The sequence below is a fragment of the Rhagoletis pomonella genome, unplaced genomic scaffold (genome assembly GCF_013731165.1).
Source record: "Rhagoletis pomonella isolate Grant_MI unplaced genomic scaffold, Rhpom_1.0 Rhpom_scaffold_00005, whole genome shotgun sequence".
Taxonomy (NCBI): Eukaryota; Metazoa; Arthropoda; class Insecta; order Diptera; family Tephritidae; genus Rhagoletis; species Rhagoletis pomonella.
In genome coordinates this window covers 32,136,510-32,208,598 of record NW_023458559.1, presented here as the reverse complement: position 1 = coordinate 32,208,598, position 72,089 = coordinate 32,136,510, and the positions used below count along the sequence as shown (strand labels likewise).

General features: G+C 35.2%; 3 protein-coding genes and 1 non-coding gene across 4 annotated transcripts; 2 read left to right on the top strand and 2 right to left on the bottom strand.

Annotated features, from left to right (window-relative positions):
* Positions 1-55,882: 55,882 nt before the first annotated feature.
* On the bottom strand, positions 55,883-56,370 carry LOC118740072 (uncharacterized protein CG13380-like). Its single transcript, XM_036471566.1, has 2 exons — positions 56,098-56,370; positions 55,883-55,984 (listed from the first exon to the last, which is right to left on the bottom strand). Exons 1-2 carry the CDS (start codon positions 56,368-56,370, stop codon positions 55,883-55,885), a joined length of 375 nt encoding a protein of 124 aa, XP_036327459.1.
* A 3,608-nt stretch (positions 56,371-59,978) lies between these two features.
* Positions 59,979-60,050, top strand: Trnap-cgg. The gene has a single exon. It is a non-coding gene; the product is annotated as a tRNA-Pro (tRNA).
* A 1,515-nt stretch (positions 60,051-61,565) lies between these two features.
* On the bottom strand, positions 61,566-64,286 carry LOC118738846 (ubiquitin carboxyl-terminal hydrolase nonstop-like). The gene is made up of 5 exons (XM_036469853.1): positions 63,905-64,286; positions 63,340-63,741; positions 63,168-63,278; positions 62,249-63,102; positions 61,566-62,027 (listed from the first exon to the last, which is right to left on the bottom strand). Exons 1-5 carry the CDS (start codon positions 64,022-64,024, stop codon positions 61,985-61,987), a joined length of 1,530 nt encoding a protein of 509 aa, XP_036325746.1. The 5' UTR covers positions 64,025-64,286; the 3' UTR covers positions 61,566-61,984.
* A 3,450-nt stretch (positions 64,287-67,736) lies between these two features.
* Positions 67,737-70,711, top strand: LOC118738845 (protein aurora borealis-like). Its single transcript, XM_036469852.1, has 2 exons — positions 67,737-68,223; positions 68,284-70,711. Exons 1-2 carry the CDS (start codon positions 67,892-67,894, stop codon positions 70,031-70,033), a joined length of 2,082 nt encoding a protein of 693 aa, XP_036325745.1. The 5' UTR covers positions 67,737-67,891; the 3' UTR covers positions 70,034-70,711.
* The last annotated feature ends 1,378 nt before the right edge of the window (positions 70,712-72,089 follow it).

Here is a 72,089-nt window from a genome sequence, read left to right as displayed (position 1 = left end):
TCACAGGAGATTCTCCCTGGATTCATTAAAATATGGGCATGGCTTAGGCACAAATAGGGATAAATCTAGATGCATTTTCTCCTAGGCTTCAAAATTTACTTTAGTGAATTTTTGATGAGAGCAACCTCTCTAACCCGCACTTAGAAATATTCTAGTCTTATCATCCAAGGCAAAGCCTCAAACCACCATAACAAAATATATTCGTATAAAAATGTGTTGATTGCATTCAACGCATAATTAAGTAGTTAAATGAGAAATAACCGCAAATGAATGAAAGTGAAAGAAACATTAATTGGAAGAAAAGAAGAGCAAATCAAACGAAAAGGGATTTATACGCGTAAAGAGTTCGCTGTAAAACTTTTAATGGTAACATGCTGCGATGACACTTGAAAGCACACAAGAGAGAGGAGGAAAACAAAAACGAAATTAAAAACTAAACAAATAAAAAAGCAAAAGCACCAACAATACTAAAAAAAGGCAAATGTAGCACGAGCTGCAGGTCAAAGCCAGCAAAACTCTGAACAGCCAAACAACTCGCAGACTTATTTAATATCCCCACAAGCAAAGTGTGCAAAACTATTCAGCTGCTTAAGGTGTGCTGTATAAATGCAACTACTATTGGTATGCACAACGCACTAACAACAAGAACAACAGTATAACAACAATAGTATAAAAAAAAGCACACCACATTTTTTAGTGAAGAAGTTTGGTAAAAGAATTTTCATAAATTCTGAAGAGCCAACACAATTACAGAAAAGTTCCGAATGCAACATGGCAACGGTGAATTGGGAAATGGAATAATGCAATGCAAAAAAACAAAAACAATACAAACAAAAAATATACATACGCACTATAAACGCAGAGTAACTTGCAACTCCATTTGAAAGCTAACAACTGGGGCGATGGTGGCTTAGAAGAACAAGCAAAAGCGGAAATATTTGTAGTGTTTCGTGAAATGCGTGTACCCGGGGCAACATACAGCCATAGCCAGCAAGCGATTTAGGCCAAAACTTTTCCAACATCTTATTTGAAGCAACACCACTTACACTTCACTCAATCCGGTTGAGCTCTTTGCCAAAGACGCTTGTCTTGGTAAAAAGTTTGCTAAAACTTGCTGCTGACTGACTTCACTGTTTTGCTTATTTTTTTATTTTTTTGTTTCTTGGCTAAAAAAGTTTATATTGCGTTTGTTAGACTCGCAACTGAGCGATATTGTAAGTGTCAGGTAGATGAAATGAAGATATCCAATGATACAAATATCTACTTGTTTACGTAATTAAAACGCTGATGTAGAAATTTTCTCAGAAAGTTGGTAATGGAAAGCAAAATTGCTCAGGTATTTAGTGTAATTAATTAGTAGAAAATCAACTTTGTGGAAAAATTAATTTGTATTTCTCGCTAAAATAAAAATTATGAGATGGGGATTCTAGTTGCTCTAGGAGCTTTTTTTTTAAAGTAGGTATTTGAAGCTAAACATTCTGCCTTAAACATAAAAGTGTAAGCTTCAATAATTTGGTACTTGATAGGCTGCACGTACTTGGTTACCTTGAAGGGGCTCTACTTATCACTGTTCGAGTCGCTTCGATGTTTATATAAACATGGCCATAGACTTAAATTCGTAAAAAATATTGAAGACTTTAACTGCTTTATAAATCGTAAATTTGTATAGAAACGTAACTTTATAGAGCTCTTAAATCCTACTATATTTTGTATGAATAACGCCATAAGACTTTTCTCAACCCAGCTTATAGAAGAGCTCGGAATCGCACGAGCCTTGTGCTTTCCATGCACATAACTTTCCATATGAAGACTTTCTCCCTTAGGTAGATATAGAGCTAGAAAAGATAGCGATGCTCTACGACCGGTAGGTATAGTTAGCCCTCAACTCTTCACAAGGCCTCAGCCAACCCTAGAGTCTCTATAAAATTCAGAATGGATACCGGGTATATGTAGTGAATGTGCTCCTCTCCGGGCTAGAGATGCCGTATGTTCCTCTCCCTTCTGCGTGAAAAAGCCACACGCTCCACAAGGAGGTGTAATATAGTCTCCTTAGCAGCGTCACAGAAGTGACATTGGTCGGTTGACCAGATTCATAAATTGTGCAACCTACAATGACCCGTCATAAAACCTGCAACTTAATTTCTCCTTATGGAGGTCCATGAGTATCCTGTATCTGTTCAGATTGCACCCACCTAGTAAGGTTTTGGTCTGGCGAAATCCCTTGGTATTACGCCAATGAAGCACCTTTAGTTTGGTGTTTTCCTTCCGGAGCACTTCCTTTATCGTGTTTGTTGGTCGGTTATAGTACCTCCCAAGTTACACTCAGGATTCAATTAGCGCACAATAGCACCATGTTTTGGCACTTCTCGTTGATAATTTAGCCGCTTATAAATTTTTGCATTTCACTTATTGTAGCACTAGATAAATCCGCTAACTGCATAACTACTTATGTATTTCTCGAAAGCTTTATATCTTAATAAAGCCAGCCTTGGGCATTCACGCAGGAAATTAAATACTGTTTCCTCGCTGCCCTCTAACCGGCATCTGCGGCATATATCGTTATATTGAAGTCCTATTCTATAGGCATGCTTTCCTAGCGGCCAGTAGCCGCTGATAGTCGGTGCATCTTGCATTCTTTGACTAGCTAAGACTTGGCATCAGGAGACGTTATAGCTAGCAGCTAACCGTCTGGCTGCCTGAGAAAATCACTGCTTTTACTTTTCTAGTAGCACTATTATTTAGTAACCTACTGGGCCCACATAAGCCCAGGACATCGGCCTTGAAATGTGCTGGCATGGTTCGCCAGCCGCAGGGACCGATTGGCACTAAGCTCCTCGGAATATACTCCTGCCTCTACATCGCAGCCCATCTAGGATCCGTCAGTGTAGATACAAATAGCTTCCTTGTCATCTGCTTGGCTCCTTTACCATTCCACCAGTATATTCAAGCCAAAATCCTAGCTGGATACCACGTAGTCCGTGGTTTTATTTTCTGTTGGACCAGTGCTTAAGATTGAGCTATGCCCAAAGGTCTTAGTTTTCCATAGCCCCGACTTCCCGAGTCTTAATGTTGAGGACATCTCGATTTCAGTCGGAAGCATATTGAGGACGACATTCAGTGCTTCTGAGGGGACAGGATCTCAATGCCCCAGTTATCCCCGAACCAGCCGCTCTTTGCAAGCTACTTAGTCTATTGATAATGTTCCTGTCTACTTAAAGCTGGCCACCAAACTAGGGATCCGACCTTCTTATAGCGGTGTACAAGTATAGTATTCGATATAGGCCCTCTCTTTTCGTTTTGCTACGATAAGTTTCCAGTTTAGCTTAGTGTCTAAGATGATGCCCAGATATTTTGCTTTGGATGATAGGGATGATTGCCTTTCCGCCTATGGGAGGAAGTCTAAATTGGGGTATCTTATTTCTATTTGCAAACAGTAATAACTCGGTTTTGATTGGGTCAATATTATAGCCACTACTTTTAGCCCATGTTTGTATTTTACCCAGTTCCTCCTCTAAGATTTCACTTACAGTAGAAAGGAAAGGGCCTGTGACTGCTACATATCACTACATCGTCAGCATATGCCTCTACTTAAACTACTCCTCTATTGGGTTCCAGCAATATGCCGTTCAACGTTACCACCCACTGCTCACATATCTGGTTACTAGACCATCTCTGATTTTTATCGTGTTGTGACCTATTGAAAGAAAGGGTTCCGGTCATATCAGGGTCGAGACAGCGGCTAGTCTGGCTGGCTTTCATTAGGTATGCTGTTTGTGCTTCTGTTCGTTTCTGTATACGGGATTTGCAGAGGAAGGGTTTATCACCATTACCCGGAATAAGGTCATAACTACAAAATGGTGTGGCCTGATCGATAGGCCTCTGGCACGATTAGGAGTAAGATTAAGATAAAGGCAGAGCCAGAGATTAAGATTTATATTATTACTAGGGTTAAGATTAATATTAAGATTAAGATTAAGACTAAGATTAAGATTAAGGTGGAGATTAAGATTGAGGTGGAGATTACGATTAAGGTGGAGATTAAGATTAAGGTGGAGATTAAGATTAAGATTAAAATTTAACTATAAATAAAGGTTAAGTTTAAAATTAAGATTTAGATTAAGATTAAGAATAACATTAAGATTAAGAAAACGATCAAGGTTAAAATTGAGATTAAGATCAAGATTAAGAGTAAGAATAAAATTAACGTTAACATTAAGATTTAGATTAATATTAGTAAAATTCAACTTAAAAATTAAGATTAAATTAAGACTAGAAGTACCATTAAAATTAAAATTAATTTAAAGATAAGATTTAGATTAGTATTGAGAATAAGTATGAGATTAAAATTAAGATTAAAGCTAAGATTATGATTAAGTTGAGAATTTATGTTATGATTATTATTTATTAAAATTAAGTTTTAGACTAATATTAAAATTAAAGTTAAGATTAAGATTGAAATTAAGAAAAAAATTGAGATTAAGCTTAAGGTCAAGATTAAGATTAATATTACGCACCCCGCAAATCGGAGGAGAAGCTCGGCCAAGCACTGCCGGCAAATGAGTAAGTGCCAAATATTTATTTATTGTAAGTGATGACTTAACTTTTAAAATGGGTATATGCAAATAAATATATATACATAGGTATGTATAGTTATTGGTCATTATCATGAAAAACTCGTAATTTTCTTATTTGATATTATATTTTGCTTCTGCTTTTGTTTTTGCTGACTCCGCATTTCTTTTTTTTGCTTTTTTTCTTTTTCATTTCTATGCTTTCAATGCTAGCCAAATATTTTTGTTGATATTTTTGTTGTTCTTCATTTCAATACATAAATTTTCTACTGTCGTTCTTTTTTGCATTTTCCGCATTCACATAAATTTTCAATCTTGTTTTGCTTGCAGGCAGGCAAATACACCCTATTTTACGATTGCCAGTAACCCTTTCACTCGATTTGTTTTGATTTGGGTTGATTCAATTTTAAATCAATGGCAATCTTAGTAACTAGCTGTGATGCAGCAGTTTTCCTTTTTTCTCTTTTACTTGTATTTGTTTTAGAGCAATCCAATACATAAAGTCTATTGGAAAATTAATTCATTCCAGCAAGTGACCGAAAAATTTATTCAGCAACCTCCTGCTTATTGATTCAATTATTGCTTTGATTGTAGCAACAGCTGTTGGCATAGCAGTGCTTAAACGCAATTTAATCGCTTGTGACAGGCACACTGATCACAGCTACGCACATCTTCAAAACAATCGATAGCCTGGAAGCGGCGGTAATTTAATAAGGAAAACTTAATGAAAAAAATAGCTTGTGTAGGAAGAAAGCTCTTTTTCTGCTACTTTTTTTTATTTTTCCTCATTACTTCTGCATAAAATCGCTGGCACGTGCTGGACACAATGACCCCTTAAGAGTTCATTGAAATTTAAATATGAATAAAATAATGTAACGAACATTTTTTTCCACAACCCTCCTGCGTGCCTTCGAACCACTTCAGTTTTTAATTCACATCATGAAATACTTATGGCCCAAATGTATTGCCAGCTCCTCGCTTACTATAACTTAAATAACTCAAGCATTAAATAAATCTCTGTAGCGCTTATAAATGCCTTAAAAATCACGCAGTTAAGCCGCAGCGCCTGCCGAATTGCTACTCATACGCCATGGTGGGTCCACAAGGAAGTTTTACACTATAAAAATTAACAGAAATTAAGTGGAAAAGTTGAGGCCTGCAATTTGTTAAACAGCATGCAACAAGGGTAAAAAATATGTAAAAAAAAGGAAGAACAGCAATAGCAACAGCAACAATAAACGACTCGAGCAATACATATATGTATGTATATGTAAGTGTAGGCAAGAAAAAATATGCAAAAAATGCGCCAAGCAACCGGAAGTCAGCATGTGGCTGCATAAATTTTGCACACCTTGCAGCAACGCACAACTCTCGACAAGTGAATTTTCACAACAGTAACCCCATAACAATTACAACTGGCTGCTGGCTACCAAGCATGCCGGCGAAAATTTCTGCAAACGCATGCAAGCAGCGTAAGCATTCGACTGTGCTGGAACATTGCTACATTTCGCCAAGCGAAAGTTATTTCTTTTTACTCTTATCAACTGCAAATAAATGCAGGCATACGTATGTACTTATGTGCATATTTGCATTGCGGATTGCTTTTTTATATTTACACATTTCCACCACCACCACCACTACCTGCATTGTCACGTATGCCAAGGAAATGCAATTCTCTGATGGCGCGTTGGTCAATTCCTGCTTTACAGCCTCATTCACATATGTATGTATGTATGTCTGTATACAAAAGTTTTTCGAAGGTTGCAATTCGTCCTTACGCCTTTCCTTCATCACTTTTATCATCATGGTCGTCGTCTTCATCGGCCCTATTCATACAATACAAACTTCCGAGCTGGCCCGCCCTTTTCAACAGGCGCACGTTCATCACTCATTGTCCTTTATGCTGTGTTTGCCAACGCCAGCGCCCACATCAACGCTTAATTTCCGTTTCCTTCAAATTTCACGCGCCATTTTCTACTTTTGTTTACCTTCTCTTTGCTTCAATGACCTTTTTATTTCATATAATTATTTACATATATGTACATTTAGTGTACCAGAAAAAAACTCTCACGTCTTTGGTATTTTTCTAAAAAACAAAAATTATCTTGCACAACGAGGACTTACATTATTACTTATTTATTACATTTTTCATTTAAAACAATAGAATCTACAAATTAAAAGAAACTTAAATTAGAAAAAGAAAAAAAATTATTCAAAATAGTGAAATAAAAAAAAACCATTTTTTTAACAAAATATAAAAATTAAAAAAAAGCAAAAAAATTAAACAAGTAAGAGAGTCTAAGTTCGGGCGGAGCCGAACATTAAATACCCGGCGCACGTACTAAGTATATGATTTTCACCTTTGCGAAAGCTACCGCTACATGATAAGCCGGTGTGTATAAATTTTGAGTAAATTAGCGTTCTTAAATTTCGAAATATTGAAGTTTCAAGCATTTCTGCAATTTACTCCAAAAATGTATAATATTCTTATTTTTCGTCTAAAAATTATTGTAAATGTCAATTTTGAGTGCATAATTTCAGTAGTTACTAAAATAACGAAGTTTTCGTATTTCTGGAAATTACCGTTATATGCGAAGTGGGCGTGGTTACAGTCCGATTTTGCCCATTTTCAATACCAACCTACCTTGGATTAACAGAAAACTGCATACCAAATTTCGTTGAGATATCTCAATTTTTGCTCGAGTTATCGTGTACACGGACGGACGGACAGACGGACAGACGGACAGACGGACGGACAGACAGACATGGCTTAATCGATTTCTCTATTCATTCTGAGCATTTATGTATACATTTGTCTATATCTATCTCGATTCGTTTTGGCTGTTACAAACAACCGTTATGTGAACAAAATTAAAATACCCTTGTGCACAAGTGCGCTCGGGTATAAAAAACTCGCTTTGCTGCGATGGGCAGATATAGCTTTTACTCTGCACGCCCCTAAACACAAAAGTATGTAGACAGCTTAAAAAAGACTTTGCCCGTGGGCAAGGCAATGCCCATAACCGCGCTAAAGGCACACCAGTGCTTTGCGCACCATTACGATTGTTGGGGCGTCGCAAGCTAAATGATAAGCAAGTGCTTTCTCTCAAAATAGCTTTTCACCACGAGTTGTGAATGAGTGCTTTTTTTTTAAGAAAAAACAATTTACAAAATCGCATTGCCCAAAATATTTTACAGTGCAATTCTGGCTAAGATAGAAAACAGTCTTTCGTAAGACAAATGAAAGACAGATGGCAAGATAGTTCGAAAGACTTTTCTGTTATTCTAGCACAAAAGTCTTAGAAAAAAGCCATCTTATTCACCACTCGTGGTGAAAAGCTATTTTTAGAGAAAGCATTTGTATATCATTTGGCTCGCGTCACTCCAACAGTCGCAATGACCGGGTGGACAAGGCACAGGCGTGCGAATCGAGAAATACGAGTTCGAGAACTGGGGCAGCGGATTTTTTGTTTTCTTTTTTTTAAATCTACATTTTTTGCTTTTTTAACTTAATTTTTCTGATTTTTTATTTTTAAAAAAGATATATATGTATATTGTTTAATTTAATTAAATTTTTAGAAACTTATTTTATGTATTTCTTGTATTTAATTTTTTTTTTTATTTAATTTTCTTTAATGGTTTGGTTGTTATTGTTTTAAAAAGAATATTTTTTAATTGCATTTAAGTTTTAGGTACTTGTTATAGAATTTGTTTCTTTCTAAAAAAAAATTTTGTTTTAGGTTTTAGTTAAAGTTTTATTTAAATTGTTTAGATTTTATTGCGAAAGAAAGAAAGATATTTTTTAATGTCATTTACTTTTTAGAAATTTATTTTATTTATATTAATTTAATTGGTTATTCTTTTGTTAATTTAATTTTCATTTCATTTTAGATTACACTGATTTAGAAAGCAAAATATATGTTTTTATTTCATATAGTTTTAAGGATCTTATTGTTTTTTTATTGTTTTTGTCTTGTCTTTTTAAAATGAAATATTTTTAATCTAATTAAATTTTTAAGTATTATTTCCTTCTATTTTCATAAAATATTTTTCTAATTTAATTTTCTTTTATTTATTAAGTTTTATTGTTTTAGAAAGAAAAATATATTTCTTTTTTTATTTAATTTACTACTTAAAGGCGAACAGCATAACGCTAAGACCTCCTCGTTAGCAGATCTTTCAATTTCTTGTGGTAAATTGAAAGACAGTTGCCAGAATTGCCCTATTAGGCTCAGCGGTGTATGGCGAACTTTTCTTATTTGCTTGCAAGGTGGTTCAGTCTAAGTGCATATGTATGTATATTAGGGTGGTCCAAAAATGCATGTGAAAAAGTAAAGTCGGAATTTTTATGCTCTCATCCCCGAGGATCGTTCTATACCAAAAAAAAATATACCTTTATTTTTTTATTCTGAAATCAAAAAATATTTAAAGGCCGCTCAAAGCGCCCAAAGTTTTCCATGTATTCTGTATGGGGAAAAAACAACTTTTCGTAGAAATGGTATAGAATTCTTAAAAATCAATATTTTTCTACCAGAAAACTCTGTTTATCTGCTGGATATTCCCAATAATAATACCCAATTGTTTATTTAACCATTTTTTCATCGCAACTATAATTTATAGGTCCGCCAAAACCCACAAAAACCCCGAAAAATGCAATGGGGCGACCAATAAAAAATCGTTAGTATTAATAAATGGTTAAATAAACAATTGGGTATTATTATTGAAAGTCTCCTGAAGAGAACCAGAGTTTTCCGATCGAAAAATATTGATTTTCAAGAATTCTATACCATTTCAACGAAACATTTTATTTTTCCCATATAAAAATACATGGAAAACTTTGAGCGCTTTGAGCGACCTCTAAATATTTTTTGATTTCAAAATAAAAAAATAATGGTATACCTTTTCTCGATATAGAACAATCCTAGGGGGTGGGAGCATTACAAATCCGACTTTACTGTTTTTGGACCACCCTAAGGTACATACATATGTAGGGATATAAATGTACGCGATTGTTTATAACTTTTTGTTGATTCACGAGACATTCTTTATACTTTTAAGGTCACGTTTTTAATCACGATATGTAACTTTATTTTTTGCAAAAAAAAACCAACTCTATTAAAAGCAAATATTTTGTATACATACATATTTATGACTATGCGTCTGGAGCTAAATAATATGCGATGATAAGAAAGTGTATAGCTTGCTTATTTTGTATTCCAGTGTGCTTACTGTTCTTTGATGTTTAATTTGTTGTCAAGAGAACGCGTGTTTTTTTTTTGTGTACAGGGGCAGTTTGACAAGTCAGTGGCTGCTTGATTTTTCCGTACAGTAACTTTAAATTACCGGCTTACGACCCGCCATGAAAAAATCTAATCCCGGAAAAGATCAAAATGGCCTCGGATAAACAATTCGGTATTTTGAATCTGGCTATGACAAATTACCTCCTGGCAGCACATCTTCGCGTATTGAGGCACTTTTCACGCTGAAATGGGGAGCAAAGATTAAAAGGGTTTTGGAGGCTTTCGAAGGAACTATCCAAGGAAAAATTTTTCTAGTTATTCGTGTGTGCGATGTGTAGCGATAAAGAGCGATTGACGAACGGTGTGAGCTTTACTATGACACTGTTTTGTCGTTAAGCGCATAAAAAATACGTCGATTGCGCGACTTGAATTTATGGTGTCTATGCATGAAAGCGCTCCGGTGAAATGGTCTTTCGACTCGGCACCCATACCGAGCAACCAGAGCAAGGGCACGCACGAACACAATGGAAGAACTAAGAGCAGAATGACCTTCCTATACTTACTTAGAATGAGAAGGTGTGATTAGTATTTGGGAGAGGTATTTGGCCAAGTTTTTTGTTCACGGCACATACCGCTGAATTGTTGTAGTGCCAATTAAGAAGAAGAAAATACACCCCATTTGCTCTGTCTGTACTTTATTTTTAGGTAGTAAACACTGCAGCGTGTTCCGCGAATAAAAGCGTAATAATTGGAGGAATCGCAATATGTACCTTAAATAAATAAGTGCACAAATTTAAAAATTATGAAAACATTTTCTTTCCATTTGGGTCTGTGTATTAATAATTGCTTCAAAGCCACGCCCACTGCTAACCCATTTAAATTCTTGTTTTATTTTTGTCTCTTTCAAATTCATTGTTTACCCACAACATTGTTTACCCACAACTAATATTTATGCCATATTTATAATAAATTTTAGCAATCTAAGCTGATCTCGCGGTCGGGCGCGGCGTACAAGGCCTCTATTAGCAGCGCATGTATGCATGCTGCTAATGTCATAAATGTATGTATGTACAATGTATATTAGACTGCATCACTTCCCAAATAAAAAAAAAATCGGTAGTTTGTTTCCATTGGAATTAAAAAACCTATTATATTTTCAAACGTCCACTAAAATATTTCGGAAAAATATTAAGGTATGCGTGAGCTGGACCGATTTGAAAATTCCTCCAAAAATGGAGTTTTTTATGAATAAAAATAGTTTCTTAAAGATTTTTTTTGAAAAAAATCCCCTCAAATGACAAAACGGCTTAAGCTTAAAAAGTTTGCATAAAACTGTTTTTAAAAAATTTAAAAAAATTTTGAAGGGAATCGTAATAATGAGATTTTTGATGCAGTTTTTTAACTTTTTCAAAGATTGGTATAAGAAAAACTTTAATAACTGAACCTACACTCTTCCGATTTAGACTTGTGAGGTATCATTGGAAAATTATTATATTTCTTTGCTAATAAGCTCATTCAAAGTATGAAAGAGAAAAGTACGATGAACGAACGTCATTCAAAGTTGAATTAATTGTTGGTATTTGAAAAAAAAATTGGGACACGAATGACTTTTTTTAGATAGAAATAAAAATTGTATTAAAATACCCTTCTACTCATAAGTCTAAATCAGTATAGTTTTGGCAAAAGTTATTCAAGTTTTTCGTAAATCAATCTTTGAAAAAAGTAAAAGAAAACAGCATCAAAAATCTCATTATTACAATTCCTTTGAAAAGATTTTCAAATATGCAAATTTTATAAGCTTGATCTGCCTTGACATCCGAGGAGAATTTTTTCAAAAAGTTCTTTAGGAAATTATTTTTATGCGTAAAAAAACTCCATCTTAATAATTTTCCGAAATATTTTGGTGGACGTCTTAAAATAAAATAAATTTTGCAATCCCGGCGGAAAAACCGCAACTTTTTTTTTTGTGATGCAGTCTAATGTACATATGTAAATTTACATATATGTATGAGTAAATATGCGAATGCAAACATTTAGATTTAACACTCGCTCATGGCCATTTGCGCATTCAATTGGGTCAACAAAGATTTATTTATATTATATTGACGTTTAAATGCGGTAAATTTATGGTAATTATAAACGATAAATCTTTGTTAAATTGCTGAGAAAAGGTAAGCTAGCGGCGAGAGCGAGCGCGGGTTTGTAACTGGGTAAAGTGCCAAAAAGTGAATGCTCAGTTACACACGTGCGAGCAAGAGGAATTGTAATTTTGGGTGTCAAGCACGTATTAGGCAGATTTGGTTTCTCAACGGAAAAAGATTTCTAAACGGGAAAAACGTTGATGCCTTATACATATTAAAAGCAGAAAGGTTAGATTGATAAATTTCGGGTCGTTATTTGCATTGATAACGTAAAATTTACAGAATAAGCTTATCCTTATTTATAAGTTTACATTTTTGCCTTTTGCACATATCCCAGCCCTTTTCCTGTTCAACATACACGTGAAACTCAACCGAAAACTCATTCAAGCCAGTTACTTTGTATTTTTTTCTTGTGTCCATCAGTTGAGAATTCATTGCTCTCTACTCGCTCTACTCGCTCCACTCGCTCTACTCGCTCCACTCGCTTAGTTATTCCCTCTGTGTTTCGTTTTGCGCTAATTTAGGTCCAGCGGTGCGTATGAGTAATGCAGTCACCAGCGGAGTTCATGGCATATTAACCATCAATGAGTGCATTTGTATGTGTGTATTTGTGTACGTGTGTTCGCTCATATTTGTTCATTTGCCTTTATGTTGTGTTACAAATTCATATTTGTAATGTAATTAGATGTAATTAATATTACATTAAGCATGTAGTAACAGCAGCAGCAACTGGATACGAGTTCAACGGCACTGAGCTGATGTGCTGACGTAAGAAGGCAATCTGCTGAATTTTTAAGATATGAGGAGTAGTAAACTTTCATACTTGCTTACAAAATCGTGTTTAGTCTTATTTTCGTATTAAAGAATTTAATTTGGAAAAATTTGCGTTTGATCAACGACTAAGATGAAAGAAGAATAAGAAATAGCCTGTAAATATAAAGAGCCAAACAGTGAATGCACCCTCATGGCGTTAAAACGCCAAAATCATATCACCAAGAAGTACCTGTGAGAGCATTAGGTTTTGAAAAAAACTTCTTTAAACTCTACCGTACAGACTTTTAATAAACGAAGCAGAACTTTTTAAGAAGCCGTTTTTAATACTACTTAGGGGTCGCTGAATCTGAATTTAATACTCTTTTTTTTCAAAGAACCAACACTGGATCGATTCAAGCGAGGAGTCACCAGAAGACTTGGTCAGCACCCACTTTCCGGGATGCATGGACTCGACACACCTCGATAGTGGCGGAGGTATAGCGAGTAGCATCCCTCCAAAAGTCATAACTTCTTCCAAAGTAGAATGGGCAATCAACAAATCCCCGGGAGCAGACGTAATATTCCCAGTCTTGCTCCAAAAGACTAGTCACCTTGTGGCACCATGGCTGAAGGCGATATTTATAGACTGTTTGAGGCTGAGCTATATGCCGGTACTGTGCAGGGAAGCGAGTGTTGTCCAAGGCAGACAAGATAAACCTAGTTTTCTCTAAGACATACAGGCCGATAAGTCTGACCTCATTCCTCCAAAAAACGCTGGAAAAAATTCTTGACACTCACATCAGGGACACTTTGCCGCCTGGCATCTTGGAGACTGCACTACACTTGTTAGTACAACACATCGAGAAGGCTCTAGAATACAAAGAATGCATATCGCACACGATCTTCAAAAGTGACACAACTCAAAATTACATGTTCTTCAGAAAATGCGAAATACTATTTCGTAGCACATGCTAATCATATGGCCAAGGGAGACTTTACCTTTGGGTTTTTCAACAAACTATAACCAAAATTTTCTCCAGCTTTTGCTGAAAGGTGAATAAAAGCTCTGTGCACATTTTAGTGAAGCTATTATGAATAGCATCAAATCAATAGGCGTAGAACCTACTATTTCGCTGTGGATTAAAAAGCTTTTTTGGGCTACAGAAAGTTAAGAGCGGAATGGAACGATGCTAGGGTAACCAGACGGGCATGCAGGGGCACACGTCAAGGTCGCGTAACAAATTACTAAATGAATTCGAGGGGTAAACGCCCAAAGTAGTGGCATATGCAGACGACATAGCTGTAGTAGAAGATCAGTAGCGCCCTTTATGCATGTAAACGAATGCTGGGATTTACTGCTATTAAATGAACGTCAGGCGGGCAGTAAGGTAACCTGACCATTGCAGCATATATCAAGCAGAGGTATGAGCAGAAGTATGGGGGTAGCAGCAGAGCTGGCCTACACCAAAACGACAATCAATTCAAAAGTAACGTAGACAGTCAGGCGTAGGGAAGGCAGCGATTAATCATTTGATTAAATTAATCGATTATTTTTGTCCAATTTACGATTTAATTGTATCGTAGCTTTGTGTTTTCTTAATCGAGCATCCCCCTGCCCCTAACTGGCTACGCCCATGGCAATACATTAATAACCAATACATTAATAACCATACATATACATTTACATATATAAATCTGTAAAAAAAATTTTGCGGAAAAGTATTCAAAACTGTAATTATAATTAACTAAAGCGGACTTAGAAAAAAATGGGATTTTTTGGGATAACTGCGGCTCTATATGGGGATGCGTTACAAAAAGATTCTGGCAACACTGAAAAGCGGTGACATCCAGTTTAGTGCGTAAAAACGTGCTCCCACTGGCGACGCTAAAGAGCCGGTATATGTGCGGCTCGAAGCCGTCCAGATTAACCTAACCTAACCCATACATTCACTTTATCTCTGCTCATCCCTTATATGCAATATTTCCCAATGGACTTTGACGAAAAAAAAATTAAGGAATGCTCATAACTTTTTCACAGAAGGTATGTAAAAATGTACGCAGGACAGAATAAATATTTCTGAGAGATTCCCTGTTAATTTTTTCCCAGCAGCTGAACTTTTCTTTTTTGTCTTGCTAATTTATTCTTAACTTTATAGAACTTTTAGTCAGAAAACACATTTAATTGCTCTGTTAATTTTTTAATTCCCTGTTTTTTAACTTTTTTCAAAGTTCAACCAAACTTGCCAATGCATTCATATTTCATTCAAACAAAGCATTGAATGCCCAGCTTAAGGAAAAAATTATATGCAAATGCCTTATTTATTTGCAATTTTCATTTGCGCCCACCATAAAGTTGTTATTTTACTCAGAAATTTTTACGCTCGAACAAATAAAATGGAACAATAAACTCTCAGAACGAGTAAGCAAGTGCGCATTTGCATTCAAGTCAGAATTACGCAATTTGGATGCAGTTGACCGTTGAGGTTGCGCGGGTTCAGGTATAAGAAAACGCATTCGTCTGTCTTTTGCAAGACAAAGGCGCACGCTGTTTACATACGTACTTTAATGCTGCCACATGACGAACAACAAACAGCAACAGCGCGTAAACAATAAAAAAGCCAAAGACTTCAATGGACACTAAGGGCCGTTTTCTCAAGTAACCTGTAACTTTAAGGCTCACTTTATATTTACTCTTCTTCTTCTTATTTGGCGCTGTAACCGCCTAAGCGATTTTGGCCGAGTCCAAAACAGCACGCCAGTCATTTCTCTTCTGTGCTAACTGACGCCAATTGAAAATGCCAAGTGAAGCCAAGTCCTTCTCCACCTGGTCTTTCCAACGCAGAGGAGGCCTTCCTCTTCCTCTGTTACCAGCATCGCGGCCCGCGTTGAATATTTTCAGAGCAGGAGCGTTTCTGTCCATCCGAACGACATGGCCAAGCCAGCGGAGCCGCTGAATTTTAATTCGCTGCACTATGTCTATATCGTTGTAAAGCTCATACAGCTCATCGTTAAATCGTCTGCGATATTCGCCATCACCAACGCGTAAAGGTCCGTAAATCTTTCGCAGAATCTTTCTCTCGAAAACTCCAAGAGCCGCCTCATCAGATGCTTTCATTGTCCATGCTTCCGCGCCATACACCAGCACAGGCATGATGAGTGACTTATAGAGTGTGATCTTTGTACGACGAGAGAGGACTTTACTTCTCAATTGCCTACTCAGCCCAAAGTAGCACTTGTTGGCAAGAGTGATTCTCCGTTGGATTTCAAGGCTGACATTATTATTGGTGTTAATGCTGGTTCCCAAATAAACGAAGTCGTCTACTTTTTCAAACTTGTAACTGTCAACAGTGACGTGGGTGCCAAGACGCGTATGCTCTGACTGTTTGTGTGCTGACAGGAGATACTTCGTTTTGTCCTCGTTCACCACCAGACCCATTCGCTTTGCTTCTCTATCCAATCCCGAGAAGGCAGAACAGACGTAGCCCTCACACACGAAAGGGAGTCCCCTTGTCTGAAACCTCGTTTGGTATCAAACGGCTCGGAGAGGTCCTTCCCTATTCTGACGGAGCTGGTGGTATTGCTCAACGTCATTTTACACAGCCGTATTAGTTTCGCGGGGATACCAAATTCAGACATCGCGGCATAAAGGCAACTTCTCTTCGTGCTGTCGAAAGCGGCTTTGAAATCGACAAATAGATGGTGTGTGTCGATCCTATTCTCGCGGGTCTTTTCCAAGATTTGGCGTATTGTGAATACCTGATCTATGGTGGATTTTCCAGGCCTAAAGCCACACTGATAAGGTCCAATCAGCTCGTTGACGGTGGGCTTCAGTCTTTCGCACAATACGCTCGATAAGACCTTGTAACCTATGCTTAGAAGGCTAATTCCGCGGTAGTTGGCGCGTATGGCGGGGTCGCCTTTCTTGTGGATTGGGCAGATCACACTTAAATTCCAGTCGTCGGGCATGTGTTCATCTGACCATATTCTGCATACGAGCTGATGCATGCACCTCATCAGCTCCTCGCCGCCGTACTTGAATAGCTCGGCTGGCAGGCCGTCAGCTCCAGCAGCTTTGTTGTTTTTCAGCCGCGTAATCGATATTCGTACCTCGTCATAGTCAGGCGGTGGGACAGCTACTCCATCATCATCGACTGGGGACTCGGGTTCGTCTTCCTCACTACTTTCAGCGCTGCTACCATTCAGTAGGTTATAAAAGTGTTCCCTCCACAATTTAAGTATATTCTGGACATCGGTCACTAGGTCGCCATTGTTGTTCTTACAGGAGTTCGCCCCGGTCTTGAAACCTTCCGTAAGTCGCCTAACCCTCTCGTAGAATTTTCGGGCGTTCTTCCTGTCGGCCAGCATCTCAAGCTCTTCGTACTCACGTATTTCGGCCTCTCTCTTCTTATTGCGGCAAATACGTCTCGCTTCCTTCTTCAGTTCCCTATAACGGTCCCACATGGCTCGCGTTGCGCCCGATCGCAGCGTGGCCCTGTAGGCGGCATCTTTTTTCTCTGCGGCTTCTTGACATTCCTCATCGTACCAGTTGTTCTTTCGGGCTCGCTGAAATCCAACTACTTCTTCGGCGGCGGTACTTAATGATCGGGAAATGTGGTTCCACTGCTCGCGTACGTCGGATTGTTGAAGAGTGCTCTCAGAGGGCAGGTGTGTGAGTCGAGTGGCGAATAAATTGGCCGTCTGTTGTGATTGCAGCTTTTCGACGTTAAGCTTTCCTTGCATTGTTCGGCGCACATTTTTTGCTGCACAGAGGCGGGTGCGTATCTTGGCTACAACAAGATAGTGGTCCGAGTCGATGTTTGGCCCTCGGAGTGTACGTACGTCAAAACGCTTGAAGCATGCCTTCCGTCTATCACAACATGATCGATTTGGTTTCTCGTTTTTCGATCTGGAGACAGCCATGTAGCTTGGTGGATGTTCTTATGCTGGAACCTTGTACTACATATTACCATATTTCGGGCCCCGGCGAAGTCGATCAGCCTCAGTCCGTTGTCGGACGTTTCGTCGTGGAGGCTGAATTTTCCGACAGTGGCGCCAAAGATCCCTTCCTTGCCCACCTTGGCATTAAAATCGCCAAGCACGATTTTGACATCGTGTCGGGGGCAGCGCTCATATGTACGTTCCAAGCGCTCATAGAAGAGATCCTTGGACGCCTCATCCTTCTCTTCCGTCGGGGCATGGGCGCAGATGAGCGAGATGTTGAAGAATCTAGCTTTGATGCGGATTGTGGCTAGACGTTTGTCCACCGGGGTGAACGCCAGTACTCGGCGACGGAGTCTCTCTCCTACCACGAATCCAACACCGAATTTGCGCTCCTTTACGTGGCAACTGTAGTAGACGTCGCAAGGCTTCACGCATACTTTACCTTGCCCCGTCCATCGCATTTCTTGGATGGCGGTGATGTCAGCCTTTGTCTTCCCGAGGACATCAACCAGCCGGGCAGAGGCACCTTCCCCATTAAGGGTCCGGATATTCCAGGTGCATACCCTTAAATCATAGTCCTTTATACGTTTGCCGTGGTCGTCATCAGAAAAAGGGGGTCTCATCCGAGGCTGTTTGCTTCTTTTCATTGGGCGAGGTTTTAACGTGGCGGGACCCAAACCCAGCGCACGCGAAGTTTTACGCCTTCTCACTTTAGCTCGCTCCCAAACGGGTGTTTGGTTGCTACCCAGAGGATACGTGGATATAAATATCCGGACGTTGTGAGCTGCGATTTGAACCGTACGCACAAGAATCGCTTCTGGCCACTCCCAGGTGAATGGCAGTCAAAAGTTTTCCACTTCTGCGCACGGAACCATCCTCCACTTTATATTTACAGGTTGCATTAATATTTATGATTGTGTCTAAAGTAAAGCATTTTATTATCCGGTTTTAAATTGGTTTACAACCAAGAAACATATATACGTCATAAACCGATAATAGGAATGCTCAACTTTAGACATAGCTTTACTTTTAAGCCAACCTTTAAATATAAATTGAGCTTTAAACTTAAAGTTTACTTTAGAAAACGGCCCTGAGTGTAACAACAAATGTGAATGTAAAACCAATGAAACAAAATTATTCACGCAATAAAAGCTAAATTATTGAACCAAAAAAAAAGACAAAGAAAAAACGATTAAATGAATGGCAAATAGTGTTGACATTTTAATTAAGTCGATAGTTGGATGGCAGTTAGCTTACGTTTTATGAATTATGCGCATTTTTAAGCATAGATTAAACAGCTATTTGTTTTTTTTTTTTTTCGTAAATTAACCTGCTGCTTTAGTTCTGTGTTTGTTAAAGAGGCAAGTTACAAAGATATTTAAGTATCTGATGTGAAAGTTGAATATAGCGAAAAATAAAAAAAGCAATAACTAAGTACATAAAATTTGATTCCACTTCGAAAACGTAATAAAAAATGTAGTAAAAATAACCGACTTCCAAAAAAGAAGTCGGAATAATTTTTTTATTTTTAAATTTTTTTTTTTATTTTTTTTTATGTACGTTATCGCATAACTTTGGACCATGCGATAATTCTTTTTGCATCGGAAAGGTAGTATCTCAGAGGTGGTTCCATACTAATCTGGTTTAGATCCGATCATTGGATCATGAAATATATATATATATATATATATTTTATATGAGAATTGAAGTCGGTTTTGTTTTTTGCTTAAAAATTACTTGTCAATGTATACAGAAAGTTGCCGTTAGCTGGTATCATTGAAAAATTCTGAGCCTTCATGAACCCAAACGTTTTATCTTCCTAAGAAAATTCAAATGCTTCATAATTTCCGAAAAAAAAATATCGCAAATAAAGACATTTCCTTGGTTTAACATAGAATGTACGATAGAGTATTGAAAAAAAGTGTTTGTAATTCCATCTGTACTTATACCCAGTTTGTAAGTTTTATTTGGAAAAGACTTATTCTCGTCCTTGACTCTTACCAAAAACAGCCAAAATCGACTATTTGTAAATCGATTTTAAAATGTTATACTTATATGTTTTATTAAAAAGTTATTTTAAAATAAGTTCTACTTTTTTATTGCTTTAGTATCATACCTACATATACATTCTTCGGACAATTTAACTCAGTTATCCGATGATTTTGTACCCTACTGATTTCAAATATAAATACCATAAAGTTAAAACTTTCAGAAAGTGATGCATTTTTACTATGATTCTCAAGACATGAATTTTATAAAGCTAGATTGCTAATCTGCAAGTTCGAAATAGGAAAGGCGAATCGAATTTCATGTGAAAGGGTAGAATGCTGTCATGAATCCTCCAAATTTAGACGCATCTTTGCCAGAAGCGCCGCTCCACTGAGAAATGGATGGACGGGGTAACTCACCGCTGAGCGGAGTTATCGAAGGAATACGAAAACGAATAATATCAAGAGAAACGCGATTGCGAACATGAACATGAAGACGAAGGCGCAGATCAACCGAAGACGAATTCGAAAACGAACTTAAATACGACGACGAAGGAAAACGCGAAGACTAATATGAAGGTGTCTATCAAAATGAATATGAATAGGACTGGGAAGACGAATACAAAGACACTGAAATGAATTCGGGACGAATACGGAGATCGATTACGAAGAAGATGACGACGAAGATAAACACGAAGAGAAATACAAACATGTAAACGAATACGAATCCGAAGGCATATATGAACACAAATAAAAGTACGATAATATTACGAACATAAATATAAGACGAATACGAAGACGAATTCGAAAACAAATTTAATCATGCCGACGAAGGCGAACACGGATACAAAAACGAAGGGGTATATAAAAATGAATACAAGGACGAATACGAAGAAGATGCATAGGAAAAGGATTGGGAGGACGAATACAAGGACAGCACTGAAACAAATTCGAGACGAATACGGAGATCAATACACAATACAATAAACACGAAGAGGAATACGAATATGAATGCGACGACGAAATCGAAGTCGTAGACAAATATGAAGAAGAATATTATGACGAATACGAATAGGAACACGAATGAAAAGACTAATACGAAGTTGAATACGTGCATATATGAAGACAGCGACTAAAACGAAGATGAAAAATCTTCGGGACCTTTGAAAAAAACTAGAAAAAACTGCCGAATTTCGACAGAAACTTGAAGTCCTTATCTATATTCTGTCTTTTATGATATATACTTAAAAATTTGCGGTAAAGTATACAGTGTGCCCTGGACCTGGTCTTATAAGCGACGCCCGGTTTCGACCGGAAGAGGGCTAAACAGACCGAAAGTCCATTTTTTTCATTGGGATGTACATGTTTTTATAACAGATTCAGATTCTGCGGAAAAGAAACTTTTTTCTGAAATGGACTTCCGCTTAAAAGAATGAACTTTGGGTATACTTAACCAAAAGTCGGTTATAGTATCAAAAGATAGAGTATCTCCGACTTGATGACTCAGATTTTTTCGTTTTCTATAAAAAATAAACGTTTGGTCGATTTTAGAAGTCCATTGCGAGTTGAAGTTGGAAGGTCATTTAGAGATTGAAAAAGGCACCTCCGGTAAAAAAGTTTGCATTTTTTCAATAAACTAAACACCCTGAATATCATCCCTTTTTTTGTCGAATGAATCTTGCTTCTTCAATTTATTAAACTTTTAACATTTTTTCATTTACGCTTGCGCTGCTGTTCCAATCAGCTTTTTTACTTTTTAAACAAACAATGAGCCGCAAAACTTTGCAGACAATTTAGGGAATTCCGTAGTAATCTCAATGCATGCAACGTTGTTATTGTTAGTGTATTTGGCTCTTTGTTTTGAGTTTTTTTTTTTTTGTTGATCCCAATTGCTGCTTTGTTTAATTTTAATTGTAATAAAGGATAAAAAACAATAGATCATGACAAACGCCAGCGCCAACAGCTGCCAACTAAACACAATTGACCTCAAAACGAAGGCGAACAAAAACTCACCATGACCGCATGCATGAAAAGTGGCCACCAGAATTTAAATCGAATTGGTGCAAAAATATTGTTTTTAGTTTTTTTTTTTTGTTCGCTGACCAACTAAGCACATAAAAAGCACAAATGCAGTTGAGTGCTCTGAAAGTGATTCAATAAAAAAAACTTGCATAAATAGCACTCTATATTTTTATTGTCTTATCAAAGAAATGTCATTGCCGCGTTGGCTGTGGCGTATGATAAACATTTGTGTCATTTAACCGCAAAAAGGCCAGCGGAAGCGTGTATAAGCATAAAATTGTATGCCTTTGTGGCGTGGTATTATATTTATTGACATTAAAATTAGTTTATCATAATTTTATTGCATGTTTATATACAAAAGGTTTTTCATACATACGTATATGTGTTTTAAGTAGCTGAACGTGTACAAAGTGCATAGTAGAATGTATGTATGTATACGCTTCCTTATTCACTTCATCATAAAATTTTGAGTGCCTTTACCTGCTAGAATCATTCATCATAAGGAAATGGCGCTGCAAGTAACTTGTCATCGAAAAGCATATCATAGATTCTCTTTCTATATGTACTTATGTAAGCGTAAGCACCTGCATACGTATGCTATGTACTTATGTTTGTATGTACCAAATATCCATTTGTAGCCATAAAACTGCAGTATCATCTCAGTGCAAGTAAGTTTTTGTCATATCGTAGTAATGCTTTTGCAACGCTCACTAAAGCAGCATTCTTGCTACATTCTCGCTGTCATCCTTATCTTCATCTTCTTCGTCATTATCATCACTCAAAAGCACTCAAAGTGTCAGGCAAAAATGAAAAGAAATAAAAAGTGCTTAAAAAGAAAATCAACACGTGATATTGGATTAGGTGAAACAGAAAAAGCAGCAGATAATATCACACAGACGCAGAAAGTAAGCGTTCAAAATATGGGAAGAAGCAAGTGTTATTTGCAACTGTTGGGAAACAAAAAAAAAAAAAATTGTCACAATAAAAAGTTCCAGGCAGGAAAAAGTTTGCAATATATTTTCATAATATTTAGTTGTAAATTTGCTGCCGAGCTTTATTACAAGCTTTTATCAAGTTTCACCTATTCACTAAATGAGCTAGAGACTTACAGCTTCAAACTTAGCTCAGAACCCGACGGGAATGCGATATGAAAGATGAATTAATTCGCTAGGTGGCGCAGGTGTCGAGATATTTGTTAAACCCGTATTAGTTGTCCGATATGGTTCTTATATGGAACGTTTATTACCTACATGAAGAGAGATAACTGCACAAAAAATTTTGTCGACAGGTGGCGCAGGAGGCGATATATTTGGAAAATCCGTATTTATGAACCCATAATAAAAGCTTGTCTTAAAAAAAAAACCGTTTCAACTACAAATATAGACTGACTACCTCATTTTTCGTAACAGTATTTCCCTTTATTAGAAATTTCTGGATGGACACATATACATACATACATATGTAGTAGGCGAAAATATCACACATTTATATATCTTGAGTCTGTAGCTGAGTTGATACGATTAAAAGGCAACAAAGAGTACAAAAAAGAATTGGATGCATGGCGACAGCATGAACAAAAATTTAATGGCATGAGAAAAATTTTAAGGAAAGTTGGAAGAGTCAGCCACGTAAAAAAGTAAATGACTTGCGCTCAGCATGAGCCAACGAATGTGTGCTAAGCAAATGGTTAGCACGAAATAAAAACAAAAAAAGTTAAATAAAAAAACAAAAAAGTTTTGAGATTAGAGAACAAAAGGTGATAGCAAAGAGTAAATAAGAAAAACTATCGAGAACAAAGATACTATTAAGCTTCGGAAATTTTAAGCAAAGAATTGATTTTCATATTCATGCAGTGGCATTGAAGGCAACAGCGAAAAGCGCATTTACTATAAAAATTTGTGTAGTTCATTAAAAAGAGTGACATTTTGAAAAACAAAAGCTTTTCATTTAATTTGTGATTTTCACACTTTTAAGTTGAATGCCGCAGAGAATTCAAATATTTTGAGATTGAGAATTATTTACACAACGTATATGCCTTAAACAATTAAATAATTAAATTAGCTGCGTACAAAAATTCAAGTATGTATCAAATATGAGTTGGCTTACAAAAACAGCAATGTCCGAATGGGACCTAGAAATGTGCATAAACTAAGAAAATGATGGGCAAAAAAAGGCGATTGTTACTACGAACACAAGACCGAGAACGAACACGGATACGAGTACGAGTACGAATACAAATATATATACAAATACAAATATATATACAAATACAAATATATATACAAATACAAATATAAATACAAATAAAAATACAAATACAAAAACAATTCCATAAAAACGCCAATACAAATGCAAATAGAAAAACAGATATAAGTTCAAATACAAATGCAAATACAAATACAAATACAAATTCAAATACAAAAGCAAATTAAACACAAAAACAAATGCAAAGCCATATAAAAATACCCACACAATTACAAATATAAATATAAATGCAAATACAAATACAAAACAAATGCAAAGACATATACAAACACAAGAACGAAAACGAATACGAATACAAATACGAATATGAATATAACTACGAAAAAGAATAAGAATACGAAACGAATGTGAGTATGAATATGAGTACAAAAACGAATACCAATGTTTATTCACCAAGGTAAAAACTCGTTCACCGGAAGTGAATAAAAACAGGAATATGAATACGAATACTCACAAAACCCAATTGTTTATTTTACCACTTTTTAAAACTAACGATTTTTTATGGGCCCTCCCACTGCATTTTCAGGACGAGCTCTAAATATTTTTTGATTTCAAAATAAAAAGAGAAGTATATTTTTTCGGTATAGAACAATTCTAGCGGGTGAGAGCATTAAAATTCTGACTTAACTTTTTCGCATGCCTTTTTGGACCACCCTAATGTACATACAGATCTTTCAACGTTTCGTTTTTGTTCCTGCTGCTTGCAAAGAATTCATTACAGGTGGTGTCTGACTTTCTGGCGAGGGTACAAACTGGGCAGTGCTCATAAGAACAGCTTTTGTTTTATTTTAAGTTTATATTCAGGTGATCAACTAGAACCTGATTTCTGAATATTATAGAGAGAAAAATTCGTTTATAAGTATACATAGTTCTGATAGGTGGTGAGGTCTGGTTTGCGACTGAAGCCATTGTGAATTCCTCTCTGGCTAATTCGTCAGCAGCCCCATTTCTGGGAATGTTGCTATGACCGGTGCTCTATACTAAATCTGCTTCGAACCGACTGGTAGCTATATTCAAAAGACTGTTGTAACGGCCGCTGGGTTATCCGAGATGGATTCTTAAGCCCAAAGATTCAGATAAAAAGCCTGTTCGAACTCCGCCGTCCGTCTTGATATGATTAGCATGCACGGCCTTACCCAAGCATTCAGGGAAAATGATCGCTTCAACACCGCGTTCCATTTTCGAGCCATTACTATAGGTGTACGAATTATGTGACCAGTAGCAGGTATTATTTAAATGCCCCGTTCCAGTTAGATTTCGATGGAAGGAGGACCTCGAGCGGTCTGCGTACTTCTATTTCAGGTCGTTTATAATCGGTATCCAGTCTCATATCATGCGCAAGTCCATAGGCAATAGGTCTGTAATAATATTGAGCTCATCCGTAGGTGAAGTTTTAATTTCCGCAATAGTCCGGATACTTGCGACTCTTCAAACTCTGCCTAATCTTACATAATTATACTGTTTCCGTAAGGCTCTTCAGGATGTGGCCTTTCAACTTTTATAATTCAAAGCTAAGGAATTTATTACTGGTCGTAAAGAGTATTCATTTTGTTTTTCCTGTGTTCACTCTAACACAACAGTACTCAGTCCAACGGCTTAGCATTCCTAAGGCTCCTTCCATGACCCTTCTACTTGAGTCCTTAAAGAAGTTTCAAGTTTCTGTAAATTGTTTCTTGTCATGGACGCGTGAGTTTTCGGATCATCAGGTGCAAATGGTGGCACAAAATCGATCCCCATATACCTGGTGAATAGTTCAAGACTTATCTTTAAAAAGTGTTTCCCGAAAAGATGCATACATATACAAGTACTAGTAGCTACCAAAAGTTTTGCGTTATTGGTTTACGAGTAACATTTTCTTCATTAATTTTAACTAAATCCATTATCTCACTTTTTCCTTTGAAATAAGTACCGAAAGAATACAAAAACAAGTCTTCCTTAATTCTAAATCTTTCGTGATTTTAAAAAAGTTTCGTATTATTTGTGTAAGCCATCCACTTAGATAGTAAAAAGCTAAGCTGAAGCAATTTATTTTAAATTCTTTACCAAAAATATTTGGAAAGCGCTTGAAATGAAAGCAATTTCACTTTGATGAAATACAAATTTGCACATAATGTTTGAAATATTTAAATAGATTTCAAAAGACTAACGAAAGAATCTGAAAGTTTAAAAGCAAACGCGCAAAGGGCAGCAGCAAAGTAGATAAGAAACAAAAATTTACTCAAAGCGAAAGCAACAAAAAATGCTAAAGTAAATAAAGTAGCAGCATGATAATAGTATATCACTGCTAGCTAAACGACATGAAGAACGAGAAAATCTTAAACCAAAATAAAAATAAAAATAAAAATATTGCAAACAAAAAAATTTTATAAAATAAAAAATCCAGCATCCTTCGCGGTCACTCCAAGCTTTGTCGCAACGCTATAAATTTCCTTTTCTCTCGTGCTTTAACCCTTCTTGCTCAGAGCATTTATTTGTCTTCCATACATGCTGTCGTTGTTGCTGCTGTCGTTGTTGAGCAAAAACGGATACATTGGAGTATGCATTTAATGCGCAACAATGACAAATAACAAATGTCCTTCATGTATTCGCTGTCAGCTCAGTTAGCTAGCAAATACAAGTTGTTCAAGCAACGCGCCAACGCTAAACGCTTATCACATCTTCAATACCGGTGGGAGTTGAACACAGTGGCAGGAAGTAGATAAAGGGCGAAAAGAGAAATTACATAGAGCAAATGTGAACGATTGGTTTAAACTTTGCGTTAAAAAAAAAAAAAAAAACAGAAACAAAAACAAAAACAAAGCGTATGATAAAGCTTTACCAAAAATATAAAATATAATAAAATAAAAGCTAAACAACGCCAGCGAAAGTCGCACAGCACACGACACGCCAAATGATCGACGAATGGTAAGAGAAAGTCGTACTCGTCTAAAATTGTGACATGCTAGCTCTTAGGGAATATAAGTTAGAGAAAAATTTGCTAAAAGTTCTTCGACTTTATAAAAAATTTTAAGTAATGGAAAACTTAGAAGAAAAGGCTAATTAAACCATATTACTAAGAAAGAAAAAATTTTAAAGAATTCAAATATTGAATGAGTTTTGTCAGTCAACAAATGCGAAAAAGAAATAAATAATTATTCACTTGTTGTCAATGAAGTAATTTTAAATTCTCAAATTCAATCAACAAACTAAATAGAAGCACTTTAAACCTAAAATGTAAATTCAGTGTTCAATATTAGGTCAGTTATTTTTTATTTAAAAAGTATTAAACATTAGTGTAGAGAAATTATTTGAAATGATTACGTTTGACCGTAAATGTATAGTAAAGTTTTTATAACCCAATTACATAAAAGTTATACGCATTTAATGCAGACGATAACTTCCTGGTAGTATAATATATGTCAAAATTTTACGACCACTACTTCTAGTTAGTTTTCAGTTTTCTACTTTGGTAAGAATGCAGCTTTGAGTAGCAATAAAAATATTGTGCATACAAATGTATATGTACGGTGACCATCCGTCCTGTATTATACGGGACCGTCCTCTTTTTTGACCAATTATCCTGGCAATTAATTTATTTTATACGGCACGCCAAATGTTCTGTATTTCTTTTAATGTCCTGTATTTGTCCATTATTCGGGGTTCGGTATTTCGACACCTTAAGTGCTCATTAAAATGGCATGCCTATGAACCAGTTTTAAATGATGTGGAATATGATCGTAACTTTCTCCACAAACAGTTATTATTACATTTTAGCAAGGTTCGGCTATTTTTCTTTTGTTTATATAATGTTTATTATTTTTTTTTTTTAAGTGAAGCTTTTCCTAACAAAAACCATATACATAAATCCAAATTTCCGACTTTGTGCAAAAACTATGAGAAGTAATTCTGCAAATTTTCACCAAAATTTCAAACTTTTTAATAAGAAAAAAAAAATTTGGTTGCAAAAACTATGAGAAGTAATTCTGCAAATATTCACCAAAATTTCAAACTTTTTAATCAGAAAATGAAAAATTGGTTGCAGTTTTGTAGCTCATTAAAATTGAGTATATAAAGTGCAAGTGCAACGTGCTGTCGAGCAGATTATTGTATGAAAAAAATTGCCAAAAAATAACGCTACCTAGCTACTTAAAACTTGCATTTTATCGTAAAAAAAAATTAATTAAACTTTTATAAAAAAAATTTTGTGGAGTAAAAATATCGAGAAATATATCCTGCAAGGATGTGTTACTATAAGCATGCTGTTTCATTTAAGATGGTGTTGAGATCTGTTAGCTTTTATGGAAAAAACTAGAAAAATTATTTTTTGTCCCGTATTCGGCTCGCGTAAATATGGTCACCGTACATATATGTGTGTATATCTATGTATGTACATACCCTGCAGAAAAAAATTATCAAATGATAAAAAATAGCCCACTTGTAGTTAGCTTTTTTGCGGGATTTCTATAAAATATATAACCTGGAGTTAGCTACAAAAAGCTAACTTGAAACTAGTTGCAGGAGTAATGAAGGAGATTGTTTTCTTTAAACGCGTTTCTATTTAAATATCCTGCACTTCGCAAATACTTTTTCGAATTGAGCACAAATAAAATTTCATATTATCATTTTGAAGTTATGTCTGACGGAGTTGGAATATGGGACCACCTACAGCAGAATATGTAAACGAATATGAAATGTAATAAAATAAATAAAAATAAATAAAAATAAATATTGTGTCAAAAAGTAGTTAGTTACGAGTTAGTTACATCAAATGCAGATGTAACCATCCTTGACTAAATCTAATGCAGAGGTAACCACCCTTGACTATATCGCGGTCATCGCCATAGAAATATAGTTACATAGCTTTCCTCAAAGGAAATATACAAATAATAGTGGCCTTTAGTTCCTTCCTAATCAACTTAAAGTTAGCTTATAGTTAGATACATTTCCTGCAGGGTACTTATAACCTTCTATTATAACACAATGATATACTTGTACATATGTGCATTAGGGTGGTCCAAAAATGCATGTGGAAAAAGTAAAGTCCGAATTTGAATGCTCTCATCCCCTAGAATTGTTCTATAAAGGAAATAATATACAACTTTTTTATTTCGAAATCAAAAAATATTTAGGTAGTGCTCAAAGCGCTAAAAGTTTTTCATGTGGGGCAAAAAAAATGTTCGTGGAAATGGTATGCGATTCTCGGAAACCAATATTTTTCGTTCGGAAAACCTTGTTGCTCTTTAGGAGGCTTCCAATAATAATATCCCATTTTTTAATTTATTATTTAATACTGGCCATTTTTATGGGTTCCCCGTCTTTTGGGTTTTTAGGGGACCTTAAAAAAATATTTAATATTAAAAAATGGTTAAATAAACAATTGGGTATTATTATTATCGAAAGTCGTTTGAAGAGAAACAAAGTTTTCCGTTCGAAAAGTATTGATTTTCAATAATTCTATACCATTTCTACAAAAAATTTTTCCCAATATAAAGTGCATGGAAAACTTTGAGCGCTTTCAGCGACCTCTACATTTTTTTTGTTTCAAAGTAAAAAAAGGGGTATAATTATATGTATGTTGTATTTGGGTACCAACTTTCATTGCCTCTAATATGAACATTCTATCTAGAAACTTCCCAAAGTTATTAAAAAACGATTTGATTTTTTCGAGTGACAATGAAAAGACAAGTAATTTCGGTACTTTTTCACCTAAGTTAACGTTTTAAGGCTAAAACCTTTCAAGTGCTTCATTTCTTTTGTATTGAACTTATTTCTAGAACCCATTGATTGAAATAATTGCATGAAGAATGCTTTAGCGTTTTTTTTTCTGGCGTGAGAAGGGAGTGACACTAAAATAACAACTCGTGAGGTTTGCTGATATATATATGCATTAGAGTGGTTCTTAAAGTATAAAAATCTAAATTGTATATAGGGCGCCGCTTCATTTTCTTCTGTGTACAGAAAAAAGACATCCACGAAAATTAAAATTTTTTTTTTTAAAACAAATTTTTGAGAGCTCGCTATCAAAGTTTTTAAAAATTAAAATTTTTTTAAACATATCACAAAATGTGTACTTGTAATCTGATAAATCACATATTATTGAAACTGGTCAATATAAATTCATACACTCACTGAGTTACATATATCTGGTGAAGTTCAAAATTTTGTCGATTTTTTGCGATTTTTTTAAAGGAACTCAAAATTTTCGAATCCTGGTAGCGACCCCTCAAATGTTTTATTTTTTAATTTTCGTGGATGGCTTTATTTTGTACGCAGATAAAAATGAAGGGGTGCCTCAAGCTTTTGATATTTTTAAGGATCACCCAAATATACATTTATTAACATTTTTGCTTAGCTACTATTATTTGAGCATAAAAATCAACTGTGTGATTGTTTTTTTTTCATGAGTGTTATAAACTTACATAAATATATGTGTATGCATACAACAATGTAATATATGGACAAATACATATCGTCGTTTAAAGTACAAAACCGCGTAACTGATATTTGCTGCCAAAAATCGGATTTGCTCACACAAGCTCTTGGCTCAATCCTTATCCATTCGTCCTGAAATATACTAGCCAGAAATGCGATTGCTTTATAAAAAAGAGAACCAATTTCAAATATGAGTATTCTGACTCTCCAGAAAATAATTTATGCAACCTCACATACGCGGTTTTGCATGTTGTAGTTGATATATAGTACATATATGTACGTGTATGTCCATATATTACATTTTTGCAGCATAACCATGAAGAATATATGGACATACTTACTTATACAATCGTTCATTTTCATTCTGAGCGAACAACAGAATCAAAAGGTCATTGGAGAGCATCGCGATTGAATTTAACGAGTAATTTGATTTGCTCTGATTTATTTGGGGCAATTAAACTAAATAGATGAATAGATTGAAATATACAGTAAACGCGTGTGCAGAGTGACGAAAACGGAAAATTTATCACTCTTACGCCAAGGACAGCTGGATTGATGGAATTTCTTATTTGGCTGCTGAAAAATCTCGCATGGGTAAAAAGTGCTTATAAGAATAATTACAAAAATTTTTCACTGAGCATACATTGTTGGTAACTTGACGTAAATGGTTGGACATTTAAAAATTGGACATCAAATTTGGACATAAATTTTTGGCCACTTAAAAACTGGACATAAAATTTGGACAGCTAAATAAACTAGACATAAATTTTTGGTCATTAAAAAGTGAACACAAATTATTGGGCTGTTATAACACTAGACACACATACATATGTATGTACTAGGGCTGGGAACTCTATTCGGATTTTCGATCATCAGGATATTCGAATATCTGATTAAAAAATCCAAATGACCGGTTGGCTATTAACCGAATATCCGGATTTTCTAATTTGAAACTAACAGTAAATTAACAATGATTTGTGTATTAATGAAGTGTTTCATTATTTATTTTGCGACTTAATAGATTCAGTAATTTAGTTTTTTTAATGTTAAGAAAATCCGGGTAACCAATGAACTGATATTAACCGTATAGTCACTTGCCCTAAAATGTACATGCTTTTTTGTATATTAAAAAGTAGCCATACATATGTATATACATAGATACATGCTTTGAAACTTGACATAAATTGTTGCATATTTAAAAACTGGTCATGAGTTTTTGATCATTTAAAGACTAGACATAAATTTTTGATCAACTTCAAACTACGCATAAGTTTTTGATAACTTAAAACTTGGGACACAAATTTTTGGATAATATATGTATGTATTACTTACTTAAATGTTTGAACATTTGAAAGCTAGACATAAATTTTTGGACATTTTAGAACAGAACAAAAAAATTGTTTGTAATTTACAAAGGTGGCATATGTACATATATTTCTTATCATTTTAAAAGTGGACATAAATTGTTGGTCATTTGAAAACTGGACTTATTGCTTTGGGCAGTTAAAAAACTGGGCATACATTTTTGAGAGTGTTGTTAAGAGGTCTTAATCAGGATATATGTACATAAATTTCGAGTCCAAAATTGGTGAGCTCCTGTAACCACATCGCCGATTGCCAAACCCTTATTGAATATTCCATACAGCAAAATTTGAAATATTGCTTTTAATTAATTAATTTTATTAATCACAGCTAAACCGAAAACCATATTCTATTCAATTACGGGTTAATTTACTAAAGCAGCCCAAAATGCTTCCCAATTATTTTGCAAACACAATAAAATTTATAATTTACATATCGCACGCAGCATTAAAATGTGAAACACGTATTTGGGCGCAAAAATTCAGCATTACTTCGAAAATATTGTATTAACTCAATTAATTAAGTATTGGTTTGGTCAGAGTACAACAATGACTGGATATATGCAACTTTTTAGCGAGAGATTACATTACGCGCATTAAAATACATTTTTGCATCTCTACCATTTGCAAATATCCAATTTTCAATGGAATGTTTATATCGTAACTAATAAAATTTGTGCTTATTATGTTATTCGCACTTTCGAGTGCTGACTAACTGGGTGCATGCATAACTGCATAGTGTACATACATACATAAATACATACATATGTAGTTGTGCAGTCATGCTGCATACCAATGGAAATCAGCAAATAAATGACCAAAAATGGCATGGCATGGCAGCAATGAAATAATGAAAATGATATTTTACAGACGACAAAATGAAAATACGCATTCGCAATTACATTTTTGCAATTTGCGTACATTGTTCGATGAGATGGGCGTCACGAAGTGTGTGCGCAATAAATAGCTGCGAAATGGTAGTAATAATAATAATGAGCAAAAATGTTATTTAGTTATCGCACGCACAGGCGTAAAATGGGTTGCCATGGTGGGACAATTTTCTGTAAATCCACATATTTGATTCATTATTTTTAAGTTAAAAATATGTAAAAAAAATTACGTACATTTATGAAAAGGAATTGGAAATTAAGTTAAAAAACTATAAACACTTGTTGTGAGTTACTTTTAACAAACTTAAAAAGTAAGCCTTACTATCGGCCGGAGGTTTAATGACAATTTATTTAAATGGTTCTACTGGAATAATCAAAATACTTTCTCAGCAAAAGTTTGATGATTTTTGGAGAGCTTTAATTTACTGGGTACGTTCGGATAATAGTAAGTGAAATCTGGTCGGAAAGAACTAGAACGGGGCACTTGAGATCAGTGAACTTCGGAACAAAAAAGACTTACTCCGCGAAACAAAAACATTGATGTATCATGCTTTAAGAGTCGTAAGACCCGAAAATACGACGAAAAAATTTGTTTTTTTTCCAAATTGCCTTGCAAAACTACTTTAGACTCAGGGATGTACGGCGAACTTTTTTTTTCTGGTACGCTCTAATATACGCTGGTACACAAATGGTTCAAATATGGATAATAAAATGTGTCTGAGTATTTATGGATCCGGAATTAAACTTCCAATTACCATAGCCCGATGATTGACTGTGCTTCAGAGTGAAGTGTTAGCAATTTCCATCTATGTCAGAATAAACTTTGAACAGTGATTTAAGGCGTTGACTCACGGGAGTGACAGAGTGCTTTAGAGCTAATACCATGTTGTTCAATGCATTCTAACCATATTGATATGGTTGCCGGCATTCAATAGGTAAAAGAGGCACACTTGAGCGCAGTCAGCATTACCGTTTGAGAGCTCCATCCGCGAACGTAGAAATATAACCTATTGGACTTGTTAATATACGGGAAACTCAGTCAGGTAGGCCCCCGTTAGGGCAGAGCAGTGACAGAAATTGTAATCTATACTTTCAATTTCATCGTCATCCCAGCTGCTGCTGTAGAAATATACATATATTTGGCTGCCGGATCCACTCTAGGAGTATATCTTCCCATAAGCAATGGCTGATTATTATTTTTATAACTTGTTCTAGGAGAATAAGTGAGTTGGAACTTTGACTTGTGGAAGCAGCGCCAGACTTTTCTTCGGACATCTTTTATTTGCCTTTTCGAAGAAATGTTGTTTAAGCCATACCTCTCTTCTACAGCGGTCTAGAAAAACTTATAAACCTCTCGAAAAGATACCGAAAGCTCCTAAAAAGCTCCCAAAAGTACAGCAGAAAGGTTAGGAAAAGTACTAAAAAGTACTCGAAAAGTACCAAAAGGTATCGAAAATTTGCTGAAGACATCGCGGAATATTTTAAAAAGACCTCGAAAAACTAAGAATAATAGACCAAAATTTGCAAAAACATCGAAAACCGCCTGAGAAACTCTCGAAATATTTAGACGTCTTTTTGAATATGTCTCAAAAAATGAAAAAGAAAATCACTTGAAATCCAGAAAAAATCTCGATAGGTCCCGAGAGACTCGCAGATTCCCAATAACATTCCGAAACTTTCCGAAAAGTACTAGAAAAACCCAAATATATGGAAAAAAAGTCTCACACAAAAATAACAAAAAAAAACAGTCCCGAATGTTTTTATAATGATCAAAAAAACATATCCAAGAAAGTATGGAGAAATCTCGCACTTCTTCATTTTATAACAATATTTAAAAAAATCAATAGCAAAATACACAAGTAATTTTGTGCTAAAAAAAAATTTTAGGAAATTTTGAATTTTATTTATGAAAATTAAAAGAAAAAGAAAAAGCAAAAATCAGCGGCATTTCTTACTCAAGATATCTAAAAAAAAACATTAAAAAAAAGGAAAAAAATGTCGATAATATTCGAAAAGTAACGAAAAAGCAAAAATCACGAAAAAATTGTGCGAGGATTTCGAAATGTTTTGAGAAAACCCTACAAATCCCGAAAGGTTTTGAGAAGTCTGAAAAAAATTAAGCGAACCAATTCTGGAAAAATCTTGAAATTCCAGAAAACTCTAGAAAAAAACACGATCAATGCCGAAAAGTTTCTAAAAATAAAAAAAAAAAACCAAACCAAAAATGCCGAACAAATTCTGAGAAAATCTTGAACTAGAAATCCAGAAGAGGACCGACAAAATGCCAAAAAAAGGCGAAAAATTATGATGATCGCCGAAAAATCTGGAAGGATTTCAAAAAACCTGAGCAAACTCGACGAATTCCGAAAAAACGTGATACTTTCAGAAAATACCAGAACACGGAAAAAATCCCCAAAATTACTAAAATAAACTCGAAGAATTCCGAAAAAGCATAATACTTCCAGAAAATACCAGAAAACGTAAAAAAAATCCGCTAAATTTCTGAAAAACCTCTAAAATTAAAATTTTTTATTAATATCTTATAAATAAATAAAAACCGGTGGTCTGCGGCTATTATCTGCTCAAAAAATCTTTCAGTGTGGAAGGATTATAAAGTACCTTCGACAATTTGTTCACTTTGTCTAAATTTAAAACTTTCATATTATTTACAGCCTCTGCATTTGCTATTTGTATTATTCCTAGAATTGTGGCAACCCTTCCAGACACTAATTTGTTCACGCTTCAAATCCACTTACTATCTAGCCATTATATTTAGTAGCGACGACGCATTTCCATGCGAGTTCATGTGCCATTTTATGACTCCTGCAAATGCTTGCAACTGCCCAAAGGACTACTGGTGCTGTTTAACAAACTGACTACTTGATATATAACATTTTACTATTGTACAATATTATTTATGGCTACAAGCTGTATTAGTATGAATGGAGCAATGAAAGCAAGCGTAGTGCATAAAAATTGAGCACTCATGCGAAACAACTCAATATTTAGTAGAACGTAAATTACTACCAATTCAGTTATTTGGCTAAAAGCTGGGGCGTATGAGTAACATGAAATGTGAAAAATTACCAAACGCTTAGAATTTGTGCATTGCGCATTTTGCTACACATTTTACTTTTTTTTTTTTTTTTTTGCTTCGGGGAATGCAATTCGATTTTACGTGTTATTTATGGCATCGTCTAGAATTTTATTCTAAATCTATTTGGTGTAGCTTCATTTAAGATTTTTTTGAATTTTTTCTTTCTTTTTTCTTTACTACTACAGAAAAATGAAAGTATATTAACCCGTGCATGTGAAAAGTCAATCGAAGCGTGTGTGAATGCGTCAAGCGACAAATCGAATGGTTATAAATTGTAAAAAAGCGACTGACACGTATGTAGTACATGTATGTGCATATATGCGGCAGTGAGTTATACGTCTATAGAAGTGTACCTCTGAATGTGCATACATTTGTTGATGGAGCGTGTATGCGTGCATTACAATTGGAAGCACGCAAATAAATTCACTCAAATTGCTTCTAAAATTTGTACATACATATGTATATTTTACGAATATTTATCAAATTCCCTGAAAAAAAACGATGGTGCTTTTTATACTCAGCTGACGGTTGTTTGGAGCAAGCTGTGCGGAAAGACTGGATTATTTATTTTTTAGTCCAACGACAGGATTCATTATTGCGATGAAATTGGCGTAGACTTTTTTTCGTATTTTCATCAATTCCAATGCCATTCTAAAGATCATGAAATAGGTTGCATATCCACATTTTCTATGATTTTGTGAGCGTATGTTGTGCAGTATTCTAAGCATATATTCCAGTTGATGCGAGTTGAAAGCTTTTATTTATCAATTTTGGCAAATGTATTTTAGAAATATGAACGACTAGTGGAACTTTTTTAAAAGAGTGGTTACGCTTTTCAGAAATATACATAAATAATATTCCTAATGTTAGTCTAACTTATAAGAGATCCAGGTTTTTTTGCGTAGTTTTTTATTTGATTTTCTTTATCAATCAGCAAATAAACACGCTGAAAAACCAGATATGGCTGTTTAAAGAAACCCAGCTCAGCTTACAGCTCAGAGCATCGGCATAGCTCTTGGTGTGCACAATTGCATTTAAGCAATGGGTTTTAGTATTTAGCGCTTATGAACTTGCTCATAAGCCCACCTCAAATATCAGAAATAAGCATTCCGTATGCGCTACCCCTAATATAGCAGGAAGAATACTCTAAAAATAATTTCTTTCTGTACACTTTTGGAGGCAGAATCGAAATTTTGACTCTGCCTCTGTCTAGAGTGTCGCTAAAGAAAAGCGCGTACATACATATGTAGGTGCTGAATAGTAAACCAAGAATTGTGTAACAGCGCAATTCTGGCTGAGATAGTTGCACGTTTTTTGTAAGACAATTGACAGATAGTTCGAAGGATTTTATTTATTCTGGCAGGAAAATCTTACAAAAAAAAGCTCCCTTGCCAACTTTCGTGTGGTGTAAAGCCCTTTTGACGAAAAGCACTTGAGGATGCTCCAAATGGAGGTGCATATAATTTGCGCACGCTGATCCAACAGTCGCAATGGCCGAGTGGGCAAAACACTGGCATGCCATTCGAGAGGTCCAATGCTCGAATCCTCGGGCAGCCGTTCGTTTGTTTAATTTATTATTTTTTATTCTTTACAATTTTTTTCTTTTCATTTTTAGATATTGGGCCTTATGAATAGAAACTAAGCAATTGCTTTTTCTTAAAATCTCAGACCTTTTACTCGATTTATTCAAAGAAATTTAAGTGAAAGGTCTGAAATTTTGAGAAAAAGCAATTGCTAAGTTTTTATTCATAAGGCCCATTATCATTTTTTTTTTAGAGAAATAATAATAAAAAAACGCTCAAAGGCTGAAAATGTTTGTATACTTTTCTTCTTTTAAAAGCAATATGCAATTCATCAAACTCACGAACCAACAATTAATATTATTAATAAAATGTACAAAACCTAATAAATCAAATGAAGGGCTACTTTTTTAAGCATTGTTGGGGTTGCTGAATACAAATTAGCTGTCGAATTTAAAAATTCAAAATGGCGGATCCAAGATGGAGTACACTTTTTTTTCATTCAACATTTTTGCTCGAAACTGGGTTCAAATCTGGTCTCAAATTTTAAAATTTCAAAATGGCTGATCATTCATAATTTTTGCACGAAACTTGAGACTTGGGGAGTTTTCAGGGTTGCTGAACTCAAATCTGGTATCAGATTTAAAAATTTCTAAATGGCGGAGCCATATTGGATCTAACATATATAACGGAAAAGTTATAATCGAACGTACATACATGGCGTATGAGTTACTCAGATGAGATGATAATGTTACTCATACGCCATATACATACGTTCGATTTTAACTTTTCGGGTCCGTTATTTTCTTAAAAAGAAAAATATATGTAAATGTGGTTTTTAATTTCATTTAATTTTGAGAAACTTATTTTCTTTTTAATTTAGTTTTTCTTTGTTAAATTAATTTTCTTTTGATTTTTCGATTTTATTGTTTTTAAAAGAAAAATATACATTTTTTATTTCATTTAATTTTTTATTTATTTTTTGGCTTTTAATTTTGTTTTCTTTTAATCTTAAAATTTTATTGTTTTAAAAATGCAAATGTTTTTTTAATTTCATTTAATTTTTAGAAATTTATTTTCTTTCTTTATGTTAATTAACTTTATTCTTTAAATTAAATTTTAAGGAAATTTTTAGATTTTATTTTTTAGAAACAAAAAAATGTTCATTTATTTTTTAGGAGTTTATTTTTTTCTATTTCTCTTGTTCTTTTTTTATTTTTCTTGTATATATTTTTTTTTGTATATATACATATATATTTTAAATTCATCTAATATTTAGGAACTTATTTTATTTTCGTATGTATCTTCTTTTAATTTAATTTAATTTTAATTTTTAGAAAGTTATTTACAAATTTTTAATTTTTTTATTTTTTTTTTTTAATTCAATTAGATTTTTTACTACTTTTTTCATTTCTAAATAATTAAATTTTTAGAAAACTTATTGCTAAAAGTCAAAGAGAATAACGCTAAGATCCCTCGTTTGCAAATCTTTCAATTAGTCTTTCGGACAACAGAAAAAAGGTTTCAAGATAGTTGCCAGAATTGACAATTGTCCTACGAAAGACTCTGCTTACAACTCAGTATTATAGGCATTTCCAATTGGCCTCAGTTGGCATTAAGTTTGTTTTAAAAATTATTTAGGTTTGAATGAGTTGCTGTCATCCCTTGTCTAATTTCAGAGCCAACGCAAGCAAATACATAAGCATTCCTAGGATTTATTTATTCACCCAAAAGATTGCGTATACGTCACGTAGCACGCTCCTTTATTAGAAAGCTGCCATTATTATCTTTCACCTACACACAATTAACATTCTTAGGAGCTCAACCAATTCTAGTGTCATTCAAGCAGCTGCAACAAAGTCTTTCTCATACACTACGTCTACCACACAAAGCGCAGTGGCATTCTCACTGCGCGTAGCAGTCTTAATGCCATTAAACCTTAGGTCATGCGTCAACGGTGAAAGTATTTCGTTTACTACTAACATATTTTCAGCATTTTTATTATGCACTGTGCACAATTAGTTTTCTGGCGCTTGTTCTCCTCTACAACTCTATACATCTACATTCTTTACGCTTCTTTGTTTCCGTTTTCAACTCGGATTTCATACTAAACGTTGGCAGCTGTGAAGTCATATGCTACACCACGAAACATTGTAGATTTCAAAAGACATTTAGTTCGTTGCCGCACAAAAGCAGACGAGTTTCTCTGCGCAGCATAACAAAGTTGACAGGCGGCGCGTAACTTGGTAGCTTTGCAATAAACCACAATAAAGTCTACTAAAAAAGTTGTAGGAGCATACAAATGTAAATACGTATCGTGATACACTGCACTACGCTGCCTGCAGCAGTCATGGCTAATGCCAACAACTACTACTACTACAGTTGCATTTTGTGATTGGGTTGACTTCACGGAACGCGTTGCCATGCAGCCTTCGCAGCGACACTTTTATTGTCTACGCGCGCTCGTTTATTGCAGACGCAATCAGGGTGGCCACTGACGAGAAAAAATACTTACCGTCCACTTGAAAAAAATCTACTAAATCTGGAAAATATCTACCAATAACTTTTTTTGTTCAGTATTTTTTTAGTTATTTCAGTAAAAAAAAATAAAATTTTTTATTAAGGAACTTTTTATTTTTTTGTATAAGAATATGGTTGCGCTTTAACCAAACCCTTAAAAATCAAGGATTCAAGCTAAATATATACAACATTTAGAAAAATTGAAAAAATTTTCGTCGAAATTTTGAACTTTTTACTCTGAATTTTTAGAACTTTTATGCGTATGGCGTTGTAAAGCCATATCCAGCTAATATTTTGCGAAGGTTTTTAAAATTTGTCTGCCGGCGGTCATTTTTGTTTTTTTTCGCATTTAGCTTTTTTAATTTTTTTTTTTTCGAACAATCGTAGTGTAAAATATTGTCAATTTTTTCTTCTTATTTAAAGAAGCCTTTAAAATATTTATACAATCAAAAGCTCCTCACGATTCCAGTAAACTTATGCATACATGTGTGTTTTTTATATATGTGCCTTAAAGCTTTCGAAACTTAATGCAATAAAGTAGACTACACTTTTGGAAAGAAATTTTTAAAATAAAGATAGCTACGAAAAATAAAGCGGAAACGAAAATTTATATTTATTTTTCAAACAAAATACTTAAAAAAAAATCTATCAAAATATGAAAAAATTTACCGTTTTACCAACCCTAATTTTTCTACCAATTTTGGTAACAATTTACCAAAGTAGCAACCCTGGACGCAATCTGCATGCTTGCGATTCTTTCACAGCCCACCCACAATCGTTGTTTGGTTGTTTTTTTTTTTGTTTCACGAAAGCGACCATTATGCTCATGGCCGCATGCCTTAATAGTAATGTTTCAGTTCAGCAGTGGCGATGCATCACACAGCAGTTCACGAAATGAAAATCACATACGTGTGCGCAAAAAACTATATATTCGTTTCCCATTCACTTACAGCTCGGTCTCAACTTTTTGCAAAAGTCGCGCTTCTGTTGGTGCGCTTATAGCGCTCACGCGGTCGTATTATTATTTGCGGCGGCTTATTAAAAATTTCCACTTCCGCTTTAATGGGAATATTTCTGTGCGCCAAGCTATCGCCCACCACATTTTACGATTGTTCTTCAATTGCATTCTCTTCGCCGGGCACGCTTTATTTCATGCAATCATCATCGTCAGCGTCGCCTTACTGCAAGTTTTATGCGCGTGGTTGCACTTTGTATTTACATATATTTATATTTATAAATATCGTACATACATATGTTTGCAATCCCTTTAAATACACACTTGTAATACCTGTGTTATTGCTCGCTTTATACATATCTTTGCTTCTATGTATGTACATTAGGCTGGTCCAAAAACAGTAAAGTCGGAATTGTAATGGTCTCACCCCCTAGGACTATGCTATACCGAAAAAACATGCCCCTATTATTTTTCTATTTTGAAATCAAAAAATATTTAGAGGTCGCTCAAAGCGCTAAAAGTTTGCCATGTATTTTTATATGGGAAAAATAAATTTATTATTAAATAATTTTCGTAGAAATGGTATAGAATTCTTGAAAGTCAATATTTTTCGATCGGAAAACTCTGGTTCTCTTCAGGGTTCCGACTTTACTCTTTCGCATGCTTTTTTGGTCCACCCTAATGTACGTGTACATATATAGAAATTTATGTATGTAAAATTGTTATTAAACTTTTTCGCCTGCAAACATTTCTCAAACAACCAGCTAACAGATATTGCATATACGCTTCACTTTCGCTTCACATGGCGTATGTATGAGTGACATTAATTGCTCTTACAGCGTCGTTAACCGCCGCGGCATTGGTTCTGTTCTAGCATATGGTTTTAATGCACTTTTAATTATGCCATTTTCGAGGTGACTGCTAGCGGTTAGCGCACAGGTTTATTAAATTTTTTTTTTTTTTTTGTTTTTATATCGCCCAAGTTTTATTTGGGCGTGCGTGGAAAAATTAATTGCTGCCGGTGAGCCTTAAGCTTTTGTTTGTGGCTTCGGGGTATGTATTTACATATGTCATGTTTTCGCAGGAAATTCAATTTAACTGTGTTGAGCAATAACGTGTTGTCCTTAGTAAAAGTAAGTTTTAATAAATTTCACCTATTGAAAATAAATTGAAGAGTTGTTCGAAAATAATTAAAAATTCTTGGAAAATTAAGGAAACTTGTTCAGTAATCTTGTATTATTAATTATACTTTTGGCCGAAAAGAAGGCAACAACGCTGCACCTTAAATCGATCTCAGTGAGCGGTTAGACAAAAATTCTATGCTGGATTAGTAATTGGTCTACTATAACAAAAGTCGAATCATTCGAAATGAATATCCTACTTTATAAACTTTCGGTTACCAAACCTAAAACGATTTTCAAAAATGAGATCCCAAATTAAAGAGCTTCGGATGTAGATGTGCAATAAGGTTTTACTTTTTCGAAAAGAGTTGCCAGCTGTTAAATAATTAAACACAAATTCTTTAATAGTGAATGCCCTCAGACCGGCACCATTCGTACGATTTTCAAAAGTGAGGTGTCAAATGAAGGGACTGAGGCTGGAGAATTTAAATAAGGTTTTACTTTTTCGAAAAGAGTTGCCGCCTGTTTAGAAATTAAGTTCAAATTATTTAAAACAAAATAAACCGAGTGTTACAATAGATATTGCTTTAAAAGGCTTTATATCTTAACTACGTGTAGGAGGGTTGCCACATGTTTAAAATATATTCAATTTCAATTTAAGGAATTAGGTAAGTGAATAAGGTATCACCCTATGGGTGTCGGAAAAAATAGTTTTAAGAAGGCAGTAGTTTGAAAATATTTTAAAGAGTTATATGAAATATTAAAAATGGGTGTCATATGAAAGTATTTTAATAAATCTTCTGTTTGACAATCTAGACTATTTTTGATGTATTTGAGGGTTGCCACCAGTTTAAAAGGTTAAATTTAAATTATTTAAGAAGCTTAATTAATTCTTAAAGCATGGTTATCAATGGAAACGGGTTTAGAGTCCTTTATTTTTGAACTATATTTAGGAGGGTTGGCACGAATTTAAGAAATAAAATTCAACTTAATGAATCAGTTACATACTTGAAAAATGTATAACCTGAAATTTTAAGAAAAAGCTTTTGCTTAGGATTTTGCATACGGACCAATATCTCAAACACAGATATGAGTTAATATATGCAGATTCATATTCTACATAAATAGCATTAAGATACTTAGATAGATTTTGAAGCATTCTGAAGCAAGCGTAATGGTCCACGAACGCTATTCTGTACGTGTTGACTATGGAGATAGAAAGTTCTTTTGAGTGACCAGTAGAAGTGCTATGTGTCTGTAGGGTACTACAGAAATTGAATGCACAACATCAAGTTCCCAAAGGGGGTCATCGATATTTACCAGAAGAAGGAATCTCCCAGGCATGCGCGATATAATTTTTAATGAGGTCGTACTTCAAACTTCTGTGCAAATCCCATGTTGGTGCGACCGGATCAAAAGCTACGGAGGGACTAATGACATGCCAGCAACTAGCAGGTAAGTCTTGTGGATAGGTAGGGTGATGGCTTCGGTTTTTAGATCTAATTTAGACACGGTGAGACAACCGCCAATCTACAGAGATAACATTAACAAGATAGTTGTTTCTTTATGGATTCAGCAACTATGGGTATCAGATCACAAGGGAGTAGAGGGAAACGTGGTAGCCGGTAGCTTAGACAGGATGGCAGCGGCTGCAACTTCCACAGGGCCTGAACCATTTACACTGAAACCTGCCTTGGGCGGACACTAGCCGCTAGTCAACTTTTATCTTATTTCAGAAATCAAATTATACATAAAGCGGCGGTTTCGGTTAGAGCGATTTTTATTCGCACGGCATTGCTTTGACAGTAAAGTGTCTACATTTGGTAAAGGGAAGATAATCACAGGCATATTCACCGGGTACTACCAGCTAAAAAGCCATCTGCATAGACTAGAAAACTAATCAAATGATCTCCGTTTCGAGATGACGAGAAATTAGTCTGGGTTCACTCTGATCCCAGGATGAGCTCATACACCTGCTTACTCTAATAGCTCTTCTTAACTCTATTGGTCATTCGTAAGGAAATTGTCATTTCTGGCAGCTATCTTAAAAGCTCTTTTCTGTCTTTTGAAATACTAATTGAAAGATCTGCTGACGTGGGGGTCTTAACGTTAATCTGTTGGTCTTTTAGTAATTTCAAGAAAAATTAGATTAAAGAATGAAATATATTTGAGGTACCTGCCTTGTTATCAGGTTATCTGGTTATGTGGTTATATTTTTACTCAGTTTACAAAAAACATATTTTAACCAGATAACCAGGCAGATGTGAATACCCCGATTGTTCTTTTTAAAGCAATAATAACTAAAAATTAAATAGAAAAAAAATATTTTTCTTTTCAAAACAATGCAATCTCAAAATTAAAAAAAATTTAATTAAAAAAGAAAAGAAATTTATAAAAAATAAGGGAAAAATAAAACAAATAATTTGTAGGCAAAAAAAAAACAAAACTGACGTCAACACTCTTACACAAATTTAAGATTATCGTTAATTTCTTGATGATCCAATGATCGGATTTAAACCGGATCGGATTTAAAAAAAAAAAATATGTGTAGAAATCGGTTAACGTGATCCAAAATGATGCGGTAACATACATTGATAACCTTCGCTTTTTTGTGCAGTCGGTTAATAAGTTCCTAAAACTTTAATAAAATTAGAAAAAAATTTTATTCAAAAAAAAATCCGTTGCCTGTGGATTCAAACCTCTAATTGCTCAAATGTCACGCAAAATGATATATGTACATACATATGTACATCTTCATTTCAAACATGTGCAAGTGCTTTCTCTCAAAAGAGCTTTTCAGCATGACAATTGGCAAGGGGTCTTTTTTGTAAGACTTTCGTGTCAGAATTAGGAATGTCCCGGTCTTTTTTAAGTCCCGAAAATCCCGGGATTATTTGCCTATGAAATTTGAAAGATATTAGTAATTCAAAAAATGATCTACAAATTTCAGTGCAATATACAAAAAAAAACAGTATGGGTATCAAATGAAAAAGAAGATTCTGTAGAGTTAAAACACATTAAATTTTTCGGTGCGTAAGGGACGGATAGGTATTGAAAATACACTTTTATAATTTTATCCTTGAATATCCTTGAAATTTTGCAATTCTTACTTTTGAAAAAAATGTTATGTTAAGGACTAACTTTATTAGCTTAAAAAAATAAAACCGATTAAGGGGGCATTTTCAATTCCTATTCGTCCTTGTGAACCCAAAAAAAAAATATTTCATTTGGTACCCATTGCACTGAATTTTTTAAATAAATTTTGGAATTATACATATCTTTGAAATTATAAATTCTTTTTAAAAAGAATCATGACGTCAGAGAAATGCCCATTTATGCAGTTAATTATATGTAATATGAGGTAGACATTTATAAAAAAATTTAAATTTTGAAGAAACAAAAGGAATGTAGACAAAACTGGTTGAATTAAGGCGCTTCTTTTATTTCTGCCACTAGTATTATGAACTTCTTTCAACCAGAAAATACATTTTTTGACATAATTTTTTTTACATCGTGCTTTTTTCGACATACCTTAAATTACTTTATCATTATTACTTTATTAGCGTGTAGGGCGTTATTGAAAAGTTTTTTGAGATAGGGCGTTTTCGAACTGGCTGCCGAGATAGGTCGATCTTCCACTCAGCAGTCGATATGGTAGGAGAGCTTTTCAAACCATTTTGATGCAATTTTTTCATGTTAAGTTGTTGAGAAATAACAAATATCTAAATCGAGGGACTGATCCCGGGATCCCGGGATTAAACCAACGACATCCCGAAAATCCCGGGATCGTAAAAACCGAAAAAATTAACATCCTTAGTCAGAATAAACAAAATCTTTCAAACTTTCTTGCCTACCGTCTTCCAATCATGATACAAAAAAGAAGGTAGTTCCATTTAATGACATTCGTTGTTGTTGCTAACCATTTGACTTTTAATAAAATTATGACATTTCATAAAATTCATTCTACCTGATCACCAGAGATAATATTTTTTTTTTTTGTAAAAGTAAACAAAAATGTATGAAAATGAGTGAAGTTTAGTGAAGTTATTTAACATATATGAGATAAATTTTGTGTAAATTTGCAAAATAAAAAGAAAAAATGAGCTGTGTGTGCCCAAACTGTGAAAATTCGGTACATACATGTAAAGGATCTGGGGTTAAGTTTTTTACGTTTCCTAAGCTACCGTTCGTGCGAAAACAGTGGCTGGAAGCGTGTAACATACACGAAGAAAATTTACCCAGATTTCCATTTGTGTGTTCAATACATTTTGCATCTTCTGATATCGGTATGAGCGGAAAGAAGGCAGTGCTTTCGAAAAGTGCAGTGCCGCAGTGTACAAGGTAAAAAAAAACTTTAAAGATATGGATTATTTAAATGCTTTTTTTCAGGATGCAACTGGACGAAAGCTTTGGCAGTGAGACATATTTCGAAGAGTATTTGGAGCGTTTGGAGAGGTAGGTCCTTTGATTTCATACATAAGTTTGATGTTCCTATGCGATTAAATCTATTACTTTTCAGACAAGTTTTTTGCATACATTGGAAATTTTGAATTCAAAATTTGTTGAAATTAATGGTGATTCGCTAACCACAAAGCCAAAATTTTTGCAAAACCTGATGAGAAATTTAAAAGTAAATTTGGACCAAAATATTATAAAAAGATTTTATTTGGGAAGAACATTCTTTAGAATACGATTTTTAAATCGCAAGATTAAAGAAACGAAAATTGTATATCAAAATAAGAAAATGAAAAAAATAACAACATAATGCACTAATGGTTTTTATTATAAAATAAAAAGAATAATTACAATGTAACAGTTTACATTTTATATATTTTTAATAAAAGAGGGGCAAACCACGTAAGTAAAAAAATATCAAGTACTGATTATGAGTTTTGATTTGAAATATTCTCACATTGGTAAAAATATGGGAAAGAAAATACTCCGATGTATTGTTTTAATATTATCAAAGTGGCAAGGCCGTTGATAATACTGACAATTTATGAAACTTCAAAAAATTTTATTATCCGTCAAAAGTTGTTTATTGAAACTACCTTCTTTTTTGTATCTTGCTTCCAATTGTCTTACAAAATAATTGCAAATTTCTTAGCCAGAATTGCCCAGTAAAAATTTTATGGAAAACAAATACGTAATTACGTACGTGGATTCCTTTGCAATTTCCGCTCCCAAACTTCCAAGGAATCTCTTGACAATGCCATAGTATTACCAATTTTAGTGCCATTTTTTGGTTGGTGTGAAATGCTTTTGCCACAGCATTCTTCTGTATTCTACTATCGACACTATTTGCACTCGAGTCAGTTGAACGCACTTGAATTTACTAGTTAGGAGTATCCATTATGTCATTTGTGGATAAAATGCCACAAAAGTATGTACATATGTATGTACATATGTGGCACACCTCTCGGTACTACAGTGCTTCCCTATTCAAGGTATCTGTTGGCATTTTAAAATTCCCATGAGCATGTATGTACATGCTTAGGTGCATGGGTTTCTAGATGCAACTACCTGTGTATGCGCTTGTATATTTATATACTATGCTTATACATGTGCTTTAAACCACATATCTGTGTACATACTATGTATAATCAGAACTTCGGCACTCACGTGTACCCCAATATCCAGGCTAAATGGCATTAAAGTGTTAAAAGGATGCGAGACGCTTGAGTGCAAATGTTGCCATACTCTACTAGGTCGGGTGTTAATAGTGTAGAGAGACACACGTGTTGTACTTGGAAGCAGACACATATTTATGTATGTATATAGAAATGTGTGCATCAGCGTATATTTCTACAGTGTATCCCACAAAAATCTTTACGTGAAATGAAAAAGAATAAAGTGGATGACGGTTTGAGGAGTGATTATCAGAATTTCTGAAGTGCTGAAAATTATTCATTGACTGTCGCGAGCACATAATTTTTTTGACAGCATTGGCTCGTGCTTTATTTGGATTTGTCGACGAAACTGTATTACATGAAGACCCCTTATTTAAACTTAAATAAACCATTCGTTTAATATATATGTTCCGAGGTTTTGTATATCGAAGCTTTAGTTTATCTCCCTCAGCAATTGGTCTGCAATTCAGCTGTAATTCTCCTTCAACTTTTCCCAATCCACCATCTCCTTCGTAACCTCTAAATGCTCCTATCGTAGTGAACGCAACCGACTAATATATCCTCGAAAATCTCCGATTGTTTTGAAGCTTGCCATTGCCGAAGCATGAGGGACATAACCTTGGAGGAGGTCGTGGTCAGCGTCGCCAGTGAAGTGAGATATGTATGTATCTGGAAATAATCATATACACCAAACTTTTATGGAAGAAAGGTCGCCTAAAGAGCTCTGCTAAGCTTTGCTAAAGAGTGATTTGGAAAACTTACTTCTCTAGGAATATGGAGAAGCTAGGGTCCTCCCTCCCGCTAGCTCTGTTCCTTAGGGATGACATAGGTAGTACAGTAGTCTTTGAGAAAAGATTTAACGTAGAGGTATCCAGCAAAGCAACCTGGAGCGTATCCACCTTCGTGAAACTACTTCGGTACACAGACGGCTCGAAGGAATCTTCGGACCCAGTACCAGAGAATCTTTCAAGCGGAAGTTGAGGCCATCGATCTTTGTGCCAAGACAATCATTACTAGAGGGTACCAAAACGAGAGTATCATAATCCTAAGAGACAGCCAGTCGGCACTCAAGGCTCTCTTGTCTTATGAAATTAAATCATAGTTAGTTCTTAAGTGCATTGAGAACAGAATCAATAACATACATTTAGAGTGTATACCTGGCCACATGGGAATAGAGGGTAACGAGGCGGCTGGACTGTTCTGCAAGGTAGGCGGCAACAATCACTCCAGTCGGTCCAGAGCACTTCCCAGCAGTAGGTTCCAATACTATAGGAGGAGAGGAGAGGAACACACTCGGGGAAATAAATTGGCATGGTTCGGTAGCAATGCGTCAAGCAAAGAGTTTACTGTGAGCATATAGCCAGAGGAGATTCCAAAGCTTAATTAACCTCCCAAAAGATAAGCGTAAAATACTAACAGGTTTCCTTACAGGATACTGCAGACTAAGTTCATCTAATATAGTAGTCAAATGATCACAATACCTGGTCGTCTTATCAGCTATCGCCTTTACTTCAGTATTACCAAGTAGTGGTGTCGTAACTGTATTTATCGTCCAAAGTCGATTCGAACACACTGTAAAAGATATACATACATACGTACATATATCGATAAGTATCTACTTACCAATGCCATTGACGCCACTGACGATGATTTATTGCATCACACTACCCAAGGAAGTCTTACCAGCTTTGCACCGGACATATGTAACTTTAAGTATTTGTACATCAGTATAATTTCGTGCGTAGCCACCATACATAATACAACACATCTCTTTCCAACACATATGCACGTACGAATTGCTCTTATAAGACGATGTGCAGCTCAGTGGGAGTATGCGGTTAGCTGCCTGAGTGGCAATGTGGCGACATGGTAAGTGGGTTTGTACGACTGCCAAGGAAAGCGCTGTAATTCGATGCTTGTGAAAACTTACTTTTTTCTTTTCATTTATTTTATTTTATTATTTCGTATTATTACTATGTACAATCCATTGATTGTTCGTGCGCCAACACATGCAATTGTTTGCATTTTTCTTTTGTGTAATTTACGTAGTTTTCTTCTTTACCGTTCGACGAAAATTTCATAGATTGATTGAATAGCCCAGCTTGAGAAGTGAGTGAACATTATAATGGCAATGGTAAGATGTTGTGGAATTGAATCCTGTCACTCAATTGGTATGTGCATATGATCGTGGTATGCATGTATGCGTACATACTATGTATATCGCGTGTGAAAGAGTATGTGTTAGTAATGTCTGGCAGAAAATAGAATTGTGTAAAATGAGGTGTATCCTTTTGCGAAGTGAATGATTCCTTTCATTTCTCACTTGTTTTTTATCTTCTTCATACAAAAGCAGTATTATTGGCTGGCAGACGGCGTTAAACTTTTTTATGTGAAATAAGAAATATTGGAAAATTAAGTGTTCACAAATAGAGGAACAAAAAAATAGAGCAGTGAAAATTTACTTACCAATTCTTTGCATGCATAGATAAACATCATACTCAAAGCCAGCTGGTTGGAATTTACGCAAATCACAAAATTGAATTTTAACATTTTTTTGATGGTTTGGAATTTGAAAATTATAAAATAAGACTAACTAAACTTGTAAAAAGTAAGTTATTATTCGTTGAGTCAATAAACCGTGTCAGGATAACACTTTATGATCACTTTTCTTATGTTTCCAATTTTACACTTTTGAATGTAGACAAAAATTCCATCAGCTCTTCGTTTAACTTGCAAGTTTCTGCAAATTTACTGTTCGTGTACCATTCTGGATATTTTTCTCTTGTGACTAGACTCTAGACTTACAGGGCAATTCTGGCTAAGATAGTAAAAGGTCTTTCGTAGGACAAATGAAAGATGGCAATATAGTAGTTCGGAAGACTTTCGTTATCCTAGCACTCATGGGAAAAAAGCTCCCTCAAGCTTTTTTGAGAGAAAGCACTTATTTAGCTCGCGTCAATCCAACAGTGGCAATGGTCGAGTGTGCAAAGCCCGGGCGTGCCGGCATTCAAGTCCTCTATTTTTAATCTACAGTTTTTTTTGTTTCTTTTAGTTTTTACATGTTGTTGTTTTAAAAATAAAATTATATATCTTTTTCATTTCATTTAATTTTTAGGATCTTACTTTTAACCGATTTCAATAAAAGGAGGTTATCCATTCGTCGGAATATTTTGTATATAGAGATTGTTCACGCTTGCCTGGTTATTAAGTTATGTGGTTATGTGGTTATATTTTTTATTCAGTTTACAACAATAAAATACACTACACAATAATAATTTTTAATGAGATAACCTGATAACTAGGCAAGTGTGAACAAGCTCATATATATTTTTTTTTTTGTATGTTACCGCATAACTGTGGACCACTTTAACCGATTTCTATAATTTTACAATTTAATTTTTAGAATTTGTTTTAAGAAAAAACATATATATTTTTTTTTTAATTTCATTTAATTTTTAAGAACATTTATATTTATTTTTGCTTTAATTTTAGTTTCGTTTTTATTCTAAACTTTTTTTTTAGTTTAATTTTCTTTTGTCTTTTAAATTTTATTTTTAATTCAACAATTTTTATTGAGCTTGAGGCCATTTTTAATGAAAAACTTATTGTGGAAAAGCAACAATAATTTGAAACAAGTAGATATATATAAGTTCGGGCGAAACCGAACTTAATATACCCGGCGCAGGTATCAAATATCATCGTTTCAACTTTCTCTAAACTACATTTGCATAATAAGCAGGGGGACTTAGACTTAATGCAACAATTGAACCAAGTTTGGTAGACATCTATAACGTAATTACTGAGATACACTTGGTAGTCATAAAGTGGGCGGTGCCACGCCCAATTCCTAAAAGTCTATAGCAGTCTTATTTATCGTTAGGAGAATGTTGTAACTATTAACTTGGCATAAATTAGGGTCCTCAGTTATTGAAATATCGGGTTTTCGGATGTCTAAAATTTACCGTTATACGGGAAGTGGGTGTAATTTCAGTCCGATTTGAATTTGATTTTGAATTTGAATTTAGATAAAACGGTTACCGAGATACACATTTGTGGTCATAAGGGGGCCGCGCCACGCCCATTATCCAAAAATTTATAATAATCTAGTTGGCTGCTAAGTGGTTATTGTAATTATCGATTTTGAGTCAATTAGCTTCAGTAGTTACTGATTTATCGCAGTTTTCGTGTTTCTGTATATTACCGTTATATGGCAGGTGGGCGTGGTTATTGTCCGATTTCAAAGATTTTCAAGTAATTTCTTAGCTAGGCCCTAGGCAAGGCTCGTGCCGAGTTTGGTACGGATTGGGGAAGCGGTTACTCAGATACAGCATTTCATCATAAGTGGACGGGGTCACGCCCTATTTCCGAAAATTTCACAATAATACTATTTTGCACCAAAATTCTGCTTAACATACTAATTTTCAACAATTTGCATCCAATATTTTTACTGAAATACCGTAGTTTTGCATTTTTCGAAAATACCGTTATATGGGAAGTGGGCGTGGTTACAGTCCGATTTCGCCCATTTTCAATACCAACCTACCTTGGATAGAGGGATACCTACATACCCCGAATTTCGTTGAGATATCTCAATTTTTACTCGAGTTATTGTGTACACGGACGGACAGACAGACAGACATGGCTTAATCGACTTTTTTTTCATTCTGATCATTTATGTATACATTTGTCTATATCTATCTCGATTCGTTTTGGCTGTTACAAACAACCGTTACATGAACAAAGTTAATATACCCTTGTGCACAAGTGCGCTCGGGTATAAAAATGGTAGAAGTGATAGCTATTTCGGAAATCGCCACATTTCCTCATCAGAGTTCTTTGAGTAGGATTCGAACCGAGGATCCCACTGACTCAGCCAGCAAATAAAGAAAAATATTCAGCCTCATTGCATAAGTAGTAAATTATTGAAATATCGGACTCGACAACATTGGCATTGTCTACTGTCGTGCCGAAATATGTAAGTAAACGACGAAAATCGTTGAAAACTATACAGTGCTGCCAAGTATTTGCGTTTTAATACACTAATCGAGCGACGTGAAATTTTCGATACGATTCGACTCTCGAAAACGACTTGCATTCGACACGACTCTCGCAATGAGGGTGATTATTTTATTAATTTCTGACCATTTCTTTTTTTTGTGTTATTTGTTTTTCTCTTGTTGATTTAATTTTCTTTTAACTTTTAGATATCCCGCCTCATTGCGTAAGCCGTAAATTGGGGTAAATTATACGACTCGACAACATTAGCATTGTCTACTGTCGTGCTGAAATAAGTAAACGAGAAAATCGTCGAAAACTATGCAGTGCTGCCAAGTTTTTCCGTTTTAATACACTAGTCGAGTCGAAATTTTAGGCAATGACATGAGATTTTCGATACGATTCAACTCTTGAAAAACGACTAGCATTGGACACGACTCTCGCAATGAGGCTGATTATTAAAAAAAAAAAAGTATATATTGTTTTATTTGTGTGAACCACATTCATAAGTGAGGGCGTGCCATTCGAGAGACCCCGGATAAGCGGTATTTTTTTTATTTTTTTTCATACAAATTTTTTCTTTTAATTTACAAAATAATTTTTTTATTTAATTTAATTTTTGGAGTATTATTTTTTTTTTTGTTTTTGGTTTTTTTTTGACAAACTTTTTTAATTTTAGATTTCGTTTTAAAAATAAATATATATATTTCTTTCGTTTTTTTAATTACTGTTCTTTTTTGATTTATTTTTTTCTTTTTCTAATTAAATTTTTGGATTTCACTGTTTTAAAGAAAAAAATATTTTAATTTGATATACGTGAAAGCTCCTATAAGCGGACACCGATGGTCACCTTCTTTTTGTCCGCCTATGGGAGATGTCCGCTTATGGGTATTTTACAAAAAATAATATTAAAATTAAAATGTAAAAAATTTAAGTTGCGGGTTCCTAAATTAAAATAATATTTATCCTTCAATAGATAAAAACAGAATGAATGGTTAATAAATTTTAACTTATGGCAGAAAAGTAAACATTTTTTTTAGAAAATAAAACATCTTTGAATATGGACGTGTGTACTTGTGTACATATTTATGTACATATGTACATGCGCAAGAGTCAACATCAGACTGAAAAAAAACAAACAAAATTGACTGCTTAGTAGAGCTTCGCGTCCGCTTATGGGAGATTTTTTTTTTATAACTAGACATGTTTAAGTGTCCGCGTCCGTTTATCGGAAAGTGTATGGGAAAGCATTTTGTATGGAAAAAAAAAATTGTTCGTTCCCAAGAATGTGTCCGCTTAAAGGAGATGTCCGCTTATTAGAGCGCCCGTCTATGGGAACTTTCACTGTAAATAATTTTTAAAAACATTTTTACTTATTTTTGCTTTATTTTCATATTCTTTTTGAAATTTTAGTTAAATTTGTTTATTATTTTCTAGATTTTATTTTTTAAAACTTATTTTACTTATATTTTGTTTTTTTTTTACTTAATTTGTTTTTATTTTATTTTATTTTCTTTTAATTTTTAAATTTTATTGTTTTAAAAAGAAAAATCTTTTTTTATATTTTATTTAATTTTTAGGGTCTCATTTTAGCACTTTTAATTCTATTTTTTGTTTTTTTTTTAATACATTTTTTTCTAGTTTATAGATTTTGTGCTAAAAATAAAAATATTTTGTATTAATTCTTTATTTTCTTGTTTATTTAATTTTTTTTCTATTTCCATTTTCATTCATACGCTTTTTTATTGTTTCTAAAGATTTTTTTCTTTTTGCTTTATTTTCATTTTATTTTTTTCTTCATATTTATGAAAGATACTTCAGTATGGATAAGGGTGTCCAATCGCAATTTCTGAAAAAAAATCACGGAAAATCACCTTTTTCAATTATAAAATTCATGAAATCTTTCTTACCAAATCTTCTATTTTAAAAATGAGATCTTGTTATAACATAGTTTTTAAAACCAAAAGCGAATATAATACCTTCAACGTAATAATAAATAATACAAATCACTTACATATCGTAGTTTAAAGTACAAAACCGCGTAACTGACATTTGCTGCCAAAAATTAGATTTGCTCACCATAGCTCTTGGCTCAATTCTTATCCATTCGTTCTGAAATATACTAGCCAGAAATGCGATTGCTTTATAAAAAAGAGAATAATTTTGAAATATGAGTGTTTTTAATCTCTAGAAAATAATTTATGCAACCTCAAATTCGCGGTTATAATGCAAAACCGCGGTTTGCATTTTGTTGATACGCGGTTTTGTACTTTAAACGACGATATGTACATATAAATTCCCTATTTCTTATTTCAGCACGACAGTTCGACAATGCCGAAGTTGTCGAGTCGTACAATTAAGCCTAATTTACGACCTACGCAATGAGGCTGATGAATCACCAAGTCGGGGATGCTCAATCTTTTGGCTGCATTGCCCGGATGTGGGTTGAACTGACCGGAAGTCTAGGACATCCCGTATATGTACATACATACATACATATGTACGTACCAATGCGTTCCAGATGCTTCACGATTTGCAGGTTCTTACAGGAAGCCGTTCCAGATGACCACCTTCCATAAGGTTTATTAATGGAGAAAACGGCTTTTCCTGCAAATTCCGCAAAACCTGCAAATCGTGAAGCATCTGGAAGGCATTTTTTTATGCGAGTTCATTCGAAATTCAGAAAAGAAAGCATTCAATTCCTTTGTGTGCATCCTTGCAGCTTTGGACTGCATGCTCAAATGCACAGCTCACATTTGTTGCACCCACCAGTAGTACAGCCACAAAGCAGATTAATTTGCATCAAGCATACATATGTAAGTAAATTCTAGAGTAGCATGACTTGAGTGTTGCTGAACCAATGATTATGTATGTATGGTATACCCAAGATAGATTTACTTGTGGGTTGTTGAGTGGAGGAAGCCTTACAACCGCACACACTTTCATCAATAGGGGATCAATTTTAGAAGTACTGAGATGGCGACGCACACGCAACTCTTGCGCTACAGTTTCAACCAGTGGAAAACAAGTTAGAGAACTAATTATTTGCGATACCGAATGGTGGAACTAGTCGGCACGTTCAAAAAAGTATTAGAGAATTCTTGTTGCAAGTCATCCACAGATGTGTCAAATACATATTTCAATTTTAAGAAATGTGGTTAATTAACGTTATTGCTTAGACAACAAACTGAACCGGATATGCCCAATCATACTCGCTGGAAATGATGTGTTTACCATTTTCATTCATAATAGTACTTCATAAATACATATTTATTTTAAAATTAAATTAAGTTAATTCAGTTCATTTTTACTAAATCTATAACATTTAATATGTATGTTACCGAGTATTTTCAGTAAATTTAAATAGTATTCCATAAAATTAAATCCAACGAGGTTGTTCAGGTAAAGTAATTGTATACTTTCAGCAACTGCTGACTCGGGGAAAAGTATGTACGGGTCATTTATAACTTGAAATATCTTTCGTATTCCATGTCCACAACATGAAGATGTTCTGCCGGTCCAGAACAATATGGGCAACAAGTGAAGTCCATGAGATAAGTTACCTATATAGTTAAAGCATTGTTAAATTATTAAAACAAAAAAAAATAAATAAAAAAAAGAATGTTTTTATCTACCTATTACTAAACAACTATGGAATATCACATACTGCACTTACATTTGTATGGATAGGACACGACTCATTGACGCGTCCGAAACAGAACATTTTACAAAAGATGCAAACAAATGTTTGCGCCTCACGCTGACAAATACATCCCTCAGGGATTGGTTGCTCCACATCAGGTGTCTGTGGTCGAGAGAAGACTTTCTTCGAATGAGACTTATTTTTGCTATGTGCCACAGGAATCGTTCCAGCAACCCCAGCCGATACGTTATTTCGTGCCAATTCTAATCGTGCACCAAGTGAACCCTTCTTATTTCTGGGAGCCATATCGTAAAATTTGTATTGAATTCTACAATAAAATTTCTTCAATTTCTGGTAATTGTACCGATATGCGTTTTCGCAATTATTTTATTTTCATCTTTTTCGAACAATGGAGAGCATAACGGTGTTTGCAGAATAACCCTGCGCTTACACCTGACAATAGAGCTGGAGAACTATCGATGGCACTATCGATAGTATCGATGGTTCGCGTGTTATTGCCGCTATTGACACCAGCGATAAGCGCCTGTCACACTATCAATACGGATCGCGATCCGTCAGTACTTACATAACTGTTGTGCTGCACACTTAGGGCCAGTTTTTCAGTGCCAGTTTAAACTTAGATTAAGTAAACTGAGTTTAAATTGAACAGCTGGTTGATATTTGATTGGCTGATCTTAGTTTAAACGAGCCGGATCGGGCATTTCAACCAAGCTTTAACCACGGCCGCGCACTGATAAACTGGCCCTTAATATGGCGCAATAAAATAGGGGTCTTCATCAAAAGTGATAAACTGTTGATAAACTAAATAAAATAATAAATGTATGATTTTGATAAATGAACTGTCAAACTTTGTATGGAAATCTATTTAACCTAAGTTTATCACTTTATCAAACGATATTGGTGGATAAATGTATAAATTTCAGCGAAATTCAACCCTGACAGGTTGCCAGGAAGTCACTTTTGCTACAAAAACATAAAAAGCAAATGAACACAATGGACGAGGCAAGAATGAAACATAACTAGCCTATAAGTTAAATAATGAACAATTTTATGCAGTTATTTACTAAGGTGCGTTCATGTAATATTGCGGATAAACAGATCAATTTAAGCAATTTATCCCTGTATCACTTTACATGCAGACCACTAAAATTTTTATTTTGTGCAAATGATTTACAGATAATGCATTCCATAATTATTTAAATAATTCAAATACTTTCAATCTATCTTGAAAGATTTTAAGCACTGAGAGCGAAAGCAGAACGCTCATGTTTTCGATGTTGCCATTATGAGAGTACAGAATGTATTGACGAAATGTATGAATCGCGTTTTGAAAATACTACACGCGGAATATTTATTGACATTATTGCGATTCGTGATCCGGATTAAAAAATTTCTAGATATTTGATGCTACTCTTCAAAAAATATCGTCACGCAAGCGAGATTTTCCAGCACGTGAAGACGGCCAGTTAGGTTGTTACTATCGATAGTTGTAGCCGATTACACAAGATCTGACAAGATGAAGCAAAAGAAAAAAGTAATTTTCTGGCTGACGTTTGTAATTTCGGCGCCATGTTATTTTCTTTAAAAAGTAAACAAAGAATGAGAAGACGAAGCATAAAGAAAAAAATGCAAGCAATTTTGTAGCACATGCTTGTGCTAACCAATTTATTATATATGTACGTTTTTGCAACCAATCACCGCGCACTTCAATTTAATTACATTTGCACAAAAAATTTATTGAAAATCGCTTAAAAATCACTGAAATAAACCACCGACAAAATACACATAAAGAAAGAAGCAAAACAGAAATAGCAAACTTCAAATTACGAACGACACACACTTTTTTCTCAATTGCTATTACAAATGGCTGCTCCTCAGACGGTCAGATCTATTCTAATTGGTTCATGGTAGCCGCCAACGTAGTAATGGGCCCTGTCACAAGGTCAGTATTTATTGACGTGATCCAAGTATCGCGATATTTATTGACAGTGTAACATGCAGTATTGATGGATGTGATCCATTTGGGCACTGTCACAAGGTCAGTATTTATTGACGTGATCCAAGTATCGCGATATTTATTGACGGTGTAGCATGCAGTATTGTTGGATCGTGATCCATATCGCAAAATTTCTAAAAATTTTGAAATCTGGATCGCGGACCGCGATATTGTCAATAAATATTGAACGTGTAGCACTTTCAAAACGCGATCCATACATTTCGTCAGTACATCTTTTACTCTCATAATGCGAACATCGAAAATGTATTCGCTCTGCCTTCGCTCTCGGTGTTTAAAACCTTTCTAAAGAAATTGAAAAAATTTTAGTTAACATTGGAAATTTTAAAATAATTTTGGAATGCATTATCTGTAAATTATACGCCCAAAATAAAAATATTTTCTTGCGTCATAATAAGCGTTCAGTACAAAAATTATGCAAATACTGACGCGATAAATATTGAACATGTAGCATTCGCGCACGATCCATCAATCCATCAATATGGATCGCGATCCAAATATCGTGATAATTACTGACAGGGCCCAATCGGAAGCGCTATTTTTACTATTTATGGTTATAAATGCAGTTATATATTTTAAATGAGATTTTTCGATTGGTGTGATCAGTTGGATATCTCCTTTAGTTTCCGAAATCTTGACTAAAAATGTTTTAGTAATATAGTAAAAATTTTGTTAATAATATATAAATTTAACAATTGCTTATACTAATAACATTCTCCGAGACTTTGGAGAAAATCTATCTTCGCGTTTTTGAGAAAATTATTTTCTAACTTTCGCGATTTCTCAAAACCTGCCGAAAGTAACATACGACGATTTTTTATACAGGCGACGATATGTATGTGCCATGTAAGCTAAAATATAAAACAGGTAAACGAAAATTGGATACATAGTATTTTTTGTATTTATTTTTTTTTTGCATGACAAGCCTTTCAGAATAATTTACCGTAAACATAGTTTACTGTAAAAAATAATTTCTCGTTTATCTAAATGTCAAATACAAATTATTTCGAAAATAAACGAATAAACATTAGAAGAGTACAGAACTTACCCCATGCTCACGATATAATTACCGGGTAAATGACGCGTAATTTACCGAGTCTATTCAGGTAGAGCGTGATTCAGACTATTAAAGAATTATGCATGTGTTAATAAAAAGTGCGCATGTATCGCGCGATGTAGGGAAGAAAGGTGGCGCAAACAACAAACCGCTGCTTTGGTTTTGCCGATTTTGACAATCCCCAAGTAAAATTAAATAACGCCTCAGAAACTTTACATGCACTGAAATTCACTAATACTTTCACAAATGTCACCGTTTTTAACATTTTCTCTATTATTTTTTTTCAAAACCATTAAACTACGTTTCCTACGAAACATTTTAAATCAAGAAAATGTATGCTTTTGAATGTCTCGCCTTTATTTTAATGCATTTGAAAATTGTCATCGCCGTCGGGAATGCGCATTCTGGAGTTTTATCATTCTTGTATGTATCGGTATTGTCATGGTGCATTGCCAGTGTAAGCACAAATGAAAATGAAAAATCGATTACCATTGATGTCAGGATTTCAGCTCCCAGGATATTTTATATTTGTATGAAGCTAAGTTGGACCATTTCCCGCTCACAATGTTAGCATTTCTCCAAATATTAAACATTTTATCAAATTTCTTTTACTTAATAATTTACTAGACATTTTTATTTTGAAACACACAAAATTTAAATTTTTAAAGAATTCTCAATAATGCTGCGCTAAAATGCAGCACTGTGTTGCAGAAAAGCTACCACAACCAGCAACACCAACCTACCACCCAGCATGGTGAGTACACAAAAAACAACAACCAACACACTGTGTTTATATTGCTTATTAGCGCGCAACGAACACATGGCTCGTTGGTCTAGAGGTATGATTCTCGCTTCGGGTGCGAGAGGTCCCGGGTTCAATTCCCGGACGAGCCCATTGGCTTGAGCGCTAAAACATAAGCAGCGCGCAAGCGTGTTCATATTTTTTATTTTCTTTTTTTTTTTAATTGAATAATTTTATAAACAACTTCGTATCTTTTTCACATATTTGCCTGTTGATTATGGAAAAAAATCACAAATTTCAATGTACATATTTGCGAATGTTATAAGCACTAAGGTATGATTTGTTAATTTACTAGAAATGTATGCATGTACCTAGTACGTGAAAAAATTAAAGGCAGATAAATAAAAAAAAAATGTTGAAGTAAATAAAAATTAAGCATAAAATGTTGATGATGACTAATCAAGCGTTTTTTTTATATGCGTAGCAGCAATTGAATGTTATCTGACCCTCGATTTAGTTACACTCTTTCTTTATTTTAACATTTTTTTTTTTATATGTACATACATTTTTGCCGAATGTGTGCATGGCAGCGTTTGATGCTATTTTTAAGCAGCGATATGAATTTGTTTACACATGGTAGTAATATACTATGTAAAACGAGGCGAACTTTTGGCAAAACAACTTAAGTAGATTTAGCTTTTCGATTCAGAAGTCAGGACTTTTAAGGAAAAAACAAAAATTTGTACAATTTACATTAAAATGCTATCCTAGGTAATGCTTTGACATGTTTATTAAATAAGCTTTTCAATGGAGCCCGTCTTATAGAAAGTACTAACACGATTTATGGTATTTTAATAAAAGTGCGTAATCATTTATTTTTGTCCAAAATATTTGGCTTCCGCGTCGCAATAAATAATCAACAAATATGTTTATTTGACATTTGTTGTAAGCAAATCTCATACAAAATTTTCTTCCATTCTTCGAAAATGCTCTTTTCTATTGAGTGTCATACGCAACGCCGCAGATCACCAACAACGGTGCACTCTGACGCGTCCACATCACTCCACGCGAACGCTGCCAACTGTGCGACAAACGTCAGCCGTTAGAGACTGGCGCAGTCTGCTGCGAAATAAAGGGTATAGACAGCACAATTAACTGCTTGGTTGGTTGGGCACAGTAGGGGAAAATAAGCGAAGAAGAGTAGAAAATATATTACCCAATACAAAGCAAAAAAAGGTAAAAAAAAAACAAAAAAAAACTACAAAAAAAAACAGTGACACAAAAAATAGAGAATAAGCCGAAGTTAATTAAAAATGGTTTACGAAAAAATGCTGAATGCAGCTAATGGTGTTAAAAATGTAATAAAAAACAATACACAAACAGTTACGGAAGAAAGAAAGTAATTAAATTCGCTATGAAAGCGGCAAACGAATACTTTTTTGCTTTTTCGCTTCTGTTTTTTCTTTTTCTTTCAGTTTTATGCTTTTTTTCATTTAGAATAAATAAAAATTATTTATATGTATTATATATACTAGATTTTGTTTTTTGTTAAATCATATTTAGCATTAAAGGTATATTAACTGCTGCGTTTATTATTACTAGGCGTTGCTGCTGCTGCTGCTGAAAATTGTGAGTGCCATAGGCCGTCAAAAGCGGCGGCGTTTTCATTTGCGCCACCACTATCACCGCCTCGCACACCCGTCGTATACAACGCGCATTAGCACGAACACATGATCCGTCAGCTAAAGTTGCACAAAATCGTTCTCTGCTTCTATCACTGCTCCGCTCCCCACGGGGCTTTTGTTTTTCTTCTCCACTTTATGGTATGTACTATCGCATGTGCTTAGAAATGCTTACTGTTTGTTGCTGCTGCTCTACCCTGCTTCTTCCCTGGGCACCTTCAGCTGTTTGTTTACGGCGTTTACTAATAGTAGCTTAATTATTTGTTTGTTTTATTTGTTATTGTAAATGTAGTTTGCTATGGTACGATTTCATATTTGTATGCTTTTTGTTTTCGTATGTAGTACTAAGAGTAGTAGTTTGTTGTTGTATTTTATAATTAATATTATTATTACGTTTAACCAGTCTATTCATATTCCAAAATGTTCTTGTGGTAAAATAGTAAATAGCTGAAATAAAGAACAGAAAAAGAAAATAGAAAAAATATTGCAAAAGTAAAAGTTGAAAATAAAATATTCTTAATCGATTACACTTAGCAACTATTTTCATTACAAAATTTAACTCGATTTAAGAAGTAACTTTTTAAATTACAAAAAAAAAAGAAAAACTAATTTAACTCAATAAACTAAATTTTCTTCTAACCAATGACATCTACATCCTACATACATACCCTTCGCTGTCCAGCACCTGCTTTAACGTAGCCGTAGTAATGATATGATCATCACACTTCACCCATGTATCTTTATGGTGTCGCACATAGGCAATATAGTGACCCGAATCGATGGTGCCCACATGATTGACCACCGCATAGAGGGAGTAACGGAAATCGCCATACGCATTATTTTTCTCCGACATGAACGGCGTCATATCGAATTCAACGGGGAATGAAATGAACGTGGATACTTTTTTGCCAATCAATGTGGAATACTCGAAACGGTTCAAATGGAAGCTGGCCACACTAGGCAGTGTGCGAAGGCTAAATTGTTTCGTTGACTCCTGGTATGATTTGCAGGTGGAACATTTGATTTTCCCCGATTCACCGAGGTGTTCAGCGCGTGTATAACGCTCCAAACAATCTATAAGCGTCTTTGGCGTAGTGCCACCATGCGCTGTCTCACCCAAATCCAAGGATATATCCCAAAATGGATCGATGGTGGTTGAAACCCCCTTGCACGCTTGACACACCACATCGCTTTGCAGCATTCCAGTGAAGATTTGATCTATTATGCAGTTACACTGCGTCGGGCAGTTGCTATTCATGTTGGCATTGCTATTGCCATGCTGATTACCACTACCACCGCCTCCTGTGCTACACACACCAGACGATGTTGGACTATTCTGCTTATTGACACTTTCACACTCCGTTTTTGCTTTAATGCAGTGACGATGCAGCACGTCCAGCGTGGCAATGAAAAATTCGTGCGCGTCTTGCTGTTCATAGCCGGCCAAATGCTTTGCATGATTCCAGATCAAATGCAATAGGCGGTGCAATGATAAAGGTGAGCGAGAGCCACTATAAAATTCCTATTCAAGCACGATAAATAAAGTGAAAATAAAGCAAAGAGAAGAAGTATATTTATAACACAAACCTGATATAATCGAGAAACCTCACAAACGAGACATTTTAATGATGACTTGGCGTTGCACTCGTGTCGCTCCGATAAGAAATAATCAGAGAGTAGTGGTGTGTGTATTAATGCCTACATAATATTGCGATAAAAGAATGCAATCATGAATCATGCACACTAACTCAGCACTTACCTGCACTATGCAATTCATGAAACACGTGGAGCCAAGATTAATTAAGCCGCGTAATCCAATAGTCTCGTTAGCGCGTACATGCCGACGTCGCGGGTTGGCCAGCAGCAAATTTGTTTCCTTAGGCGTCGGTATCCACGGCTGCCAACTGAGACTCTTGCTTATATCTTTTGCCTCCAAGCGCCTATTGACAGTTGCTATCTCGCGGCAACGGGAATCGTAGATGAAATTCCGACAAGAGTTGCAATACAGAGTGCCATGTGATAGCTCCAATGCGATTGCATGCTTTTTCGCACGTAGATGTGTAGCGATGTGAGCGCCACGGCAGCCGAAGTAGATGCAATGCAGGCAGGCATACACTTGGAGTCCATAGCTGCCGCACTCAAAGCAACAGCAAGAAAGCGCCTGCAAAAACACACCCACAAAGAACAAACAATTCTTTTAAAGGAATATAAAAGTGTAGTACACAATTCTTTACGGTTTATGCAATTGATTTACTGTACTGTGTACCCAGTAAATGAACGATAAAAAATTCCTATCGCATAGATCTTTTGTATGTTTTTCACACCTTTTTCTCTCGCGCATCCTTATTCACACACGCCGAAAAGTATGCATCAATTACGCGAAATGTATCCAAGGTTTGCTCCTTTACGTACGCTTGGAAATGCTTGCAGCCCGTCTCCGCCATAGTTTTCGTCAACTCACAGCCCTGGCCAACAGCGCTCGCTGCTGCTGAAGCAGCTTGCGTGCGTCGGACACCGCTACTGCCTGCTGCTCCAACAGCTGTACCAGTCACCTTTTGGTGCCCTTTCCCGTGCCCCTTTTGCAGCTGTTTATGGCTGCGAGTCCTGCGTAGTGGCGGCGTTGCGGTCAGCTGCTTTTCTTCTGGACCTGCGCCTGCGCCGGCGCTGGCTCTGCTACTATTACAATTACTACTGTTGCCACTACCACCGCTGTACCCGATTTACTCTGAACGGCTGCTGCTCCAGTCTTCCTCGTTGTTGTTGTTTCTGCAGCACCTTCGATATCTTTCTGCCTGTTTGCAATAATCGTATTCGGTACACCTTACGTCAACGCCACCGACACCAGACCTACTATCACCACTACAACGGAAGATATCGAAACCAACCCCGTCACAGACGCCGTCACCGTCAGCTTTGAAATCAACAGCACACCGGTCGTCGCTACTATTTCCACTCTTTACACCACCACTGTCACCAGCTCCTGGTCCAACCGCTTTTGTTTCGTTTTTCTTCAATGCTAACGCAGCCTTTTTACTTTTACGCAGTTTTCGCAGAATTTCGTTGCCTTCTCTTCTAGGAGCTATTCTACCTAGCCAATCGATAGCTATGCTGACACGACATTTTGCACTGTGCACAGATTTTTAGCCAGTTTTTATCCAACTTTTCGTTTTTTTACTGCCCTTTGGGGCGACGCACTAGAGCTGGAAAACAGGCGATGGCATAATCGATAGTATCGACGTTTCCAATTTTCCCTATTATCGATGTTTTTTCGCCACTATCGTTAATTTTTCTCCCATGTATCATCATGTAGAAGCAAATGGATACAATTTTATGAAAATTATGCAGGGGTGTACCTTCTCTTTTCATTCAATCAAAAAACGTATTTGGGCGTGTTGTCTCTTCTTATTATCTAAGTTCTTTGGACACATTACATTTTTTAAAAAACGCCTTTTTAAGAAGTTTTCTAAAAATGCAGCTGTTTACACCATGCGTTACGTGAGCCACTCTATAATAAAATTTTAGAAAATTTCCGTATTTTTTACAGTTCGATTTCCGAAGTTACACATTCATTTATACACGGGAACATCGTTAGTGCATCGATATTTTGATTTCAAAACATCGATGGCAAAAACATCGATATTTCTCCAGCTCTACGTTCGGTATGCATACTGGCAAACTGCATGCAATTGTTGTTGCAGAAAACTCTGAGAGAGAGACAGAAATCGAGAGCGCAAACTGCTGTAAAATTGGTGGTGCCATAGTGTTGCCAGGTTTACCTGCCTATTCCCTTCTTGAACATGCAATTCTATATAGATTTTTCTCGTTTTTCATTTTAGGTTTTCCCGTTTTTCCCCTTGTTATATAACCCAGTTTTTAAAAACGGCAAAAAAATTTTATTTTTGTACGATCAATAAATTGTTAATATAAAAATATTACTTTAAAACATATCGTCAGTGATACTGCAAAACGGTCTATGTCTATTAGTACCCTTGACAATTAGATTGTCTATTGCAATTGTGATGCAATTTTTTAATCACTTAACATTGTTTTCAACAGGATAGATAAGTGATCAAATGCAGAAAATGCAATATCGTGCTCCGCCGCAAACGCACATAGCTCTATATTTTTTTATTTTTTCTCAGTATACGCATTTTTTTCTTAAAAAGGTATTTTATCTTATTTTATTTCATTTCATTACGAATATACTATAAAAAAGCAAATTTTGTTTAGGAAAAAATGTGAAATTTTATATTTTTCCCCCAAATGGGGATTAATTTCTTCCCGTTTTTCTTCTCGTTCTACTGAGCTAAGGCAGTGTCAAATCGAGCTGTCACAATTGATACCACCTTGTATTATTGCATCATGCCATGAACCAACCATGCGATTGTTCAGATAATACGGTGTTCGCATGAGGCGATTTTTCAGGAAATTTCAAAGGCGATTTGTCGAATCAAAAGTTGGCTGCACCAACAAACTTCATTGGAAGCGGTTAGCTGAACGGCCGTTCACACCAGGCGATTGTTGCTTTCAACTAAAACTTGCCTGTAAAATCACCTCATGCGAACACCGTATAAGACATGTTGTATATAACATTATACTGTTAATAAAGTGATTTTTAAAGAAAAAAGTACATTTGTTAAAAAAAAATATTTTAATTAGTTGGCTCATCGTAAATATACGTCTGCGACAAAGAACGTAACTTAGAAATCACGGTGTTTGGTTTCCACTCTCGATATTTTACTGTTTATTTTTGTATGTATTTTTGGTATAATTGCAGAATACATACATTTCTTTGATTAAAAAAATTTATATTGGGACCGATAGGGGTCTTAGTCCTGATCATAACGGTATTATTTTTTGAGGCGGAAATAATTACTGGTGTTATGGAAGGTCGAAGAGTCAATTTTTTTAAAGGTGTTCTCCGCAAGTCCCTCCCGTTCAGCCAGAAATTCAGAAGAATTCTACTTCGTGATGGTTATAATCCTTAAGCTCGGCCGAAGGCCAGCTACGTAGAAAGAAGTTCTGCGAAAAAATACTTGCGGTTGTTCATATAAGACGTGTTGTGTATAAAATGAAAGCTCGATGTACACCTATTTTAGGTAATATTTATATATAAAGTTAATAAAGTGATTTTGAAAGAAAAAAGTACATTTGTAAAAAAAAAAATTATTTTTATAAAAACTTGTTTTTCATAAATTTTATCATCAAAGAATATCACTATTTCCTTTGCCTTTCTAACGGCATCCTTCAAATATCAGTAATAGTTTACGAGATATTTAAGTTTAATGAAATCCATTTTTTACTTTTTAGCCTTGCATAAAACTTACATTTATATAGAGCCCACCACCTTTTTGTTTGAGAAATGTGCGTTGAGCTAATGCCAGATAAAATTTTGTGGCTTTGCGTGACATTTATAACTTTGCGAGCAAAGTGGCAGGCGCAAAAGGCATGCCACAATGAACGCAAATAAAGCAATTTTTACTGCTTTTTTAGTCGTCAAAAGTACTATGCATTTTATATATTTAGCTTTAAAAAATATCAGAAATGTAATCAGATTTTACGTTTCTGCATGAAAACCCGAATTTCGGACGAAACAAAATATTAAACCGGCTGATTGTGAACGCGTGCGCAAGGATATGGGAATTGGTCATCTTTTCGCTTCGCGCTGCTGCTGCAACGATCTAAGTGGCATGTTTTGTGCATTTTCATACAATTCATCTTAAGCTTGCTATACATTTCAATGCGAGCGTGAGCGTGAATGTTCGCAAAGGCAAAGAATTATATTTGTATTCTTATGGACGCTCACACACATCTGTAAAAACTTGTCGTTCACATGCGAATGCTTTGCGTACGCACACGTTTGAGTGTGAGCTTGAAAAAAAGACATATTATGCATTTTAAATTTCTTTTTATTCTATAATTCTGAATGATATTTTAATTCTCTATCTTTTGATGTATCAACTATTGAAAAAAGTTAAGTAGTAACGAAAATATTGGTCAAAATAAAAAGCTCACGCTAACGATCGCATTGAACCGTATAGCAGGCTTTACCTGTTAAGCGAATCTGTCACGCAAAGCGAAACAAGCGTTTTATCTGGCGTCAGCTTTATGGCATTTGTTCGAAATATACGTTCTCTGTTCGTATCTTCCTGCGATTGCAACACTGCACTGAATATCCCAGCTGCAATCACTGCCAACGGTTGTTAGGGAAATTTTATTTTGTCTGCTAATTTTTCGAATTCTTGACCGGCGGCGGGCGCAGTTTCGTGACAAAATAAATTAATTTATATAGGTTTGCAATATTATTAAATATGGAATTTGAAAAGGCGAGAACATCGCTCAAACTATACTCAACAATGCAAATGAGTGGGATGTTAGCACATAAAGTAAACAACGAAAATGTGGAGTTAATTACCGCACCCGCAGGTAGCAGATGCCAAAAGAAGATACTGCATCCTCGAACGCCAAGTAAAACAATTAATTGTAGCATATCTACAACAATAAACAGCATGTCGAGTAGTTCATCAAAACAAATGTCTTGTTCTGCCGCGCTGAGTACTCCGCCAGCGAAGCGATTTCATCGCATAAGAAATCCATTCGAACCTGTCTTGGCGGAACGTCTGCATTTGCCATTGATTGCAAGGTTAGTGTATTTTTCAAGATATTTCTTTATTTCGTTTTGATTCATTGCAATTTTATCCAGTCCCTCACTGTTTCAACGTCCCACGACGCCACAACTATCATCTACACAGTTTGAATGGAATATAGATGAAGTGTCTTCCCTGAAACCAGCGAATGTCGAACCACATGAAACACAGTTTCACGACTCGCCTGATCCCGAGTATGAAGCTAAAGCACAATCAGCGATAAGCTCTTACTTTAAAGAGCATCAAATTGTACCAAGTCCTGTAGAGTGTCCCCTTCGTAGTCATCGCATCATTCTGTCCGAACTAAATAGTTACACCCCGATTTCAAAATCGGGACGCCGCATACGTGACTGCGGCACGCAAACAGAACTATCATTGCCCGTGGTGTTGCCACGCGCTTTAGAAGAAGCATTAATGCCATATTTTCAACCACATTTGGCTGTGGCTGATCGTCATAACTGCGAGACGGATTCGCAAATGCGCTTCAGTACTGATTCACATGCATCTATATTTAATGATATTAAAGATGTGTCACTGCGACGAAATCTATTCGATATGAAAAATATTGTAGTGTTCGAAGAGGGGAGAACGCCCACAACAGAAGCCAAATGTAAAATGACGCATTCAAATTCCAGTCCGTCCTCTAATTGCGGTAGTTCGTGTGGCAGTCAATTTGTCATTGTTGGTAAACTTTCAGACTCTTTGGACAAGAGTTCATTCGGCTCGCTTTCACCTATTTCAGCCTCTGATGGACTTTCCAACTCGCCGCATTCGCCATATAAAAATCGTAGTGAAATGAAACCGCGCATACACACTTTTCTACAGGATCTCTCTGATGTAGAACAGCTGTCGCCAATACATCCGCAAGTACGACAAACAAGTAAGCGGTGTCTCGTTAAACCACAGGAAACGAGCAAATCACAGTATTCGTCGAAGGATAGTTATCGTTGTAATGCATTAAATCAAAGCGAGGCAACGACGTTAGGTGATATTTCACTGGCTTACATTAATGGTCGGAATAATGAAAGTGAAAATTTTACGCCAGATGGCAGTTCGTCACCGTTGCGTCTGAATCCTTGCTCTGCTGAAACTGTAGCTGCCATTGGCCAGCAATCAATAGACAGCAGTTTTAATATAAAAGTAAGTCGATTGGCTGTAAATAGTTCTAAATCTACAAAGCAGTCACTGTCGCACGATACCAGACCAACAGAGTATGACGTGTTTCCACATGACGACACTCATGAATTGATCGATGACGATGAGATGCAAGTGTCACAGCTGTCTGCACAAAATTTCAATTGCAGTTCTTCGAGCTCCACGGATACACCGCGTAGCAAAAGACGTTCAGCAAGTCGTAAAAATCTATCGCAATCATTTTCGCTTAACTGGCTTGATGACGACGAGCTAGAAGAAGACGTCAAGCAACAAGATGAAAAGTTAAACTTGCAAAAATCGCCAATAGATGTGCCACGTATTGATATCACCGTTATGGATAAATTGATTGTCAAAGAGCATGAACAACAGCAAAAGCATCAACAGCAATTACAAAAGGATGCAGTTTATATGGATGAGAAGTATGTCATTGATGATAATCACCAAGATACTGCCGGCGAGGAACCGCGTGCGTTATTCTATCGTGTTGACAGCGGTTTTAACGAAATGCCGGCCAGTGGATGCTCTTCTACATACTCAATGGGCGCCAGTCAACAGTGCGAAATCGCACTTTCGCCGACTGACCAACTTGAAGTTAGCATGGTTTGCTGCTCAACGCCTTCAAAGCATATTGACACTAGCGCTTCATCTTGACCTCTTATGCGTTTGCAATCGATTCACACAAAAAATTTCTTTACTACTGCCAATTGCCTTTTAACACTAGCAAAAATTCTCAGAAAGAGGTTAATACATATTTTATTTTTAACCACTTACATAGTATAAAACTTCTAGATTTTATTAACGCGCAATTATTGTTCTTAAACGCAATATTCAAAGCCAGTAGGAGTTTGTAGTATAATATTAGTAAATTAGTTAAGTTCAGACTGCAATTAGAATAAACAATTTCGACACGAGACTGCCATGCAGCATTAAGTTACCCACCTAGGTGGCGCCTCTAATGAGAAATAGTTGTAGGAAGAAATTAATAAATTCTGAGGCGTCACAAAATGCACTGACCTAGCTGCATACATAGATAATAATTAGCCGATTTCATTTGCAAATGAACAAATTGATTGTCATATCACCATTCGAATACATTTTATAGCTCTAAATTTGTTGTAAGCTTCTACACTTTTGCACTTTATCTGATGTTTTTTTTTACTCTATTTCGCAATTTGCGCTTGTATTTCTGTATGTTCTTTTTCCATTAGGGCTTAAATTCAGTTAATTTTTTTTTGTCTTTAACTTGCTATTATTTTATGCATATGTCTGATTTAATTGTGTAATTGTTTCATCATTGTTAGGTTTAATAATACTTGCATGTGATTTCATGATCATACTATTTTATAATTTAGAAGTTTTTAGTGTATTGCATTTGTTACCATGGCAAAATTGATGTTATATTTTATAGCTTTTACTATTCTTTTGAATATTGTGACAATCTCGGCGCGCGTAATATTAGTCTAATAATAAATGAGAAATACCTATGCGTGTAGGAACATTTTTGTACATACATATTTATTAGGGCGGTCTTTAAAGGTGAGAATTATTGGAATGGATCCGCTACAGTTGTATTTAGGTATACATATAGTGAGGGGTCCAGCAGCCTTACAGCGAAGATGCCTTTAAATTTGTAAAAGGCGCGAACAGCTGTTGCCATAACGTTTGTTAGGGGTTGGCAATTTTCAACGAATTTGCATTTTTTAGGTTATGATTTTCTTTGAATCACAAATGAAAGACTTAAATAGCGAACGCGATTTGCAGGTTTCAACCAGTGCAACTAAATCGCTCGAATAAAGTTGAAAGGATTTTGGATCGATAAATAAAGTTTATTAAAATTATTGAAATACTTCAAAGGATAGTGGAATTAGACTTTTATCAAAATGCTCCGGGTGTTCGCATGGGGTATCGTCGAATAAAGAAATAGCAACTACATCTGGCCTTTAATGCCATGGTGGTTAGCGAACCTTTTTTGCAGTAGCTTCATTTACTTTTGTTGTCATATATCGCGCTTTAACGTAAATATAGATACAAAAATACACCAATTCTCTTTTATGAGTTCTTCACCTTATTCAACAATTGAAATTGGTTCCTAATTACATAAACTTTGAACTTGCCTGTCTGATTGGTCCCGGCATTCAAAAGGATATTCAATTTTTTGGAACTCCGCCAAGAAATATTTTAAACTCGAACAGTTCACGATAATCATATCTTTGGTGTTTCTGAGTCGCAAGCTGCTGTTTCACAAATCGGAAGTGTTTTGAATTGCAAACATCATCTGGCACTTCGGATATGACGTTGTGTAAATGGTATTGTCAAATTTCGGCCAATCTTTTCGGAGTCTCTTGAAAAGTGTCAAGTCGAAACAACTTTTCATAATCAATTCAAAAATTTTTCACACCATTGGGTATCCAAAACATTGACCCGTGGTTATGAACCTGGATGCGCATTTCACAAATGTATGCTACATGCGCTTTTTTCCTTCTCGCACTTTGGTAAAGAAGTGCCTCCGATAATTTAATGGATAGTGAAAAGATTTGTCTTCCTAGTGGTAAAAAGTACTCTCAAGCGTGGACCTCGATTTTTCATTAATTTTTTGACATTTTAAATAAATACTCCCTTTACCACAGCCCGTGTATACCACTAATGGCAAAAACTGCCGTAAAATACAACTCTGCGACCTACAATCAGCTGTCAAAACGATCACTAC

Coding starts and splice junctions, on each gene's coding strand:
- LOC118740072 (XM_036471566.1), bottom strand. CDS start 56,370: ATGGCTCCCAGAAATAAGAAGGGTTCACTTGGTGCACGATTAGAATTG. Junction 55,985..56,097: donor CGTGTCCTATCCATACAAAT/GTAAGTGCAGTA, acceptor TTAACTATATAG/GTAACTTATCTCATGGACTT.
- LOC118738846 (XM_036469853.1), bottom strand. CDS start 64,024: ATGGCGGAGACGGGCTGCAAGCATTTCCAAGCGTACGTAAAGGAGCAA. Junction 63,742..63,904: donor AGGATGCGCGAGAGAAAAAG/GTGTGAAAAACA, acceptor GTGTTTTTGCAG/GCGCTTTCTTGCTGTTGCTT. Junction 63,103..63,167: donor AGGTTTCTCGATTATATCAG/GTTTGTGTTATA, acceptor GTGCTTGAATAG/GAATTTTATAGTGGCTCTCG.
- LOC118738845 (XM_036469852.1), top strand. CDS start 67,892: ATGGAATTTGAAAAGGCGAGAACATCGCTCAAACTATACTCAACAATG. Junction 68,224..68,283: donor CATTTGCCATTGATTGCAAG/GTTAGTGTATTT, acceptor AATTTTATCCAG/TCCCTCACTGTTTCAACGTC.